This window comes from Peromyscus maniculatus, chromosome 18 (assembly GCF_049852395.1).
Source record: "Peromyscus maniculatus bairdii isolate BWxNUB_F1_BW_parent chromosome 18, HU_Pman_BW_mat_3.1, whole genome shotgun sequence".
Lineage (NCBI taxonomy): Eukaryota > Metazoa > Chordata > Mammalia > Rodentia > Cricetidae > Peromyscus > Peromyscus maniculatus.
The window spans coordinates 54,135,512-54,207,600 of NC_134869.1; the positions used below are offsets into that span (position 1 = coordinate 54,135,512).

A 72,089-nucleotide genomic window follows, 5' to 3' on the forward strand; every position below is an offset into this window, starting at 1 on the left:
GAACATAACTCTTACAAACCTAGATACTTTAATTCTGGAAAATCAATATGATGAGTTAGCAAAACAGTTGGAAAGGGAATTATTAACTGAAATTTATGTTTAAAAAAAACAGATTGAAAATTATTAATTTTGTGAATTTAAAGTAACTTTTCTGGGATGGTGGTATGACTTCCTGAAAAGTAAAGGTTTGAGGATAATGTAGAAGGTTAGCTGGCTGACAATGATCTTAAGAAAAATGTTATTTGAAATGTGTACCTATAGGCATAGTAGCAGTTTATTGTTGCAAAAACCTATTTCAGATGAATAACTCCATGATAGCTAACAAAGCAGTTAAGCTTGAAGAATGTATGTTAACTAAATAGATCTTCACTAATACAGTCTGTTGAGATCATGGTTGTTATTTCTCATGTGTTGGTTTCTGACTGGTACAAATTTGGATATATGTGTGTGTGTAATACATATAAATATAATAATATAAATATATATAAATATAAATATATACATATGAACATTTTACATTTTTTAAATTAAAAATATTTTACTAAACAAGAGTCACAGATTAAAAAAAAAACACATGTAAAAAATGTCCGGAAGCCAAATATATTCATTAAAAAGTTAATAAAATAAAATAGCTGTGAAAATACTGCTTATTATTCTTAACTTTAAAAAATTCTGATTAGGATACAGAATTGAATTTCAAGTCTCCAATAAAGTATGACCTACAACTAAAAACTTTTGATAAAAAGATTTAATTCTTAAAATGCCTTGGTTTCACTGGTAAAATGTATATCAACACACATGGATGTTTATATATATGCCATTCTGTACATTTTGAGAAAAAGCATACTTTTTAAACATAGGTCTGTTATGTACAATAGATAAGTAATTTCAGCAGATTGCTGTTATGTATTTGTGCATATATCATATGTATGTAAAATAAAAATAAAATAAATAGACTATGAACATGAGAGTGGGAAGAGAAATGGGAGGGTATGGATGGAACAAATGGAAAGGGTGAGTGTTATAATTCTATTTTAGTTAAAATGTATAAAACTAATAAATACATTGAGTTAACATTGTTCTTTTTTACATTAAAAAGTTTTTTGAAACTGTAATATAATCGCATCATTTCCCCTTGTTCTTTGCTCTCTTTATACCTTTCCAGACACCTCCCTTGATCTCTTTCAAAGCAATGGTCTCTAATTCTTTATATATGCATACATACACACACACACACACACACACACACACACACACACACACACACACACACACACATATATATATATATATATATATATATATATTTAAAGGCATAAATATAGCCTTCTCAGTTCATATGTATTTTTTTCTTTTTCTTTTTTTACAGGGTTGATCATTTGGAATTTGCTAACCAATTGGTGTGCTTTTCTTTGTGGAAGACTATTTCTCCAGATCTCAGCATTTCTCAGTTGCCTGTAGTTCTTTGTTTAGTGTTGAGGCATCTATAGGTGTTTTTCTCAGTCAGTTCATGTTTAGGCAGTCATGTTGGTCAGACTTCTAAACACCTGTCTTTATAACTACAGGTAAGTGTAGTCTCATCCTTTATTAAGGCAACTTATCTTTTCAACAAGCAGAGACCATCACTAAAACTACAGTGGATGAAAATCCAGAGTTGTGGAGCCCAGTCCCAGTGGTTACATCCACAGCAGAACTGCTGCACCTAATGCTCAGGGTTTGTTGCAGAAGAGACCCCTCTTGGAAGAACTAGAGGAATAGGGCGTTTGTTGTGAGATTGTGTATTCCAGAAATATGAGCTGCACCCATGGTGATCCAATGGCTGCCTAAGCATTGTTTGTATTTAGTAATCATTCAAAAATACTTTCCATTTAACTTAAAGAATATCTTACATCAAACAAAGAGAATTTAGATTTCAGAATACAAAATATATATTGCATTTCATTGCTGTTTCAAGGTAAAAAATACATTTAACATATTTCCTCTTAAAAATTTCAAAATCTACTTGTAAAATATAAATGCAACTTCAACTATAAAGAAAATAAATAATTATTTTTCATGGAAAGTTTTAGAACTTCTGAATCCTTTTGTCTATGCCCTGATCATCAGAAGTGATGGATTAAACCTGATATAATATTCTCTTGATCTCTCTAAGTAAAATACACTCTAAAAATTGTAAAAAGCAACTTAATATTATTTTACCTCGCTTGTAATTGGTCAAAAATAGGGAGTAATATAATAACTTTGCGCTATATACTGCATCAAATATAATTTATTTTTTAAAAATGTTAACTGGAATTTAAAACTGAATTTTGCTTGTTTATTTTTTGGTGGTGTTAAGGGATCAAACTCAGGCTTTCTGCATGCTGTGAAGGTATTCTAGTACTGAGTCATACTCCAAGTCGTAACCTGAATTCCAAAAGACTAGAGAGACATTAAAAATATACATAAAGCTTCTACATATCCAAGAGGATGAGTAGTTTAAAAGATCTCTATTGGAAAACATAAAAAAGATTAGCTATTCTATTTCAGCAAAGATTTTTCATTGAAAAAATAGCATGAAACGATGTAAGGTGAATAGAAGAACAAAAAGCAAAGTAGAAAAATGCTCTTCAAATGCTGCTAGTATTTTCTGAGTCTCCTTCCTTCACCTCCTTCATATAATGAAATGGAATAGTGCCGGTGGCTGTGTCAGTGTTGCAGCAGGTGGTAATTGAAGTTCCGGGGTCAGCCCCCCAGGAGGAAAATCCCTGACAGGTGAATCTCAGATAGGCAAGGCCCAGAGACCACAGACTCCAGTATGTCTTTTGCTTCTGCTGTGCCTTTACATGTTTGCTGCTGCCATCTTTCTCTGGTATCTGGCATGGTGTGAATGGGTGTGGGGCGATCCCACTGCCTGTAAAGTAGTGTGTTTATCACATGGATGCATCCTGTTCTACTGGGCATTTTTACCTGTGGATTGCTAGGAATTTTCCCTGTGGACTATTATGAAGTTGATTTCTTCTCAAGCTATACTGTCTAATTGATAATGATAATAATAATATTAGTTTAAACAGAGTTTTGATGATTGAAAATATATACAAGAAGATGCCACACAGCTAGGGCCTACTACGAGTTTCACCTAAGGAGCTACATAGATCATAGTTCAGGTTAATGATTAAGGAAAACAGTTGAGTCTCAGGAGCCAGGCTGGCTCAAATTCTTTTCATCTTGATGTTGAAAGATGCATTCACAGGTTTTAGTGTGCATCATAGCTGAAACAAAGCCTTAGAATAACTCATGTTAGATTAAGATATTTTGATAATAGCTTTCAGGTTAGGGATCAAAAAACAAAGCAGCCCAATTATTACTAGCTGACATACTTTCCTTGCGAAAATTGGTTGGTGATCAATGATGATGATTAATTCCTTATACCCATTTCTACCATCAATCTCCTGATTTAAAAAAAACACAACACTATTGATGAGTGGGTATGCAACCTAATGATTTAAAGTAGAGCTGACTATTTTCATATACAAAGTTTTGGATTTGTGATTCCTTGTAAAGGAATCTTACAAGATTATCTTTTAAGACATGTAATAAAGTGATTGGTCCTTTCTTTGTAACTGCAAAATTCAACCTGCCAATAAAAGAATATTTTGCTTGCTTATACTGTTAATCTATAACAAGTTGCTTGGTTATGAATGTATACAGGTTCTTGGGATGATTTGTTTTTCAGATGTAATACATAAAACATTAAGTATTTAATCATGTTAAGGGATATGGAAAACCTGTTGGTTTTTTTTACTTGTATTTGTTGTAATAATTTTCTTGAAAAATAGAATGTAACCACAATGTAATTTTTATTGTGCCTGGAAGATTTTGCTGGGGTATATAAGCTGTAAGTGAAAGAATAAAGATAGAATTAGAAAGAGTTAAAAGGAATACATCAAGAATGGGAGAATTAGGCTGAACGGCAGTGGCACACACCTTTAATCCCAGCATTCTGAAGGCAGAGTTAGGCAGATCTTTGTGAGTTCGAGGCCAGCCTGGTCTACAGAGTGAGATCCAGGACAGGCACCAAAATTACACAGAGAAACCCTGTCACGAACCCCTTCCCCCGAAAAAAAAAGAAAAGAAAAGAAAAAAAGAATGAGAGAATTAGAGGGAAAACATCAAGAGAGACACATTTCTGGATAGTGATAAGAAATGAGATTATAGAATCAGAATACAGAAGAATAAACAAGGAAGCCATCAAGAGAGTGTGTAAATGTCTTTCTCCCTTAACCCCCTCAGATAAGATAGAACAGTCATCTCTTTGAGAAAGATGCAATCCTGTGTATTGTATTAATGAATGCTTTTTTCACTTGCTGATTCCTCAAGGTGTAGATAAAGGGATTCAGAAGTGGAGCCACTGAGGTATTGAGCACGGAAATTCCCTTGGAAATAGATACTTTCTGCTTGACTGATGGTTTAACATACATGAAGATGCAGCTGCCATAAGACAGGGATATCACAATCATGTGAGAAGAGCATGTAGAGAAAGCCTTCTTCCTCTGGCTGGTTGAAGGGATTTTTAGAATCGTCAGGGCAATGTAGGTGTAGGATATTACCACCATTACCAATGTGAGCAAGAGTGTCACCAAGGCTGAGACAAACCCCATCCTCTCCAGGAGCTGTGTGTCTGTGCAGGAAAGCTGCAGGAGTGGAGTGGTGTCACAGTAGAAATGATCAACGATGTTGGAAGCACAGAAGTCAAGATTCAAGCCTAACAGGAGTGGTGGGAAAATGACAAAAAAGCCAGCAAGCCAACAACTGAGGACCAACTGCACACAGACTTTGTTGTTCATGATGGTCATGTAGTGCAGGGGCTTGCAGATGGCCACATATCTGTCATAGGACATGGCTGCCAGCAAGTAAAATTCTGATGCTCCAAGTAGGAAAGCAAAGAACACTTGAGTGACACAATTGTTGTAAGAAATGGTTTTGTCCCCAGTTGCCATAGTAACAAGCAATTTGGGGATGCATGTGGTAGTGTAGGAAATCTCTAAGAAGGAAAAGTTCCGAAGGAAAAAATACATGGGGGTCTTCAGGTGAGTATCCACCAAGGTGAGTGTGATGATGATCAGATTTCCAGTGATGCTGAGCAGATAGGTAAGAAGCAGGAAGATGAATAACACAACTTTCCACTGTGGGTCATCCGTCAGACCTGCTAGGATGAAAACTGTCACCCTTGTGTGGTTCCCCATTGTGATCCTCTGGCTGTTAGCTGGTCTAAGAGGATGAGAGAGATGGGTAGGTGAGGTTATCACTACATAACTATACTGGTGATATACTTATACTATACATATACTTATACTATACATATACTATATATATATGTATAAGTATATATGATATACTTATACTATACATATACTATACTGAAGTATCATTGTCATTGCAAAGGCCAGGTTTCAGACAGCAACACAGTGCTCATCCATGGTCTAAAGAGAGCTGTACCGGGAAAATAGTAGCTTATAGCTTCATGGTATCTGTACAAAAATTAAGTTACTTTTGATTTCACTCTAGAACAATCTATATGATGATGTCATCTATCTCTTTTAAGAATTATCAGGAAATTAAAAGACACTAGCATTTCTCATCTCCTTCTCTCTCCCTGACCCCAGTTTACCCAGGAGATCTTATCTATTTTCCCTTCCTAGCATTCCAAGTGTGTCCCTCTTAGGGTCCTCCTTGTTACCTAGCTCTTCTGGGGCTGTGGTTTGTAGCCTGGTTATCCTTTGATTTACATCTAATATCCACTCATGAGTGAGTATATACCATGTTTGTCTTTCTGGGTCTGGTGCATGAACTTGTATTTTGGTGCCCATTCCCTATGGTGGGGGATGCCTTGCTCAGCCTTGATGTAGGGAGGAGGGGCTTGGTCTTACCTCAACTTGATATGTCAGGTTTTGTTGACTCCCCATGGGAGGCCTTACCCTCTTGGAGGAGTGGATGAGGGGTGCTGTGGAGCCAGGTGGGGGGCAAGAGGATGGGAAGGAGGGGGAACTGCAGTTGGTATGCAAAATGAAAAGTTTTTTTCAATATCTTTTTTATTTAAGAATTTTTTTATTCATTTTACATACCAATCACACATCCCTCTCTCATCCCTCCTCCTGCTACTCCCCAAGCCTTATCCTCTCCCCTGACCCCTGGGAATCTAGTTGAAAAAATTTTTTCAATGAAAAGATGACACTAGAAGACAAAACAAGCTGTTTTGTTTCTTAAACATACAATGGTTAGGATGGCAAGTCATATTTCCAGTTCAGTTAAAGAAGTTTGATTTACTACAATATTAAATGTTTTCATAGAAATTCAGTGACATTAGTCACTTGACATTGCAGTGGTCTATATTGAAAAGGCATGGCCGGGCGGTGGTGGCGCACGCCTTTAATTCCAGCACTCGGGAGGCAGAGGCAGGCGGATCTCTGTGAGTTTGAGGCCAGCCTGGTCTCCAAAGCGAGTTCCAGGAAAGGCGCAAAGCTACACAGAGAAACCCTGTCTCGAAAAACCAAAAAAAAAAGAAAAGAAAAGAAAAGGCATGCAAGGGAGAAAGAGGTGAGAGGCAGGGAGGGGAAAGGAAGTGGGGGAAGAAAAGAAGAAGGACAGAGAAAACCATCCAGTATACCTTTCCAGTTTACTCAGCTCATCCAGCTGAACTGCCTGATTTCCAGATCACTACTTTCATGGCACTGATACAGTTTCAAAATTGAAAACAAATCGTTCAAGTAATGTTTATAGTTTCTTTGGAATTCAACAATTTGGAGTAATTTTCTTTACAGTTTCTATTGCTTTGATTTCTACTGTCACTCTATTAATTGCTGAATTTTTCTTCCCATATCACTTCATTAGGAACAGTTTGTTACTATCAGTGTGCATAGTAAACCACTGTGGTTTCTTATGATTCTAGTATCAAGAAGTTGCAGGCACACCAGACAGGGAGAAACATGTAAATACAGTTTTAGGTTGTATGAGGTGAGAGGACAAAAATCTGTGTGGAAATCTAAGATAAGATATTCAAAGATGGGAAATGAGCTTGAAGAGGAAAATTTTAAATGAATGTGTGTGTGTGTGTGTGTGTGTGTGTGTGTGTGCGTGTGTGTGTGTGTGTATGTGTGTGATGCAAATGTGATTTTTTTTAAATCTTTAAACTTCTCTTTATGTATGTCTAAAGCTTATATTTTCCTGGTTCATCTTATGAAGAGATGAATACATGACCTACAAAAGAGAAGGATTATTTGGTAAATTTAAAAAGCACTTAATATACAAAAATTATATATATGAATAATATAAATTTTAAAAGTATTATATTATCAAATAACATGACTCAAATTTTAGTTGACATGTTTTCCTTCATAATAATATTAAAATCTCTAGTTAACATTCAGTTAATGAAAAATTATGAAATTGGGGATATAGCTCAATATCAGAGTGCTTGATTAGTCTACATAAGACTTTGTTTGGGCTTTACAGGGAAATAGAATGTCAGGAGGAAAGGAGAGGAGAAGAAAGAGTGGGAATTATGAGGAAAGATATTAACAAGTGATGTAGATGCCTGTATATATTTAAATGGTGTTATTAATAAACAAAATTGCTTAGATTTACATAGCCAGTAAGTTGGACGTCTAGTATTAGAAGTAATAATATCTCTTGGGAAAACCTCTTATCTGGGATCTTCACACATAGATGCTTACATTTTCATCAAGGGCATGACATTCTACAATATTTTTTTTTGTTCAGGGTATTATGGTAATTATTTACAACCTCTAATGTATATATTAGTCCCAAAAGAGGTCACAGATAAAAAAACAAAAACAAAAACAGACATTCAAGTGCAAAGAATACTTGTTTCAGATAATATTAAGAAATGTTTATATGAAACATTTGGACTGTATGATAGGTCTTAGACTGAGAAACAAATGGAATAAAACATTTTGAGAATAGTGAGGAGAACCAAGGCAAAGTGCTGGTAAACCCATAATCTACTTAGAAGCCACGAGGTGCGCTCTGCTGTCAGAACTGTGCATACCATCCCAGTCGACAAACATAGCTGAAGAGACCATCATTTATTGGACGTTCCCTCACATTCAGAGAATAATGAAGGCATCTCTTACATGCTTTATACACAGATTACCTCAATGACAAAAATGTAGGAATTCATGTATATATATATCACAGAAATCACAGTGTTATTATTTAAGATCATTCATTTCTCCAACTTCAATCACACATACCAACAATTTCACAAAAGTACTCTAAAAAAAAGTAGAATTAACATTCAAGTTAAATCTAGGAATGAACTTACACTTAGTCATATGACCCATTCTAAGTATCAGATTAATTTAAAATGAAAAATGTTTTTAGTTGTAATTATCACTACAGTCAAAGGTCTTACCTTATTTTTTTCTATTAAAGTTTAAAGGTGATCAAAACATATCAATCATTCAATAGAAATTTTTTAAATGAATTAAATATACCTATCAGAAAATAGGTATATTTTCTGCAATATGCAATTTTGCAAATGTTTTTATGTTTATGAATCCCAAATAAGAGTGTAAAATGTCTAAAAAGTACAAGCATTTATTTGAAACACACTACACACACACACACACACACACACACACACACACACACACACACACACACAAACCGACACATACCATAAAAAGGTAGAGATACTAGCATAGATATACTTGGACCAGACTGCTCATACTAAACTGTTTGACCAAGTTGCTGATATTGATAGAGGCATTGCACTCCTTTCTGAATGTATTTGCCATTAAACTACAATATATGATATGTGTTACTCACCTATTAAGACAGTCATGTAGACAATTTTGTTAGCAATAGTTTTACAGGAAGATTTTAGTGTTTAAGTCCTCTTTTTAATGCAGTAATGTGATCCATACATTGAATAATTTTCTACTTATTGTCCACATTGCCATATAATATGAATCAACCTCAATCTTAGGGAGCTTTCATGTGCTTACTTCCTAAATCAACATTTAAAGAGACAAGGAAAATTCTCATGAGAATTTTGAGATTCATAACAACATTTCCCTAGGATTCGGCACTTTTCATGTTATCCGGGTGTTCTCCCCAGACAATCTATATTTTTAAAAACAGAGAATTCTCAACAGAGTAATCTCAGATGGCTGAGAAATGACTAAAGAAATGTTCAATATCCTTAGCCACAGGGAAATGCTAATCAAAAGTACTCTGAGATTCCATCTTACACTTGTCAGAGTGGCTAAGGTCAATAACACAAGTGTCAGCTCATGCTGGTGAGGATGTGCATTCCTCCATTGCTGGTTGGAGTGCAAACTTGTACAATCACTATGGAAATCAATATGATGGTTCCTCAGAAAACTAAACTGGGAATTCATCTACCTCAAGGACACTTGCTTGACTGTGTTCAGGGTGGTATTATTCATAGTAGCCAGAAACTGGAAATAACCTAGGTGTCCCTCAACTGAAAAATGGATAAAAAATGTGGTATAGTTACACAATTGATTATTACTCAGCTGTTAAAAAATGACATCATGAAATTTGCATGCAAATGGATGCAATTATAAAAATAAATCATCCTAAGTAATGTAACCCAGACCCAGAAAGACAAAGATAAATATGAATTCACTTATAAGTGGATATTAGCTATTAAGTAAGTGATAATCAAGCTACAATCCACAGACCTAGGGAGGTTAGATAAAGTGGAGGGTTATAGATGGGAAGGATGGATCTCCTTGGGAAGGAGAAACAGAATATATTCTGAGATGGAGCAGGAGGAATCAGATGGTAGGGAGGATGGAGGGAGAGAGTGTGGGGGAAACACTGGAATTGGAGGCATTGGGAGGGGCAGTGTGGAAACCTAGTGCAGTGGAAACTTCCTGGAATACATGAGGGTGACCCTAGTGGGAACTCCTAGTAATGGAAGATGTAGAATCTGAACTGGCCATCTTTTGTATTCAAGGAAGGCTTCCAGTGGTTGGACTGGATTACATTCAGTTGAGTTTTGGCCTTGGAGGTCCCATGGAGATGGGGGAACCCATAGGAAAAGGGAAAGGAAAGACTAGAAGTCAGAGGGATGATGGAGAATAAAATGAAAGTATGGCCCACTGAATCAATTAAGCAGGGCTCTCAGGGGCTCACAGAGACTGAAGCAGCAAACATAGGACCTGCATAGGTCTACACCAGGTCCTCTGCATATATGTTATGATTGTTAGCTTGGTGTTTTTATGGGATTCCTAACACTAGTAGTGGGTGTATTTCTGACTCTTTTGCCTGCTTTTGAGACTCTTTCCCTCCTATTGGGTTACCTTGTCCATACTCAACATATTAGCTGTTAAATAAATGATAAGCTTTCACCTAGTCTTATTGTATCTTGTTTTGTCCTGTTTGTCCTCTCTTGGAGGTCTGCTCTTTTCTGACATGGAAATGGAGGGGGAATGAGTCTGGGGGAGTAGGAGGTGTTGCATGGAGCTAGGAGGAGTGGAGGGAGGAAAACTGTGCTTGTGATGTATGAGAGAAAAATATATTTTCAATATAAAAGAAAAATGTTAATGTTGAAGTAGACACATGAATAGTTTTGCATTATAGATATGTGTATATACATAAACATAAGCATAACATATTTAGCTTATATATATATATCATTTTACATTATTTATTTATAATTACAATATTTCTCCCCTCCCTTTCCTCCCTCCATACCCCTGCCAATTCTATTTCAGATTGATGGCCTCTTTTCCACTAATAGTTATTATATACATATATGTATGTAAGTATATATGAGTAAACATATATTCCTAAATATAACCTATACTGTCAATGAATGTTACTTATAAAAACAAATAAAACAAAATGAAAAAATGTGCTTAAAAAAACAGTGGCTAGTGACTTGAGTATAAATTGCTTTGAGAAGTGTTTGCTATAATATTTAAGAAAACAGCTATTAGTTAGTTACCTAATTCTAATTGTTTATGTACCTATATTAGGCTTGAATTGTTTCCTAAGTCATTGTGTACCTCATTGGTATATCTTGGACTACCAATTCAGTTTATAGTTTTAAAGGATTGGCAATAAAATTAACATAATCAATTTACTCCGACCATGCTATATGACATAGGCTGTCTTGTTCTATGACTAAGAATAGCCTGGTGAGGATGTCTGGAGGTGTTTTGTTTGGAAATTGCATAGATGAAATTGGAACCAGAAAAAAGCTGTAGTGGTCCCTATTTTCCCCAATATCCCAACAAAAATCTTCTGGTGGAGGATTTCATACACATCAGTCAGTTGAAGTAAGTCTCCTGAAGCCATTTAGCTGTGCACAGGACATTTACTTCTAGAAAAAAGTCTCAAGAGAGTTCCGCAAGACAAAAATGTTAATACTTATTCCCATAGTTTTAAAGCAAAGATTTCCTCACCTATAGTTCTACCAATCCAGGGGGTCCATGAAACGACATCCTCATTCCTTTCCCCCACCACACAAGACTCTCACCTGGAATGCTCAGGTAAATGAGGGACAAGTTTATTTTTACAAAATTTAATTCAAGTTGGAATTCTATTTTTTTGTGTTGTTTTGTTTTTTGAGACAGGGTTTCTCTGTGTAGTTTTGGTGTCTGTCCTGGATCTCCCTCTGTAGTCCAGGCTGGCCTTGAACACACAGAGATCCTTCCTGCCTCTGCTTCCCAAGTGCTGGGATTAAAGGTGTGTGCCACCACCTTCCAGCTTCAAATTGGAATTCTTTAACTCCATTTCTTTGTCTGTTTATGTTTCTCTATCAGAATATTCAAGATTTTGTTAACTTAGTGAAGATGTTGATACAACAATATGATAAAAGATGTATGTGGCAAATATCAAAACCAGAGTGCATATAAAGAAAACAGTTTTATTTTGCTTCAAATTTCTGAAGGCTAGAAAGTCCAAGATTGGGTATAACCTTTAACTCCTGACAGAAAGCAGAGATAGGTATTGCTTCTCTTCTGGGGCTCTACCCTGTGATCCAAATACTTCTCTCTAGACCTCACCTTCCAGCAGTGTGCACTAAGGGATTGAGGGGGACAAAATCAAGCAGAAGACTTCTTATTTCCTGTCTGGAGACTATGCCAGCAGAATGCTATGGGTCTGCATTTAAGAGAAAGAAGACTGCATCTTTAACTATAAGGATCATGAATTTCAAAATACATTCTCATAGTCATGTATTACTGTATTCTTGACTGCTTTCCAGGACAATGAGTTGAGAAACATTTTCCTACAGACAATTGTTTCCATTAGCCAGAACCTGGGTACATGCACCAAGAAAAACTGAGTGAGATGGATGTTACTATTTCTTTGCTGAGCAGGTTGTGTATTAAAAGCTGTCAAACTGAAGATATTATAGAGAATGAATGCATAACTCAGTGTAATTTCAAGGTCCACAATTGTTAAAACCATCTACCAAAATCCTGAAAAACACTGATTTATAAGTTTCTTTTGTATAAGCTTATTTCTCCTAAAATTTTATTTAATTGGAACCAATTCCCTTAGTATACTTCTGTTTAATCCTTCCCTTTGTTGTTCAGTCACTATGTATTTAAAATTCATCTATGCTTTACAATCCTAACATTTATTTAATTGTTAACAACCCTAGCGTAGGATATATCACATATGTTTCACCCTTACCTCTTGAAGTTAATATGAATTGATTCTGTTCATTATGAATAAAGATTCTTATCATTATCATAAAGATGCTTTTAGGAACATGCATTCTCAAAATATTGATAACTAATGAATGTAGCTGAAGTTTTTCCTGTGTCCCACCCAGTTCACACCCACTCAGACCCAAGTAAACACACAGAGGCTTATATTAATTACAACTGCTTAGACATTAGCTCAGGCCTACCACTCCTACGCCCATTTCTGTTAATATATATGTTGACATGTTTTCCATGGCTTTACCTGTGTGCCATTACATGCTGCTCCCTGGATAACAGGCTGGCTTCTCTCTCTACCTTCTTCCTGTCTCTCTCTTTTGAATTTCCTGCCTGCCTCTAAGCTGCCTTGCCATAGGCCAAATAGCTTTATTTATCAACCAGTCAGAGCAACACATATTCACAGAGTACAGAAAGACATTCCCCCATCAAATGAAGATATGTTTTTTGTACAGAAAGACTCCAGTTACATCAATAAAAACTAATATTTTTTAATCAAGAGTGACTATATTATTTTGCATTAAAAATGTTATGGTTAGAAACGTTTTCCAAACACCCAAGTGTTCAAACCAGTGATTCTACTTTGGGGCAGTTCTGGAAACCTAAGGAAATAAGACACCCCTGATCATTGAGGATATCTATGCCTGGTATATCTTTTAAAATCTGTTTGAACATCAATTTCTGCTTTAATAAATTAGAAACTCTAGAAGTATAGAATATCTCCTCAAGGACTAACTTTTTATCTCCCATCTGGGAGCCTGCCTACTCTGAGTCTGGTTATAGATCTAGAGGTAACTACTGAAGGGCCCTGAGAGACATCAGTATTTTCTTGCCTAACGTCTTCTTTAGGGACATTTACTGTTGTTTGGTTGATGATGAAAGATTAATTCCCACAAGAGGTGGGGGTTGGAATACATCCTCTGCTAAGGATGGAGAGATTACTTCCTCAAGTGGCATAAACACTTCAAAATCAGAATGTACAAAGTCCACAGCTTTAGCAAGGTCTTCCCACACATCTCCACTCCAAGTTACAAGATCCCATCCTTACCAATCAGTGCCCTTACTTTAAGAACTGACACCCTCTGAGACTGGGACTTGACTTTTTATGGTAATTCAGCCAATCTTATTATGAGGGCATTAAATTGATATTCCACAACTTGAGTTCTATGGCTGCCAGAGAGAAGATTCCCTTCCAAAGCACACTTAGAAACCTTTAGATTGTTTATGCACATCTGTATCTGGGAAATTGTTTCATTGGGTTCACTCTTTTCCATTTGCCATGTATCCTGAGATAATAGAAATTGGTTAATTTTATCCCTAAAGCCATTCTTTTTTATTGTCAACTTATCCAGAAATGCTAGAAGGAAGCAGCTAGCATCATTATTTTTCTTATTTTTTTTGATAAATTATTAAAAGTTCTACATTCAGAGTCACCAAATTCCTTATCTGTGCAGCAAACATTTTGAAGATTTCTAACCATGGGCTTTCAGTGTTTTTCATACTATCAAGGGAGTCTCCAGTACCTGTAGGCATTAGCTAATTCCCAAACATACTTCACATACTTAAAAATTCATCCTTACAATTCTGTTTCACTAGAACCATTTCTGCGACCACAGTCTCTGTTAGTTTTTTTTTGTTTTTTTGGGTTTTTTTTGTTTTGTTTTTTTTTTTTTGAAGAACAGAACTGTGTGTGTGTGTGTGTGTGTGTGTGTGTGTGTGTGTGTGTGTGTGTGTGTGTGCCTTAGAGGCTTAGAGACAGTCCAAAATGGCCATCACCCAAAGTAAAGTCTAAGAATCTAGTACTTGTTTAGCCAACAAGTCTAGATGTCTCATCTGGTCTTCAGTCTACACTGGAATCACAAAGAAGTAGACTCTAATGAAGGAAAAAACTTGCCAGAAGAGTCAAGGAAGAGGGCAAAGAACAAAAGGTTGTTTCTTTTTGTCCTTTATATAGTCTGCCTTGAGAAGGTGTGAAATTAAAGGTAGGTCTTCCAACTTCAGGTGATCTGGATTTTAAACTGGGTCATTCCACCATAAATGATCCAATTAGCTAAAAAAAATCTCTCCCAGATGTGCCCAATGGCATGGGTTTTTCATTAATTCCAGATGTAGTCAAGTTGACAACCAAGAATAATCATTATACAGGCTAATTCTTTACATTTCTATGCATCCTTCATCTTCTTTAATATGGTAAATAAAAAAATATGGGTATACCAATTATGTCAGTTTAGCTAGTGTCCATTTTTCACTGACAATGTACCTTCTGTATCACTACAATTTAATTTACAGTTTTCAGAGTCCAAATCCAAATGCTTTACCCTTACAGGAATTCCTTACTGGATTTCTATAAATCTGCAGTAGCCCACAGTGAGCAAGTAATGGCATGAGATTTCTCAATCTTCTAGGACCAAGCTTTAAACAAAATTTCAGGGCATGAGGGATGCACTCAATACCTTACTAGATCTAAAGGAAAATACTTTTTTGATTGTGTTTTACAATATTTCTACTCCATGAATAATTATTTCTAACAGTTTTAAAATGATGATAGCCATGATATGTGGATAAAAAGCTGAAATTTTGAACAAACCACATTTAGTACTGTCTTGTAATCCCAGATTTTCAAGAGACTGAGGTAGGAAAACCATGGATTCAAGACTTAACTTGACTACTGAGTGAGTTTAAGGCTTGTCTGAAAGTTCAAAGTGAAAAAAAGAGTAGGTTGAGCTTGATATCAGTGCACTGTCTTAGACTGAGTTCATTTCTAAATACCATAAAAACTTGAATGAATGATTAATCAAATAAATAATCCTAGTATGTGTTACTCTTTAGTTGTTTACATTGAAAACTCTAAAGTAAACATATTTGTTAGGGTATCAGTGCTTCAATAACAACATGAAATGTTAGAGGAGTGATAGAGTTGAGTAAACTCTCTGTACAATGGTAAAAGTTTCAGCTGCTGGGGTGAAACTAGTCCATTTGTCTAAGGAGCTTTCTCTGTGTTACCTTTCGAAAGGCTTCTTTCACTTCCTTGTTCCTCAAAGTATAGATAACAGGATTCAGAGCAGGGGTGACCACAGTGTACATGAGAGCAGTAGCCTTGTCGGTGTCTGGGGTGTGTGAACTCTTGGGTTGGAGATAAGTGAACAAGGCAGTGCCATAGAAAAGAGAAACAACGAGAATGTGAGAGGAACAGGTAGAGAAAGCTTTGTGTCTGCCTGCTGCTGAAGGAATTCTCAAGATGGTCAGAAGGATGCGCACATAGGAGCACAGAATGAAGAGACAGGGACTCATAATGAAGATCAGGGAAACAATAAATAGCACAATTTCATTCTGGGAGGTATCCACACATGCCAGTTTCACCACAGGCATGATGTCACAAAAGAAATGCTGAATTTTTCCTGCTCCACAGAAAGGCAGAGTGAAGATCCATGTGGTCTGGACTGACTCTACCACTGTTCCAGTCATCCAAGATGCCCCAGCCAACTTCAAGCAGACCGAAGGGCCCATCCGCAGAGTGTAATGCAGTGGGTAACAAATAGCCACAAAGCGATCATAAGCCATAGCAGCCAGCAGGCAGCATTCTGTCAGTCCCAAGATGGTGAATACATACATCTGAGCTGCACAGGCTCCCACACTTATGGTCTTGGGATGCACCAGCAGGTGCACAAGCATCTGAGGCACCACACTGCTGATATAACACATCTCCAGAAAGGAGAGATTGATCAGGAAGAAGTACATGGGAGTGTGCAGGGAAGGGGTGGCCCAGATCACACAGATGATGATGAGATTTCCTCCCACAGTAAACAAATAGATAACCAAGAACACAAAGAAGAGGACAAGCTGCAGCTCTGCTAGAGAAGAAAAGGCCACCAAGGTGAATTCAGTGCAGAGGGGCAGGCTTCCATTCCTCATGAGCTCAGAGTCAGACATCCGTGAAGACAACAGAGCAGGCAAATAGTTCCAAGGGACACAGTCAGCAGTGACCGGTGTCAATCATGCTCTGTAATGAAATTTCCACTGTCAGTGTGCTAACAAAAGAACAGAGATATCTGAATGCCAGTGAGACAAACAACCCATATTCTGTTGTGGATCTTGTTCTGTTTTCACAAAAAAAATTGAATAAAAAGGCATCTAAGTAATGAATTCTAATTTTTACCTAGTAATTCACCCAAGCTCTTTTACAATTTACATTTGACAATGTTTCAATTATAAAACAAAATTAAATAAGGTCTAATTATCTGACCTCTACAATCATCTCAAGGCTCCACTTAAGTATCCAACAGAAAAAAAAATCTAATCCAGTCACTTATTTAGCATTTACCTACTTGACAATCTAATTCTGGCTTTAGTAGAATATGTTAATGATTAGACAAATAAGAAACACAGACATAGAAAAACATACAAGATCTTCTCAACATTAATAAACTTTTTCAGGATATTGAGGCTTGGAGGACTGCCTAGAAGGAAAAGCTTCTTCTTGCTGTTGGTATTGTGTTTTACAATGCCAAATGACAACATGAATTATAAGCATAAGCAGCACTTTTATTTTTATGAGAGACCATAGGGATTATATCCCTGTATTGTGTAATTATGTTACTCTCAGGAGAAATATATTCAACAACAACACAAAGCAATGTTTCTTGTGCAACTTGGCTTTTCATTTTTGGTATATTTTTAGAGATAATCTATTAATATCAAATATTTCATTGAAGACACAGTAAAGTAAAGTTTCTAATTGATACCCATGATTCACCTGAATCTCTAAGGACTGTGGTATAGCATCCTTTATGAAGCTCTATTACCCAGTTACCATTCAGATCTTTGTAATACTAGTGGGTGTAGTTTAGAACACAAACGAAGTTCAAACAACCCACAAAGACATTCCCAGCCCTTCACTATCAGTCTTTCATTTGGACTAGCATAAAAGGTGCGAATGACCAATAACTATTAAATTTCTCATTGAATTGGTTGAAATATCTTAATGAAACATTTTTCTCTTAAGAAATGAACAGTTTAGGAGAAACAGATGCTAGCAAATATTCAAATTGAGGACTGAAATCAATAAAACAGAAACAAAGAGTACAATACAAAGAATCAATGAAACAACGAGTTGGTTCTTTGAGAAAATCAACAAGATAGATAAGCCCTTAACCAAATTAACCAAAAAGCATAGAGAGAGCATCCAAATTAACAAAATCAGAAATGAAAAGGGAAACACCAACAGACAATGAGGAAATCCAGAGAATCATCAGGTCACACTTCAAAAACCTGTACTCCACAAAATTGGAAAATCTAAAAGAAATGTATGATTTTCTGGACAGGTACCACATACCAAAGTTAAATCAAGACCAGATAAACTATTTAAGTAGAACAATAACCCCTAAGGAAATAGGATCAGTCATTAAAAGTCTCCAAAAAAAAAAAAAAAAAGCCCAGGACCAAATGGTTTCAGCATAGAATTCTACCAGATTTTCAAAGAAGAGCTAATGCCAATACTATTCAAATTGTTCCACACAATAGAAACAGAAAGAACATTACCAAACTCTTTTTATGAAGCTGCAGTTACCCTGATACCCAATCCACACAAAGATGCAACTAAGAAAGAGAATTACAGACCAATCTCCCTCATGAACATTGATGCAAATATACTCAATAAAATACTGGCTAACCAAATCCAGGAACACATCAAAAAAATTATCCACCATGACCAGGTATGCTTCACCCCAGGGATGCAAGGATGGTTCAACATATGAAAATCTGTCAAAGTAATACACCATATAAACAAACTGAAAGAAAAAAAAAACACATGATCATCTCTCATTAGATGCTGAAAAAAACCTTCCACAAAATCCAACACCCCTTCATGATAAAGGTTCTAGAGAGATCAGGAATAAAAGAACACACCTAAACATAGTAAAGGCAATTTACAGCAAGCTGACAGCCAACATCAAATTAAATGGAGAGAAACTCAATGTGATTCCACTAAAATCAGGAACAAGACAAGGCTTTCTACTCTCCTCATACTTATTCAACATAGTACTTGAAGTTCTAGCTAGAGCAATAAGACAATAAAAGGAGATCAAGGAGATACAAATTGGAAAGGAAGAAGTCAAACTTTCACTATTTGCTGTATTGATATTGTGTTCCCCAAAATATTGTGCACCTAATAAACTTATCTTTGGTCAGAGAACAGAGCATCTACTAGATACAGAAGCCAGAAAATGGTGGCACACACCTTTGATACCAGCATTCTGAAGGCAGAGGTCCTTCCAGATCTCTGTGAGTCCAAAGCCACACTGGAAACAGCCAGGCATGGTGACTCATGCCTTTAATCCCAGGAAGTGATGGCAGAAAGCAGAAAGGTATATAAGGCATGAAAACCAGGAACTAGAGCTGGTTAAGCTTTTAGGCTTTGAGCAGCACAGTTCAGCTAAGATCTATTTGGATGAGGACTCAGAAGCTTCCAGTCTGAAAAAACAGGATCAGCTGAGGAATTGGCAAGGTGAGGTGGCTGTGGCTTGTTCTGCTTCTCTGATCTTCCAGCATTTACCCCAATACCTGGATTCAGGCTTGTCTTTATTAAGACCTTTTAAGCTGCCAGTCAGACATACATACAGTATGTAAGACATACATACAGAAAGAAAGAAAAGTAAAAACCCCGAGGCAAAAGGTAGATAAAGACAAACAAGTTAAGTTATAAGAGCTAGCAAGAAATTAGCCTAAGCTAGGCTGAGCATTTATAACTAAGAATAAGTTTCCATGTTGTGATTTGGGATCTTGTTGGTGGCACAAAAAAAAAAAAAGCCTGGTACACGGTTATCCAAGTCCCTTGGGCTCATCGAAGGGTATGGTACCTTTTAAGATTCGTGCTACATCTTGCAGACAATATGAGAGTATAGATAAGTAAACCCCAAAATTTTGCCAGGGAAATACTACAGCTGATAAACTCCTTCAGTAAGGTAGCAGGATACAAGATTAACTAAAAAAAAAAAAAAATCAGTAGCCCTCCTACATACAAATGATAAATAGACTGAGAAAGAAATCAGAGAAATATCATCTTTTACAGTAGCCAAAAATAATATAAAATACCTTGGGGGTAAATTTAAGTAAGCAAGTGAAAGATCTGTATGATAAGAACTTTAAGTCTCTGAGGAAAAAAATTGAAGAAGATATCAGAAAATGGAAAGATCTCCCATGCTCATGGTAGGTATAATTAACATAGTAAAAATGGCAATCTTACCAAAAGCAATCTAGAGATTCAATGCAATCCCTATCAAAATACCAAAACAATTCTTCACAGACTTGGAAAGAAAAATACTTAACATTATATGGGACTGGCCCCCAGGTCCCATCCAGCCCCTGACTTCCCTTCTGAACAAGAGCTCCCATCCTACCCTGTACTTCCCTTCTGGACAAGAGCTCCCATCCTGCTCTGGACTTCCCATTTGGACAAGAAAGCTCCGATCTGGACAAGAGAGAGAGAGAGACTTCCTGAATCTATCAGCTCTGTCTGAACCAAGTGCACTGATAAGACCAAGAACGTACCACAAGGAGATGGGCAGATATCAAGGCAGAAGTACATACAACAAAATGAAGAGCAATACAGCATCATCAGAACCTAGCCCTCCTCCAACATGTAGACCTGAACATCAAAAATTGGAAGAAGCAGAAGGAAACAGCCTTGTGAATAACATCATGAAGAAGGTAGAGGTTCATGTAGAGGAAAAGACAAAAAAAATGGGAAGAAAGCTATAAACAACTAGAGGAAAGGGCAAACAAATTAGAAGAAAACAATAAAGTCCTGGAAGAAAACAATAAAGTACTGAAAGAAAATCATGAAAAAGCAATGAAACAGATGAAGGAAACAGTTTAAGACCTGAAAAGGGAAATAGAAAAAATGAAGTAGATACAAACAAAGGAAATGCTGGAAATAGAAAATCTGAGTAAACGATCGGGAACTTCAGATGGAAGTATAACCAACAGAATGCAAGAGATGGAAGAGAGGATCTCTGATGTTGAAGATACAGTAGAAGAAATAGATTCATCAGTCAAAGAAAACATAAAGCAAAAAAAGTCATGAAACAAAATGTCCAAGAATTTTGGGACACCATGAAAAGACCAAACCTACGAATCATAGGGATAGAGGAAGGAGAATACCAACTCAAAGGCACAGAAAATATATTTAACAAGATCATAGAAGAAAACTTTCCCAACTTAAAGAAGGAAATGCCTATGAAGATACAAGAAGCCTATAGTACACCAAGCAGACTAGACCTCCCAAAAAAGTCCCCTTACCACATAATAATTAAACAACTAAATGTACAGAATAAAGAAAGAATATTAAGAGCAGCAAAGGAAAAAGGTCAAGTGACTTATGAAGGCAAACCCATCAGAATAACACCCAACTTTTCAATGGAGACTTTGAAAGCCAGAAGGACCTAGACAGATGTAATGCAGACACTAAGAGATCATGGATGCCAGCCTAGACAAATATACACAGCAAAACTTTAAATCATCATAGACGGAGTGAACAAGACATTCCAAGACAAAGCCAAATTTAAACAATACTTATCCACAAACCCAGCCCTACAGAAAGCACTACAAGGAAAATTCCAACCTAAGGAAGTCAGATACACCCTTGAAAACACAGGCAATAGATAAAGCCACAGCAGTAAACCCCAAAGAACAGAAGTACACAAACACTACCACCAAAAAATAACAGGGATGAACAATCACTGGTCATTAATATCCCTTAATATCAATGGACTTAATTCACCTATAAAAAGACACAGGCTTACAGAATGGATATGAAAGCAGGACCCATCTTTCTGCTGCATACAAGAAACATATCTCAAATTCAAAGATAGACACTACCTAAGAATAAAAGGCTGGGAAAAGACTTTCCAATCAAACAGTCTTAAGAAACAAGCAGGTGTAGCCATCCTGATATCCAGCAAAATAGACTTCAAACTAAAAGCAATCAAAAGAGATTAAGAAGGACATTACATACTCATCACAGGAAAGATCCACCAAGATGAAGTTTCAATTCTGAACATTTGTGCCCCAAACACAAGGGCACCCACATATGTAAAAGAAACATTACTAAAGCTTAAACCACATATAAAACCCCACACATTAATAGTGGGAGATCTCAAAATCCCACTTTCACCACTGGATAGATCTCCCAATTCAAAACTTAACAGAGAAATAAAGGACTTAACTGATGTCATGATTCAAATGGACCTAATAGATATCTACAGAACATTCCATCCTAACAAAAAAGAATATACCTTCTTCTCAGCACCCCATGGAACCTTCTCTAAAATCGACCACATACTTGGCCACAAAGCAAATCTCAACAGATACAAAACAATTGGAATAACCTCCTGTGTTCTATCAGACCACCATGGTTTAAAGTTAGATTTCAAGAACAACAAAAACTACAGAAAACCTACAATCTCATGGAAACTGAATAATGCTCAACTGAATCACCAACGGGTTAAGAAAGAAAGAGAGAAAGAAAGAGAGAAAGAAAGAAAGAAAGAAAGAAAGAAAGAAAGAAAGAAAGAAAGAAAGTAAGAAAGAAAGAAAGAAAGAAAGAAAGAAAGAAAGAAATTAAAGACTTCCTAGAGATCAACAAAAATGAAGACACCGCATACCCAAACTTATGGGACACTATGAAAGCAGTGCTCAGAGGGAAATTCATAGCACTAAATCCCAACATAAAGAAGTTGGAGAAATCTCACACTATTGACTTAACAGCACACCTGAAAGCTCTTAAACAAGAAGAAGCAAAGTCTCTCAGGAAGAATAGATGCCAGGAAATTATCAAATTGAGAGCTGAAATCAATAAAATGGAAACAAAGTGAACAATACAAAAAAATTAATGAAACAAAGAGTTGGTTCTTTGAGAAAATCAACAAGATAGACAAGCCCTTATCCAAACTAACCAAAAGACAGAGAGAGAGAATCCAAATCAACAAAATCAGAAATGAAAAAGGGGACATAACAACAGACATTGAGGAAATCCAGAGAATCATCAGGTCATATTTCAAAAACCTCTACTCCACAAAACTGGAAAACCTAAAAGAAATGGATAATTTTCTGGATAGGTACCACATATCTAAATTAAATAAAGACCAGATAAACTATTTTAATAATCCAATAACCCCTAAGGAAATAGAAACAGTCATTAAAATCTCCCAACCAAAAAAAAAAAAAAAAAAAAAAAAAAAAGCCCAGGACCAGATGGTTTCAGTGCAGAATTCTACCAGATCATCAAAGAAGAGTTAATACCAATACTCTCTAAATTGTTCCACACAATAGAAACAGAAGGAACATTACCAAACTTCTATGAGGCTACAATTACCCTGATTCCTAAGCCAAACAAGGATACAACAAAGAAAGAGAACTACAGGCCGATCTCCCTCATGAACATTGATGCAAAAATAGTCAATAAAATACTGGCAAACAGACTCCAAGAACACATCAAAACAATTATCCACCATGATCAAGTAGGCTTCATCCCAGGGATGCAAGGGTGGTCCAACATAAGAAAGTCCGTCAATGTACTACATCATATAAACAAACTCAAAGAAAAAAACCACATGATCATCTCACTAGATGCAGAAAAGGCATTTGACAAAATCCAACACCCCTTCATGATAAAGGTCTTGGAGCGATTAGGAATACAAGGAACATACCTCAACATAATAAAGGCAATTTACAGCAAGCCAACAGCCAACATCAAATTAAATGGAGAGAAATTCAAAGAGATTCTACTTAAATCAGGAATGAGGCAAGGCTGTCCACTCTCCCCATACTTATTCAATATAGTACTTGAAGTTCTAGCCAGAGCAATAAAACAACATAAGGAGATTAAGGGGATTCAAATCGGAAAGGAAGAAGTCAAGCCTTCCTTATTTGCAGAAGACATGATAGTATACTTGTGTGACCCCAAAGATTCAACCAAGGAGCTGATACAGCTTATAAACACCTTCAGCAACATGGCAGGATACAAGATCAACTCAAAAAAATCAGTAGCCTTCCTATATACAATTGACAAACAGGCTGAAAAGGAAATCAGAGATACATCACCCTTTACAATAGCCACATATGATATAAAATACCTCAGGGTAACACTAATCAAGCAAGTGAAGGACCTCTATGACAAGAACTTTAAGTCCCTGGAAAAGAAATTGAAGAAGATGTCAGAAAATGGAAAGATCTCCCAGGGTCATGGATAGGCAGGATTAACATAGTAAAAAAATGGCAATCTTACCAAAAGCAATCTACAGATTCAGTGCAATCCTCATCAAAATACCAACACAAATCCTCCACAGACCTGGAAAGAATAATACTCAACTTCATATGGAAAACCAAAAAACCCAGGATAGCCAAAAGAATCCTGTACAATACAACAACCTCTAGAGGCATTACAATCCCTGACTTCAAGCTCTACTATAGAGCTATAGTAATAAAAACAGCTTGGTACTGGCATAAAAACCGACACGTGGAGCAATGGAATTGAATTGAAGACCCTGACATTAATCTGCACACCTATGAACATATAATTTTTGACAAAGAAGCCAAAAATGTACAATGGAAAAAAGAAAGCATCTTCAACAAATGGTGCTGGCATACCTGGATATCAACGTGTAGAAGGCTGCAAATAGATCTATATCTGTCACCGTGCACAAAACTTAAGTCCAAGTGGATCAAAGACCTCAACATAAATCCAGCTACTCTGAACCTGCTAGAAGAGAAAGTAGGAAGTAGTCTTGAATGCATTGGCATAGGAGATCACTTCCTAAATATAACACCAGTAGCGCAGACACTGAGACAAACAATCAATCAATGGGACCTCTTGAAACTCAGAAGCTTTTGTAGAGCAAAGGATACGGTCAACAAGGCAAAGTGACAGCCTACAGAATGGGAAAAGGTCTTCACCAACCCCACATCTGACAGAGGACTGATATCCAGAATATATAAGGAACTCAAGAAATTAGACACCAAAATGTTCAACAGTCCAATTAAGAAATGGGCTATAGAACTAAAGAGAGAATTCTCAACAGAGGAAACTCAAATGGCTGAAAGACATTTAAGGAATTGCTCAACATCCCTAATTATCAGGGAAATGCAAATCAAAACAACTCTGAGATACCACCTTAGGCCTGTCAGAATGGCTAAGATCAAAAACACTGAAGACACTTTATGCTGGAGAGGATGTGGAACTAGGGGAAATCTCCTTCACTGCTGGTGGGAATGCAAGCTTGTCCAACCATTTTGGAAATCAATATGGTGCTTTCTTAGAAAATTGGCAATCAATCTCCCCCAAGATCCAGCTATACCACTCTTGGGCATAAGCCCAAGGAATGCTCAATCATACCACAAGAGCACTTCCTCAGCTATGTTCATATCAGCATTGTTGTAATAGCCAAAACCTGGAAACAACCTAGATGCCCTTCAACTGAAGAATGGATAAACAAAATGTGGTACATATACACAATGGAATACTACTCAGCAGAGAAAAATAAATGACATCATGAGTTTTGCAGACAAATGGATGGATCTAGAAAAAAATCATCCTGAGTAAGGTAACACAGACTCAGAAAGACAAACATGGTATGTACTCACTCATAGGAGGATACTAGATGTGGAACAAGGATGACTGGACAGCTACTCACAATACCAGGGAGGCTACCTGAAAAACAAGACCCCAGGAAAGACACGGGGAACACCCAATGATGGAGAAATGGCTGAGATTTACATGAACAGCCTGGACATGAGTGGGAGTAATGAAGGGCTAGGGTTGTGGGAGCAGGAGATCCCAGGTGGATCAAGAACAGAGAGGGAGAACAAGGAATAGGAGACCATGGTAAATGAAGACCACATGAGAAAAGGAAGAAACAGAATGCTAGAGAGGCCCACACAGAAATCCACAAAGATACCCCCACAATAGACTGCTGGCAATGGTCAAGAGACAGCCGGAATTCACCTACACTGGTTATGGGATGGCCAAACACCCTAATAGTTGTGCTAGAAACCTCATCCAATGACTGAGGGATCTGGATGCAGAGATCCATGGCTAGGCCCCGGGTGGAGCTCTGGGAGTCCAACTAGTGAGAAAGAGGAGGGTTTGTATGAGTGAGAATTGTTGAGACCAAGGTTGGATAAAGCACAAGGACAAATAGCCAAACAAATGGAAATACATGAACTATGAACCAGTGGCTGAGGGGCCCCCAACTGGATCAGGCCCTTTGAATATGTGAGACAGTTGATTGGCTTGATCTGTTTGGGAGGCATCCAGGCAGTGGTACCGGGTCCTGTGCTCATTGCATGAATTGGCTGTTTGAAACCTGGGGCTTATGCAGGGACGCTTGGCTCAGTCTGGGAGGAGGGGACTGGACCTTCCTGGACTGAGTCTACCAGGTTGATCTCAGTCCTCGGGGGAGTCTTTACCCTGGAAGAGGTGGGAATGGGGGGTAGAGTGGGGGAGAAAGAGAAGGGGGCAGGAGGGGGAAGAACAAGGCTATCTGTGGCTGATATGTAGAACTGAATGGTATTGTAAAATTAAATAAAAAGAAAAAAAATAAAAAAAATATTTTATGGAAAAAAAAACTAGGATAGCTAATAGAATCCTGTATAATAAAGCAACTTCTGGAAGCATCACGATCCCTGACCTCAAGCCATACTATAGAGCTATAGTAATAAAAACAGCTTGGTACTGGCCTAAAAACCAACATGTGGACCAATGGAATCGAATTGAAGACCCTGACATTTATCCACATACCTATGAACATATATGATTTTTGATAAAGATGCCAAAACAGTACCATGGAAAAAAGAAAGCATCTTCAACAAAGGGTGCTAACATAACTGGATGTCAACATGCCGAAGATTGCAAATAGACCCATATCTGTCACCATGGACAAAACTCAAGTCCAAGTGGATCAAAGACCTGAACATAACAGTTACCCTGAACTTGATAGAAAAGAAAGTAGGAAGTAGCCTCGAACTCATTGGCACAGGAGACCACTTCCTAAATATAACACCAGTAGCACAGACACTGAGAGCAACAATTAATAAATGGGACCTCCTGAAACTGAGAAGCTTTTGTAGAGCAAAGGACATGGTCAATAAGACCAAATGACAACCTACAGAATGGGAAAAGATCTTCACCAACCCCACATCTGACAAAGGGCTGATTTCCAAAATATATAAAGAACTGGAAAAGCTACACTTCAAAATACTGAACAATCCAATTAAAAAATGGGCTATAGAGCTTAACAGAGAATTCTCAACAGAAGAATCTCAAATGGCTAAAGACATTTAAGGAATTGCTCAACAGCCTTAGTCATGAGGGAAATGCAAATCAAAACAACTCTGAGATACCATCTTATGCCTGTCAGAATGTCTAGGATCAAAACCACTGAAGAGAGCTTATGTTGGAGAGGATGTGGAGCAAGGGGAACACTCCTCCACTGTTGGTGGGAATGCAAACTTGTACAGCCACTCTTAAAATCAGTGTGGTGGTTTCTCAGAAAGTTGAGAATGAGTCTTCCTCCAGATCCAGTTATACCACTCTTGGGCATATACCCAAGGAATGTTCAATCTTATCACAAGTACACATGCTCAACTATGTTCATATCAGCATTATTCGTAATAACAAGAACGTGGAAACAACCTAGATGCCCCTCAAATGAAGAATGGATAAAGAAAATGTAGTACATATACACAATGGTGTACTACTCAGCAGTAAAAAAAAAAAATGTTATCATGAAATTTGCAGGCAAATGGATGGAACTAGAAAATGTCATCCTGAGTGAGGTAACCCAGACTCAGAAGGACAAACATAGTATGTACTCACTCATAAGTGGATACTAGATTCGAGGGAAGGGATGACCAGACTGCAACCCACAGCTCCAGAGAGGCTAGCTAGCAGGGAAAGACTCTAGGAGGGACACCTGGATGGCCCAGGGAAAGAGAAGTGAATGAGATCTACATGAGTGGACTGGGTGTGTTGGGGAGTGGCAGAGGGTGAAGAGTGAGGGATAAGAACATAGGGAAATGGGAGAGTCACGTTTTCTGGATTTCTTAAAGGATATATTCACTTCTTCTTTAAAGACTATTATCGTATTCATAAAGTCTGTTTTATGATCTTTTTCTTGTCCTTCAGTTATGTTGGAATACTCAGGGATTGATGTGGTAGGATAGCTGGGCTCTAATGGAGACATATTGTCCTAGCTGTTGTTATTGTGTTTTTTCACTGACATCTTAGATTCTGGGTTTGGGATTATTATAGCACTAGTTGCTGATTTCTGGATTTGACTTTATTGGGTGGGTGTTTTGTTCCTTGTTTTCTGTTTCCTTTCTGGATTTTCAAAAAGCATAACTGCTGCATGTTGCCTCTCTTCTTGACCTGTTCAGCTGGTGTGTTCCAAGGATATGCCTGCTGGTTTGGAGTCTAGGATATTAGGATGAGTTGGGGAAGGAGATTTGGAGAAGATCTTTGTGATCTGTTCAGGATGGTGTTCAGAGAGAAAAAAGAGAACACTACAGGTTTCCTGCTATAGAGCTGGAATGAGACTAGGGTCATTGGCTCTCAGGGGTAGTAGGAGGGGTCTGTGTCCAATTAAGCTGTCTTGTTGACTTAGGATGAGTGACTCTGTTTAGCAGGGATACCAGCTGGAGTGGGGGGTCTGGGAAAAGCAATAGATGGGAGGAGGAAGGCTAGAAGTGGAAGATGTGTGACATCCACAGGGGACGGGACCAGGAAGACAGGGAAGGCTGCCTATGTTGTTCTGCTGAAGAGCTGGGGTTGATACTGGAGGATTGCATCTGGGAAAACAGAGAGAAAGGTCTGCAGGTGGCAACCTACCTGGTTGGAGGGCTTATATTGGAACTCATTGCAAAAAAAGTAAACAAACTGAGTCCTAATTTCCAGCTGAGGTGAGTCCTAAAAAGAGCAACAGAATATGAAATGTGCCCTATTGGAAATTTTCAATCTTATTCACCAGAGAAAATTTCATAAGCCCTGAGAATGGAACCCCTGAGATATAGTGGAGCTGTTTTTTATTATGAATTGTTTCTTAGCTGGCAGGTATACTTTTTATTTTCCTATAAAGGCATACTAGAAAGACAGAGTCTTTCAGAGCCTGAAGGTTCTTCATACTCTTTTTTTTTTTTTTTTTTTTTTCGAGACAGGGTTTCTCTGTGTAGCTTTGCACCTTTCCTGGAGCTCACTTGGTAGCCCAGGCTGGCCTCGAACTCACAAAGATCCGCCTGCCTCTGCCTCCCGAGTGCTGGGATTAAAGGCGTGCGCCACCACGCCCGGCTCTTCATACTCTTAATCCAATTGAAGTAAATGATTCATTCTTGTGAGTTGGTTGCTCAGAGAATGATATTGGCAAACTGTTGAGACAAAGGGAGCAAAGTTGTCTACCACAAGAGCACAGTGGCCACACTGCTACAGAAGATCAGAGCAGATTCATGGAGAAGCATGGGAAACTGAAGCATGTAAATTGGAGACAGCTAAGGGCAGACATACACTGCCAAGTGTGCTGTTCTTTCCTATGAGAGTCCAGAAAGGTGAGACTAATGAAGAATCACGAAAGACCCCAGATGAGATGGATAATGGCACAGCGTGACTAGAATAAGCAGAGGGAAAGAATGTATTGTGGTGTCCTCTAGGTGCTCATAGGTGCACACGAGTCCAGTGCACAGATTTGAAATTATTTCATATTACTGTAGTAAAATACATAATTAAATTTGTGAAAATTGACATAATCTGAATTGATAAAGACATTTTTATCTCCTGAATTTAGGTTAATAGATAGAAGTATCTTTAAACCAAGGTACTGATGAAGAAAAGAGAGAATGACTTTTTGGGTTACCATCACACTCAACATATACAGACCAAAAACCAATAAAATAATTTGTACAAAACTCAGAGTTTAATTATTTTAAGCAAAATATCATCAAATTAAGCTAACAATATAGCACAGTCTCAGCATACTTTTTCAGGGAAATTTTTGCAACATATTTCCAATTCTTTGACATATTTCATGCCATTCATTATAGGACTCTTTGTTTTCCTTATTCATTTTTCATGGTTTGCTGAAAGTGATGTTTCCTCCTTTAGTTTATCTTTCAAATTACTAAAGTTTCTATCTGCTGTGACAATCTCAATTATTTTACATTATAACCATCATTCTATCCGTGTCTCTTACAATATAATCCATGCAAAATAGCTTAACTTGTTAAATCTATCAAGTTTCAGTTAAATAAACACTCAGTACCTGAAAATTCATGAGAATTCTCCTATAAATATATAATTTAATTTTCTGATTTTGAGAATGCACCTTCATCCCTTTCAGTGTGCTAAAAGAAAAATGTAGACACACTCAGACAGACATTGAAAACAAGTGATTAAAACACTCAACAGTGAATTGGCTTAGATCACAGCTAATACATTTGAGAGTAGTTCATGTTTCAACAAGGTATTATTTATGTCTAAATCTTGTCTCATGGTTTTTAAAAGAACAAAATCTAAGAAAAACCTGTTTGAAAGCTTCTTTCACCTGCTGGTTCCTGAGGGTGTAAATGAAAGGGTTTAGCAAAGGGGCCACAGAAGTGTTGAGGACAGCTACACCTTTATTTAAAGTCACCCTTTCCTTGGCTGATGTTTTAACATACATGAAAATACAACTCCCATAAGTAATGGAGACAACAACCATGTGTGAGGAGCAGGTGGAAAAGGCCTTTCTCCGTTGTTGAGCTGAAGGGAACTTGAGGATGGTTTTGATGATGAGTGTGTAGGAGAGGATCACTAAGATCAAGGTGATGACCAGTGTCATCACGGCCAAGACAAACGCCATCCATTCTATTAAACGTGTGTCTGTGCAAGACAGCTGAAGGACAGAAGTGTCACAAAAGAAATGATCGACAGTTTTGGAGGCACAGAAATCCAGCTTGAGTCCCAAGAGCAAAGGGGGGAAGATGACTAAGAACCCTGTCACCCAGGAGCTGATGACCAGCAGGTGACACACTTTGCTGTTCATGATGATGGGGTAGTGCAGTGGTCTGCATATGGCAACGTAGCGATCATAGGACATAGCAGCCAGGAGGTAGAACTCTGTGGCCCCTAGCAGAAAAAAGAAGAATAATTGAGCTGCACAAGCATTGTACAAAATCGTTTTCTCTCCTGAGAGAATGCTTGTCAGGAACCTGGGGATGCAAACTGTGGTGAATGCAATTTCTAAGAAGGAGAAATTCCGGAGAAAGAAATACATTGGAGTCTTGAGGTGGGGATCCAGCAGGGTGAGAAGAATAATCATTAAGTTCCCCATCAGGCTCAAGATGTAATTGAAAAACAGAAACAGGAAAATCAGAATTTGTAGCTGAGGGTCACCTGTCAGTCCAAGCAAAATGAACACTATCTCCACAGATTGGTTCTTCATTTCTCTTGTTTCTTAGCAAATCTACAGAAAATACAAAACTATTAACAAACCCAGGAAAAATACTTTTTTCTTTTCATCCATCAAAAATTCTGTATACGTATGTTTAATAAATCCACAGATATTTTTCAGAAATCAATATTCTTTGAACATATCCTCTACCACATTCCCATGATTGTCAGAGTGCTGAGATTTTCATGAGAAGTTGTGTGCAGTGTATTTGCCCATTTATGGGTCATTTCTAATCCTTTTATGATACATTTGTATTCATCTGTGACTTTCCAGGATTTTCATTCTAAATCCATATTCAAAATTTAACTTTGTTAATATCTCACATTAATCGCCAACTCACTGTTAATTGATTTAATATTCTACAGAAATTATTTAATTTGCATTGGCCACAGTAACTACCATTTTAGAAATACATGTACTAAAATAGGAAATTTCTAAGAAGGCATTATTATAGAAGAGATACTTCATATATTAATGTAAAACAAGAACCTTCTATGCTAAGCGTGATGGTGATTAGGCTGAAGCAGTGTCTAGCACAAGTCTCAAGGCTGTGTCATCAGCTAAACCCACAATAAGCATTGTCTCTCCTGAATGGCTTCCCATTACAGTCTTCTGGCTTACATCAAGTCTGAATGGGAAAAAGAAGTCTATCTGAAAAATAAGAGTGATAATTAGTGTGTGTGTGAGAGTTAGAAAAGTGATGTTTCAGATAAGTATTGCAGCCATCTCTTGTCTTACAGTTGCATGTGTTTGGACAACACATGATTTATATCTTTGGATGGATATAACTTTATTTTAAGTATTTAAAAAAGATTTTCACCCCTTAAGAATAGTTATAGATTTTAATTTATTTGACTAATTCGAAAGTCCACAAAAATTGGACTTTTAAATATTATGAAATAGAGCCAAATCACTCAGTAGCAGTAATCTAAATTTGGCATTTAAAAGCACATATACAAAAGCACACCTAGATTAAGTCAATAATCAGAATGCTCAATATACTAGTTAATTTCTTTGTGTCTCATGGTTCTGAACCCAGGGTCTTGTACATTCTAAGCAATTATAAGCAATTATTGGACTACAGTGCCCTTGTCCCAACTCATAATTTCTTTTTTAGTTTATTATATAATATTTCAGATAGTTAATAGAAACACACAGAGAATGATTTTAAGATTGTATCCTAAAATAATTGGATCCTATAAATATTAAAAAATATTTCTAATCCTTTTCTTTGGTGGCATGTCCCTTAGGTGACACTTTCTTCACAGTACATTTCATTAATAATTATTTTAATGATGATTCAGGCAGTAGAGATAGTTTATCTCCTTATTAATAAAACTTAAAACATATATGATTTAACAAAGAGCCATAAATAAATAGAATGGAACCAGAGAAATATAAAACTGGCCTTGTGTTATGGTATTGGAAATGTAAAGAAAAAGAAAAATGCATGGAAGATGAGCAATAAATATATATGAAATGATAATAGGAAAAATTTAAAGATCAAAACTATATCTGTAAATGTATAGATAATAAAAAGGGAGAAACATTACATAATATATGTTAAATGTTTATATTTCTAATGCCTACCTCTTAGCTCATTTCTTAAATTTTAAGAACATGAATGTATTTTTAAGTCAGAAAAAGAGAATCTTGAGAAAAAGAAAAGATTATATAAGAAATTTATTTCATGCTCACAGTTGGTGGTGGGATGCCTCATGAGATGAATTTTTGGATATATGGATGTCCTTATCAAAATAACATTATTGAAATATCAAGTCAACTATCAATTAGTAAATAAAATTCTTGATTCCACTAATTATGTATGTAAAAGTCAGTAATTTGATTGTTCTATACATTGGACAAATGATTTTAAATATAAAAATATGTTCAAGTTTATGTTTATCCCAGAAGATCAAAGTAAGAGTGACTATTTTCAGAAGTCATAGCTTTAAAAATTCAGTTTCATAAAAGTTTTTGAATGAACTTTTAAATATTCTTATAAAAACCTAAGTTACAACAATTTCTTCTAATAAGATCTCCTTCAGGGCTGATCTTTGTTTTAGGAACTCTTTCCCATCCATCTTTATATAAAACATTACTGCAGCGTAGTTACTTTCAAGAATAGCTGTTAAATATTCATTTAATTTGTCCAAAAAAATCCTGTGATTTAGTAAAACCTTCAAGGAAAACTTCTTTCTTGGTTGCTTTTGCAATTACAATAAAATAGTCAAAACAATTTAAAATGGACACCATAAGACCATATCTTCTATTTTGAAGATATTAACACAAACATTTACAATTTTCAACCTTTAATGCATAAATTCATTTGTAAATGCTGAACACATAAAAATAAAGAACTAAGTCAAATTGAAAATGAAATACTTTCCCGTGGACAATGAATGGCAGGGGTCTTTAGACAATATTCTAGACAGATAGACCTGAGTAAATCAAAGAACAGTAATAGTTCAAAAATGTTTTCTTTGAAAATTATATATGGATTCCTCATCAAGTGTCACATCCTTTAAGTTATAAAACTGTTGGATGAAGAATAAAGCATTCCTGTTTGTGCAAGACATCTCAATGATAACACTGAATCAAATGCACAACCATGTAATGGAATTCCATCCCACCAAACTGTGAATTTGTCCTGTCTCAACAATCACATTACCATGTATTCTTATGGTGAAGAAATAACCTACAGAATAAAATAACACAAGCTAAGGAATGCAATTATGTTCATTAGATGAAATGTCACAGAATATTTAAAAAATCAAAGACTTTCAATTTAGATAATGATTGTATTGATTACTAATATTTCACCACTATCTACAAGTCAAATGTGAATGGTAAAAGCACTAACCCTTTGACTGTTCTGCAGCTTTGTCAGTAAGGTGCATGTGCAGATTTGAGCAAGCTTTCTGCACATAGCCTAATTCATCACCCTTGTGTGCTGAGAGCATTGATGATCCCTATCATCCCCTAGAACCTCATTCTACCTCAAAGTACATGACTGACTAGATGCTCTTTTATATTTACTATTTTTAATCAATTTATCTAATTTTGATATAGAAATAAACCACATCACCCTCTTGTTCTACAATTCAATGCAGTTCATCTGAGATGTTATAAATGTTACTTAATGTGACATACAGTACTTTATAAAAATTTAGTGTCTTAAGAGACCATGGTGGATTTATTTCCTAGTGTCCTACAGGAAAATCTCACAAGAATAAAGAGTCCTCAGGGTAACTGAGATCCAAGAGCATCATTTCCTAAGGGACTGCCGGTATGAAACAGAAGTGCTTTTTTTTAAAAAAAAAACAGACCTTTATATGTACACTCCTCACACTTTTTCCTACTCTTAATATTACATCCAGAGTATTGTTAATAGATCGTTAAATTGCTACAATACTTGAATGCTTATCATGAACCTATGTTTTGAAATCACTGTTACATAATTCTGAGTTTATATCAATATGATATGAAAGATGAAAATGTAAAATGGGAAAAGATAAGTCTGTTTTAGTCACATTGACCTTAAGAAAAATGTGTTGCCCTACAAACACATGGTGTCCTGTGGTTTATTTGCATAATTCTATATCCTATGAAACAAACCCCAACAGTTTAAGGAGGTATTTCAAACTTATTTACAGATGTACCATTCATTCCTTCTTTGTGGACATGTATTATAGTTCAATTAATCACTTCTATAAGACAGCTAATGGCTTTTCCAGAATTTAATATTATGGAAATGAGTAAAATTATGGGAAAGTGTTTTATTTATTTATTTATTTATTTATTTATTTATTTATTTATTTAAAATTCAACAGGTTGCTTTATTGTAAAATAGTAACTTTCATATATTGGAATACTAGCCAAATTTAATACTGATATAAATATTGTATTATTGAATGAGTAAGTTTCTTAGGTCAAAATATGTGGTCAGGTGAATTTTCTGAATCTCATGAAAGACAGTTATCAAACCATATAAAACATTTAGAAACAATATACATCAATAACATACCACATTTTAAACTAAATAAACTATGAAAATAGCTCAATCTTTAAGATTTAGAACACATATTTTCAATAACTTAAAATACCTATCTACACTTCCCATCTCTTAATTCTCCTGGGAAGAACAACTAGTCACTAGATTTAAATAATCCAAATATTTATTCAAAGTAAGAGATTCTGATATTAAAGATAGTTGAGCTTATTGGAAACACAAAAATCATGAAAACTTATTAAGTACTTTAAATTATAACAAGTCCTTTCAAGCCCTAGATAATAAAGGCAGTTTTCAACTTTCTAGTAACACCTAAGGTTTATCTGCATAATGCAATTCATCAGCTGACCAATGATAAACAGCTAAAAGGGAATCTATTCACCTATTCAGTAATGTTTCATTGTAAAGGATATGTTGGCCAGTATTTAAAATGTATAAATTTAGTTATGCTAACATTTCGTGTTGTTGTGCTGGCTAGTTTTGTGTGTGCTTGACAAGCTAGAGCCATCAGGAAGGGGGAAACCTCAATGAGAAAACGCCTCCGTAAGATCCAGTTGTAGGGCATTTTCTCAATTAGTGATTGATGGGGAGGGCCCAGCCTGGTGTAGGTGGGGTCACCCCTAGGCTGGTGCTCCTGGGTTCTATAAGAAAGTAGGCTGAGCAAGCCAGGGGAGCAAGCCAGTAAACAGCACCCATCCATGCCTCTGTATCAGCTCCTGCCTCCAGGTTCCTGTTCTGTTCAGTTCCTGCCCTCACCACTTTTGATGATGAACTGTTCTATGGAACTGTGAATGAAATAAACCCTTTCCTCTCCAAGTTACTTTTGGTTCATGGTGTTTCATCATGGCAATAGTAAACTTAACTAAGACAATTGTTAATTTAGCAATAAATCCTCTTCATGAGGCCACTCATTAAACTGAAAAGAAAGATGATACATTCTGGCTTTTTTTTTTTTCAAAACTGGCAGCAATTTTTTTTTTGCTAGAACCAAAGGGGGAAAACATTCCACTTTATTTTAAGCTGTGAGATTCCCTGCTTCATGCCGACAGGTGTGACAGCCCCATTTAGACATGAGAAACCAGAAATAGGACACAATCTACAATATAGCCAGAATGTATCATCTTTCTTTTTTTTCATTTTTATTTACAAAGTTATTTTAATTCAATAATTTGATTGTTACCACTTGAGAAGTACATTTGCTTCCTAGTATTGGGTAGAAATGAGGTTTACGCAGCCTTCCTGGCCCTCACTTCACTCTAACAGAAAACAATATGGAAACTCAGCAGTAAACATTTGCTACTGCTTATATAAACTCAGCTCCAAGAGGAAAAAAATGTGAGAACATTTCTAAGTTCTGTTCGGGGCATTCCCACCTCCAGTACTCTACTCTAATAACAGGGTACACCAGCTGTTTTGTCATGGACCAATCAACTCGAAGATGAAGATAACAGTGTTCTCACTGATGCCATTCATAACAAGTTTTTACATAAGTTTTATATCCAAATGTGTGCATATAAAACATTTGCACAGATATTAGTGTTAAGAATTGAGAATGCACAGCAACATCCACAAATGGCCTGTTTGTATCCTGAAGCCCTACAAATGCTTTTGAGGCTGGAAGATAAAGCCTGGCTACCTATTTAAAAACATGTCATAATCGTTGTGTTAAGGAGAGCTCTAGAACTGACCATCTCATGAGAGTCAACCCAACTCCTGTGGCTTCACTACTTCTTAATCCTAATTAGGCTAAGGAGACCAATGAATACTACAGCCAGGAATTTACTAAATACTGGTGATTTCTACTAGTCAAACTCAGCTCTGCAAGCCAACAGGTGAAACAGGAGTCTTTCTGAACTCATTGTCCATTAGGAGTCAATTAAAGCCTTCATTTTCCCTGTAGACTTCAATATATGTGGGCCAAACAGGGCTGGCTCTGAGGTGGCCTCTGACTCTGGCTTTGGAATTTCTCTTTCAACTTCACCTTGACTACTGTGTTGATAGCGATAAGCAAACTTCTTTTTCAGAGCCTCTGCTATGAGGGCAGCAGGGTCAGTAGTATCTACTGGCCTAGGCTTGACATCTTTCTCTGACCTCTTGACTGACCTTAGCTTCACACTGTTCATATCTTTAAGGGTCTCAAACATATTTGGCATGTCAGGTGGCTTTAGGTGGCTCTTCACCAAAGTCTTTCCAGCATTGAGTCTTTGCTCTCTTTGCTCTTTAATCAGATCAACAGCAGACATACTTTGGTGGAGCGGTGGGGATGGGGTGGGGGAGAGGGAGGGGAGAGGAGGAGGAGAGGGTAGTGGTGCTACCGTGGAGGAATCTGAGTGACCTGCACTGAGACTCTGTTGCTCCTGTAGGGTCACAATCTTGGCAATCTGAGCTCGAAGGGCAGCAAGTTCATTCTCAAGTGCGGAGATCTTCTGCAAGGCCTCTTCCCTGGCCAGTGTTGTCTTTGGAGGATGCTCATCCTGAGACAAGTTTGGTAAGGAAACGTGCCTGCTTGGGGGCTTCTCAAAGCAAGGAAGGTCATCCTCGGGGGGAGACTTGGACCTGACCCCTGCCCTGAGTCTTGTTGAGCACTCTCCTTCTTCTGTGGTTACCCATCCAACATCAGCAAAAGATGCCACCACATCCTCTCCTGGGTGGGCAGGACTCCCTTCTGTGGTATGGCTGGTAAGCTGAAATTGAACTCTTGGACACTGAATCAGAGATAAGTTGGTACCAATTTTTCTTACGATACTTCGAGATGAACCATATGGTTTTCAAGACCAAAGTACCGACTGCATGCTGACCCCAACTTGCTGAATCACCATCCTCATCAGGCACTTAATCCAGCCCAGCATTTAAGTGTCCATGTCTTCCCAATCTGCAGTTCAAGTGCTTCAGGCATCCAGAACAGCACATGATCCATAGAGCAAGCTCCGTGGCGCCGCAGCCAGCACCTTCCCGGACGACTCCTTACTTATTTATTTTGAGACAGGGTTTCTCTGTGTAGTTTTAGTACCTGTCCTGGATCTCACTTTGTAGACTACACTGGCCTCGAACTCACAGAGAGCCACCTGGCTCTGCCTCCCGATTGCTGGGATTCTGGCACTGCCTGGCGGGAAATTGTTTTTATAAACATACATTTCATAGTGTTGAATGTTATAACTTTAGACCTTAGGAATAAGTTCCTTAAGCTGGCATTGCTCATTCAAAATAAACACTACATTTATTTGTTCACTATCTTAAACTTGTTTTCTACATGGATTTGTTCAGTTACCAAGAACAATGCATTATTTGCTTTTCTCAACATCACCATAAACAGAGTGGGCTTGTGTCATTTTAAAAAATGTATCTATTACAGTGACAACTGAGAATTCATGTTTAAAAGTTTCTTTAATGTTTGAGATTATAATATAGTTATATAATTGCCTCTTCCCTTCCCTCTGTATAATCCCTCCCATATATCTATTCTTGATCCTTTCGAATTCATGGCCTCTCTTTTCATTAATTGTTGTTACATACATATTATTATAGGCATATACATACATGTTTCTAAGTACAACCTCCTCGGTCTGTTTAATGTTACCTATATGTATGTTTTCAAGGCTGACCATTTGGTAGTGTATAAATAGTTGTTGTGTTCTTCCCTGGGGAAGATTTTTCCTCCTGCTTCCAGCATTCTTTGGTTGCCCATAGTCCTTTATCTGGGGTTGAGGCCTCTCGGGCATTCCCCAGTCCACAATAGCATATCTATTATTGTTGTCCTTGCTCAGCTCATATTTAAGCAGTCATGTTGGTGAGACATGGGTGTAGCTTTTGACATAACTAGGAGACAGTCTTATAGGATCATCTGGTTCTTAAAATCTTTCTGCCTATCTCTCCAACTATGTCCCCTAAGCCCTAGGTGAGGGAGTAGTTCTTTAGATGGATCCATTGAGACTGGACTCTATGACTCTGACCTTTGATTGGTTGTGGTTTTCTGTACAGTTCTAAATTTGTTGAAAATAGAAATTTCTTTAATGAACTGTGAGTACTATACTTAGTTTAAACCAGCTATGATGCCTATGAACTAGAGCAATATACAACACCACAAACGACCCTAAGAATGCAATAGAGGAATATATAACTTGAAAGTAATCAAAAACACTCAAATTGAACTTCAGACATGCTCAACAGGAAAGAAACCATGTCTGATACTGGGAAACTGGTCAACTCCTCATGGTTAGTGAAGTCATAGATCCTGGAGGAGAACCTGTAACCACCACTGCATTCTAAATATTTGTTATTTTACATTTCATTTCCCCAATTATGTGTGGCTTGTACACATTTAATAGAAAAAGCCTATTTTGTGTCTACATGTTTATAATTACTTCTTGTCTGTATTTCTTATCAGTCTTTCACTCACATAATTTTACACTTCCATATATGCCAGCAATGTTAACTTTCCATCTATAATTTATTGTTTTGAAAGTGACTCAGGATGCTGATCATAATGTTAATGCATGTGTGATATTTAAAAAAACATTTCCTTTTATGTGGTCAAAACTGTCTTTTGTTTTGTCTTCCCACTTGAATGTGAGTAGTTAGAAGTATTTTCCTTATCTTTAACCTTTTTTTTTTCTTTTTCTTTTTTTTTTTTTTTTTGGTTTTTCGAGACAGGGTTTCTCTGTGTAGCTTGCGCCTTTCCTGGAACTCATTCTCTAGCCCAGGCTGTCCTTGAACTCACAGAGATCTGGCTCTGCCTCTCGAGTGCTGGGATTAAAGACATGCACCAGAGGACGCTACAAGTGGGGAAGCATGTCCAGTTTCTCTAGGGCGCCCCAGCAATGGGCCACTTTTGCTCGAATGTAGTATCTCTTAGATGGCAAAATGCAGCCCCCCTGGCAAACTTGCAGCTATATATCCTCAAAAACCCTTCAAGGATTACATAAACCAGTGTACCATCAGCTGAGTGAATGTGGAGATCATGTTGTCATAAAAAACACAAGATGTACTGCCTTTTCTGGAAACAAATGGAAGCAAAAAGTGTACTCTTCACATGCCGGATACCCAGGTGGGTTTAGACAGGTAACAGCTGCAGAACTTCACCTGAAGGACCCAGTGGTGATTGTGAAATTAGCTACTTATGACATGCTGCCCCAAAACCTGAACAGAAGAACCATGATGCAAAGATTGCATCTTTTTCCAGGATATTCCAGAAGATATTCTCAAGAACTTAGTGGAAGAGCTTGCTCAGCCACGGAAAGTGCCTAAACGGCTGGATGAGTACACCCAAGAAGAAGTAGAGGCTTCCCTGAGAGTGTGGGTTCCACCTGAAGATTATCAGCTATGGGAAAGTGGAAGTGATCAAAAACAACAGCAAGAGACTGGATGCTCCCTGAGGAATCCCCATGATCCAGAACAGAGAGAAAACAGCACTTGAGCTCACCGTGGGAACACTCGAGGCAGGCCTCAGCAAGACATTGCAGTAGAACACACTACTTTACAGAATTATCTGTGGAGCCTGGTTTAAATACTGTAATGTTAATAAACCACTTACTTAGTTATCAAAAAAAAAAAAAAAAAAAAAAAGCCAGGCGGTGGCGCACGCCTTTAATCCTAGCACTCGGGAGGCAGAGCCAGGCGGATCTCTGTGAGTTCGAGGCCAGCCTGGACTACCAAGTGAGTCCCAGGAAAGGCGCAAAGCTACACAGAGAAACCCTGTCTCGAAAAAAAAAAAAGAAGAAGAAGACATGCACCAACACCCGTCCGTCATATTTAGCTATTAAAAATTTTCACTTGTGTTTTCTTTTTAAAAAAAGATATAGTTTTTTTTTTTTTGCAAGTATGTCTACACACAAGAGAAGAGGGCATCAGATCCCACGGGACTGTAGTTATAGATGCTTGTGAGCCACCATGAGGGTACTGGGAATTGAACTCAAGACCTCTGGAAGAGTTGCTAGTGCTCATAATTACTGAGCCATCATCCCTCCACCCCCATTTCCTTTTAATACTGTTAAGCTCCCACACACACTTTAGTTTCTCAACCTACAGTCAATTATAAAACAAGTAAAATAAGTACAATTTATCTCTTTCTAAAATTGCTTACTGTTTCTCTTAATAGTTTTAGTTTAAAATCCATTTTTAGTCCTACAATTTTCTAAAGTGTCATTATGTAGAATTCCATTTGTCCTAGACCCCATTTATAGAATTTTAGTTTTGTTTCCATTGGTTTGGCTATTCATGCTCCTTTAGCTTGCTGTGTTCACTATGGACATGATACCATCCCTGACAATTATAGGTCTTCTTTTCAGCCTTTCCTTAAATATCTTTCCAAATGTGGTAAGATCTCAAAAAGGTCAATTACAGGAAAGAAGCATGCTTGAAACCAAACTTGTACAAAAGAAAATTGCCTTTGTGCTGCAAACAATGGTTATTTGTCCCTTTATCATATAGAATATATGAAATATTTATTCAAACATTTACAAAATCATATGTAATTTATCTCAAAGAAGAGATAGTTCAGAAAAAAAATCAGAAGTCAAAGATCTAATTTCAGAGTCCATATTACCATAGTTCATAAGACTATACTAGGAAATTATATTTTATAACATTTAACATTTGGAGTGAAAAAACTATTTACATATATATATATATATATATATATATATATATATATATGCCACCAAGAAGGAATAAGTACTCTAATTTTAATTTTAATTCACTTCATAAATTTCATATATGTATACAATGTATCTTGATCATAGCCATCCCTCATTCCTCCACAACTTCCCAAATCCTCTTTCACATTTTCTAACCAACTTCATGTTCTTCTTTTTCAAACATTTATTCATTTTTTTGTGTATGTTTCATTTTTTTCACTTTGAAAATAGTTTTTTTTCTGACCTAATATATTCTGAATATGGTTCCTCTCCTTTTATTCCTCCCAGTTCATCCCAAACTTCCCTTCCATCCATAGCAACCCTCTCTCCATTCTGTCTCTCATTAAAAAACAAACAGGCTTCCGAAGGATAGTAATAAAATAAAATTATAAAAAAGAAAAAAATTAACACATATGAAGAAGATAATTCTAACAGAAGGAAAATGCCCTGAGAAGAACCAAAAGAAACAGATATAATAGAGAGACCCACTAGTTACCACTTCAGGAACCTCACTTAAACACTAATTCAGAAGGCAAAATATATACACAAAGGACCTGTCTGATAAAAGGAGAAAAGAAAAACAAATAAAAATAAATAAATTTAAATTAAAAAATAAAGAAAGAACATGCCCTGACAGGCCGTTGTGAGACAAGGAAACTTCTAAGATGCCCTTCAGTTCTTTCTCTGTTGGCCATGTACTACTGGGCATGCAACCTACTATTTATGAATAGATTGTTTCCCCATTGAGACTCTCTTAGAGAAAATTAAGTAGTCATTTCCAAGTGATTACCAACTGGAGATTGCTTCTGGGTTCACCTCTTTTTTTTTTTTTCAGCTCTAGGATGCCAACTGGTAGAGAACCCTGTAGGTCCTGTACATGCTGCCCCAGTCTCTGTGAGTTCATATGTGCATCAGTCATGTTGACTGAGAGGTCATTCTTTTCATGGTATCCCTTACACTCTTTCTACATCTTCTTTGTCAAGTTTCCCTAGCCCATGATATATTTCTCATATATATATTTCTCAGCCCATGAGATTTGATGGAGACATCCTGTTTTGATTTGAGTATTCCAAGATCTCTCTCACACTTATTGCATAATGCCTGGCTGTGGGTCTCTATTTGTTACCATCTGCTGCAAGAGGAAGCTTCTCTGATGATAGCTGAATAAGGCATTCATCGACGAGTATAGCAGAATATCATCAGGATTCATTTTATTGCTATGTGCTTTTTGCCTCTTTTTGAAGAACAGTAGTGTTTTGTTTCTCCTAAGACTCTGGGATGCCTAATCTTAAGTTGTTGGTTACACAAGTAGTATCAGGTATGGGTTCCATTTTATGTGCCACCATTCCTCTAGCATATCCTGCAGGCAGGACACCATTGTAAATAAAACGGTTTGTGACTGGGTGGTACTTCTTTGGCACCCTGCAGAGTACCTTCCTATACCAAAGACTCAAGCACATAGTGGTGAAGCTTTCATGCAGGCATGGGTTGATTTCTCCATGTTCAGTGAGTTGTGTAGGTGTTGTCTTCAGCAATAGGGCCTGGCAGTCAGTTTGTGGAGAGCAAGCTATAGTCTTGTCAACAGTCTGGGATTCTTTCTTTCTTCCTTTCTTTCTTTTTCCTGTTTGAATTCCTATGGACCCATTTGGCCTACATTCCAGATAGATGTAATCCAATTCCAGTACTGAAAGCTTCATTTGGATGCAAGTTATGGCCAATTGGGGTTCTCTGTCTTCCCCATTTTTGGATGATTTTGTTTAGATCACCTTCCCATAGGTATATATTTTAAGAGGCTTCTGCTATATTAGGTGTACATAAGTCTCTCCAAATGAGACTTCATTTAAGCTGTTTTCCAATATTGCCAACATTATCCCCTTCTTCCTCCCTTCTCCCCCTCCTCAGTTAACCCTTCCATTCTAGTGCTTCCTAACCCAGACTTAAATATCTATTCTATTTTTCCTTCCTAGGTAATCTTTCTGTCCCTCCTAATTTTTTACTCTATGTCTACCCTCTGTGGTTCTATGAATTATAGCTTGGCAACATACAGCCACCATAATTTACCAAGAACTAGAAAATGCAACAGAAACCAAGGAAGTAAAACCTATCCAACAAAGACAATACCAGATATAAGCACCTAGAATTACAATCATCCCAAACCCAGATGCATAGACATCATAGTAAAAACAATCAATAATGGCAGGACAATAGGTCTTCACAAGAGCACATCAACCCTCCCATTGTAGGCCCTGAGATATGAAAAAAAGTTGAAGCACAAGAAAATAATTAAAAAATAGATATCAGGAATATGTTCAAGGTCCTTAAAAATAATTTAAATAATCCCTCAATGAAGACTGTGAAAACAAAAACAAACAGTGGAATGGAATTATGAAAACAGCTCAGACATAAAAGTGAAAATAGAATCAATAGAGAAGACACAAACTTAGCAAATTCTAGAAATGAAAAATTTAGAAAATCCAACAGGAGTTTCAAAGACAAGTCTACCAACAAGGTAGAAGAGATAGAAGACAGAATCTCAGCCATTGAAGACAAACTAGAATAAGTGGATAATTTGGTGAAAGAAAATGTTAAATCTAAAAAAAAATATTCAGGCACAAATTATCCAGAAAATCTGGGACACCTTAAAAGGTCTAAATCTATGAATAATAAGAATAGAGGAAAGAGAAAAAACTCAGGTTAAAAGCATAGAAAATATTTTCAACAAAATCATAGAAGAAAACTTTCCCAACCTAAAGGAGTTGCCCATCAAGATATAAGAAACATATATACAAGAAATAGACTGTACCAGAAAAGGAATTCTCCATGACACATAATCAAAACACTAAATGCACAGAACAAAGAAAGAACATTTAAGAGTTCCCAGGGAAAATGACCGATAACATATAAGCAGACCTAATAGAGTAACACCTGACCTCTCAATGGAGACTGTAAAAGCAAGAAGAGCCTGGAGAGATGCTCTGTAAACTCTAAGAGACCACAGATTCAAGCCCAGACTACTATACCCAGTAAAACATTCAGTCACAATAGATGGAGAAAGACACCTCACAATAAAGCCAAATTTAAGCAATATTTATCTACAAATCCAGCAATACAGACAGTACTGGAAGGAAACAATCTTTTTTTTTCATTTCTTATTTATTTATTTTTATTTTACAATACTATTCAGTTCTACATAATAGCCACAGATTCCCTTGTTCTCTCCCTTCCTACCCCCCTCCCCTTCCCCCAGCACACCCCCCATTCCCACCTCCTCCAGATCAAGGTCTCCCCCAAGGACTGGGATTGACCTGGTAGACTCAGTCCAGGAAGGTCCAGTCCCCTCCTCCCAGATTGAGCCAAGCGTCCCTGCATAAGTCCCAGGTTTCAAACAGCTAACTCATGCAATGAGCCCAGGACCTGGTACCACTGCCTAGATGCCTCCCAAACAGATCAAGCCAATCAACTATCTCACCTATTCAGAGGGCCTGATCCAGTTGAGGGCCCCTCAGCCTTTGGTTCATAGTTCATGTGTTTCCATTCATTTTGTTATTTGTCCCTGTGCTTTATCCAACCTTGGTTTCAACAATTCTCGCTCATATAAACCCTCCTCTTTCTCACTAATTAGACTCCCAGCACTCCACCAGGGGCCTAGCCGTGGATGTCTGCATCCAGATTCCTCAGTACTTAGATGGGGTTTCTGGCACAACTATTAGGGTGTTTGGCCATCCCATCACCAGAGTAGGTCGGTCCCGGCTGTCTCTCAACCATTGCCAGCAGTCTTTTGTGGGGGTATCTTTGTGGATTTCTGTGGGCCTCTTTAGCTCTTTGTTTCTTCCTTTTCTCATGTGGTCTTCATTTACCATGGTCTCCTATTCCTTGTTCTCCCTCTCTTTTCTTGGTCCAGGTAGGATCTCCCGCTCTCTTTCCCTCGACCCTCGCCCTTCATTGCTCCCACTCATGTCCAGGCTGTTCATGTAGATCTCATCCATTTCTCCGTGTCTTTCTTGGGGTCCCGTTTTCTAGGTAGCCTCACTGGTGATGTAAGTAGCAGTCCAGTCATCCTTGTTCCACATCTAGCATGGAAACAATCAATCTTAAGAGGCATAAGTGAGACAGTTGTGTAGCTTGATCTGCTTAAGGGCCCCCCCTGGCAGTAAGATCAGGATCCAACCCTAATGTATGAGAAGGCTTTTTTTTTTTTTATTCAACTACCTATGATGGGATACCTTGTACAGCCTTGAGGAAGGAGTAGGGGCTTGGACTTGCCTCTACAGAATGTACATTGTTCTGCTAACTCCCCATGGGATGCCTTACCTTCTTATAGGGGAGAATGGGGGGTGGTTGGAGGGGGGGGAGCCTGGAGAGGGGGAAGGAGGGAAGAGGGGAATCTGTGATGGGTATGTAAAATGAATGAAAAATTTCTTAATGAGAAAAAAGCGGTTAACCAAACCAAATAAAACACAAGGAAAAATAATCTCAGGTAAGTAAATCAAAAGTGAGGGAAATAAAAGACACATACCTCAAAAAATAACAGGAACCAACAAATACTCCTCATTGATATTTCTAAACACCAATGGTCTTAGTTTCCTACTAAAAAGAAACAGATTTGAGATTGGATTTGAAAACAGGATCTACCTTGCTGTATCTAAGAAAGACATCTAAACCTCAAGAATAGACATCAGTTCAGGGGGAAAGGATTGAAAGAGATATCCCAAGTAAACAGACCCAAGAAGCAAGTTGGCATCGCCATTTCAATATCTGACAAAAGAGACTTCTAACCAAAACTAATCCGAAGAGATAGGGAAGGATAGTACCGACAGATCCTGAACCAGCCATTTTCTGTAACCAGGAAAGACTTTCAGTGGAAGGATTAAAACCCCCAACCCAGTCACATAATCTCTGACCTACAATTTGCCATGCCTGCAAATATGTGGGGGCGAAGGTGGCACAGAAATTATGGGTGTGGCCAATCAATCCCTGGTCTGGTTTGAGAACCAAACTATGAGAGGGCCAGGAAACTGCCTAGAAGGCCAGGACCCAGAGACTGGACATCCCAGACACCTAGCATAGAACCAAACATGACTGACAAAAAGAAAAAATGTTGACGCTTTCTTCGGCGGTGTGTAGAGGGAGCTTTCCCTAGGATGGGTATGGTGGTGATCATTGAAGAACAACTTCGTTGCCACAGAAAGGCTGAGAGGCTATCATGACAGATTCTGAATGACAACTTTCAACTTACAGCTTTCAAGAAGTCCAGAATATTTCAAAGGAATCTGTGTATTGGAATGAACAATAGCAAGATCCATGTCTGGTGGGCAGAAATACCAGAAGGAAATTAAGGGATATAACATGCAGAGCTGCTGCAATAGGATTCACAAGAATAAATGCCTCTGGACTTCCCTTCTGGACAAAAGGTGAGTGCCTGGGCTCAGCCTAGATCCCATCCCTGGGCAACAGCCACTCCGGGAAGACCTGCCCAACTTGGCCCCAGGTTCTGGCCATCGAGCAGGATCCCTTCTACCTCTACCAGGAAGGCTCCCCTTCTCCAAGACACCCAGCAGACCCTACAATCTCCATGCCCTGCCCCCACGCCCATCTGCTCGAGACCGTGGCCACTTCCTGAGACTTAGAGACTGGTCCCCAGCTCCCATTCTGCCCTGGACTTCCCTTCTGGACAAGAGCTCCAATTCCTGCCCCAGACTTCCCATCTGGAAAAGAGAGCTCCCATCTGGACAAGAGAGAGAGAGTTCCTGAATCTGTCAGCTCTGTCTGGACCAAGTGCACTGATAAGACCAAGAACGAACCAAAGGAGATGGGCAGACGTCAAGGCAGAAGTACATACAACAAAATGAAGAGCAAAACAGCATCACCAGAACCTAGCCCTCCTCCAACATCTAGACTTGAACATCAAAAATTGGAAGAAGTAGAAGAAAACAGCCTTATGAATAACATCATGAAGAAGGTAGAGGCTTATACAGAGGAAAAGACAAACAAAAAATGGGAAGAATGCTATAAAAAACAAGAGGAAAGGACAAATAAAACAGAAGAAAAAAATAAAGCCCTGGAAGAAAACAATAAAGCCCTGACAGAAAATCATGAAAAAGCAATGAAACAGATGAGGGAAATAGTCCAAGATCTGAAAAGGGAAATAGAAAAAATGAAGAAGACACAAACAGAGGGAATGCTGGAAATAGAAAATGTGAGTAAATGAACAGGAACTTCAGATGCAAGTATAACCAAAAGAATGCAAGAGATGGAAGAAGGGTTCTCTGGCGTTGAAGATACGGTAGAAGAAATAGATTCATCAGTCAAATAAAACACTAAAGCCAACAAAGTCATAAAACAAAATGTCCAAGAAATTTGGGACACCATGAAAAGACCAAACCTACGAAAAATAGAGAGAGAGGAAGGAGAAGAATACCAACTCAAAGGCACAGAAAATATATTCAATAAGATCAGAAGAAAACTTTCCCAATTTAAATAAGGAAATGCCTATCAAGATACAAGAAGCCTATAGAACACCAAACAAACTAGACCCCCCAAAAAGTCCCCTTGCCACATAATAATTAAACAACTAAATGTACAGAATAAAGAAAGAATATTAAGAGCAGCAAAAGAAAAAGACCAAGTGACTTATAAAGGCAAACCCATCAGAATAACACCCGATTTCTCAATGGAGACTTCGAAAGCCAGAAGGACCTAGACAGATGTAATACAGACACTAAGAGTGTCATCATGGATGCCAGCCTAGACAAATATACACAGCAAAATATTCAATCATCATAGACGGAGTGAACAAGACATTCCAAGACAAAGCCAAATTTAAACAATACTTATGCACAAACCCAGCCCTAAAGAAAGCACTAGAAGGAAAATTCCAACCGAAGGAAGTCAGATACACCCTTGAAAACACAGGCAATAGATAAAGCCACAGCAGTAAACCCCAAAGAAGAGAAGTACACACACGCTACTACCAAAATAACAGGAATGAATAATCACTGGTCATTAATATCCCTTAATATCAATAGACCTAATTCACCTATAAAAAACACAGGCTTAATTCACCTATAAAAAGACACAGGCTTACAGAATGGATACAAAAGCAGGACCCATCTTTCTGCTGCATACAAGAAACACACCTCAAATTCAAAGATAGACACTACCTAAGAATAAAAGGCTGGGAAAAGACTTTCCAATCAAACAGTCTTAAGAAACAAGCAGGTGTAGCCATCCTGATATCTAGCAAAATAGACTTTAAACTAAAATCAATCAAAAGAGATCAAGAAGGGCATTATATACTCATCACAGGAAAGATCCACCAAGATGAAGTTTCAATTCTGAATATTGATGCCCCAAACACAAGGGCACCCACATATGTAAAAGAAACATTACTAAAGCTTAAACCACATATAAAACCCCACACATTAATAGTGGGAGACTTCAACAGCCCACTTTCACCACTGGACAGATCTCCCAAATCGAAACTTAACAGACAAATAAAGGACTTAACTGATGTTATGACTCAAATGGACCTAATAGATATCTACAGAACATTCCACCCCAACAAAAAAGAATATACCTTCTTCTCAGCACCCCATGGAACCTTCTCTAAAATCAACCACATACTTGGCCACAAAGCAAATCTCAACAGATACAAAACAATTGGAATAACCTCCTGTGTTCTATCAGACCACCATGGTTTAAAGTTAGATTTCAAGAACAACAAAAACTACAGAAAACCTACAATCTCATGGAAACTGAATAATGCTTAACTGAATCACCAATGGGTTAACAAAGAAATAAAGAGAGAAATTAAAGACTTCCTAGAGATCAACAAAAATGAAGACACCACAGACCCAAACTTATGGGACACTATGAAAGCAGTGCTCAGAGGGAAATTCATAGCACTAAATCCCAACATAAAGAAGTTGGAGAAATCTCACACTATTGACTTAACAGCACACCTGAAAGCTCTAGAACAAGAAGAAGCAAAGTCTCTCAGGAAGAATAGATGCCAGGAAATTATCAAATTGAGAGCTGAAATCAATAAAATGGAAACAAAGTGAACAATACAAAAAAATTAATGAAACAAAGAGTTGGTTCTTTGAGAAAATCAACAAGATAGACAAGCCCTTATCCAAACTAACCAAAAGACACAGAGAGAGAATCCAAATCAACAAAATCAGAAATGAAAAAGGGGACATAACAACAGATATTGAGGAAATCCAGAGAATCATCAGGTCATATTTCAAAAACCTCTACTCCACAAAACTGGAAAACCTAAAAGAAATGGATAATTTTCTGGATAGGTACCACATACCTAAATTAAATGAAGACCAGATAAACTATTTTAATAATCCAATAACCCCTAAGGAAATAGAAACAGTCATTAAAATCTCCCAACCAAAAAAAAAAAAAAAAAAAAAAGCCCAGGACCAGATGGTTTCAGTGCAGAATTCTACCAGATCATCAAAGAAGAGTTAATACCAATACTCTCTAAATTGTTCCACACAATAGAAACAGAAGGAACATTATCAAACTTCTTCTATGAGGCTACAATTACCCTGATTCCTAAGCCAAACAAGGATACAACAAAGAAAGAGAACTACAGGCCGATCTCCCTCATGAACATTGATGCAAAAATAGTCAATAAAATATTGGCAAACAGACTCCAAGAACTCATCAATACAATTATCCACCATGATCAAGTAGGCTTCATCCCAGGATTGCAAGGGTGGTTCAACATACAAAAGTCCATCAATGTACTACACCATATAAACAAACTCAAAGAAAAAAACCACATGATCATCTCACTAGATGCAGAAAAGGCATTTGACAAAATCCAACACCCCTTCATGATAAAGGTCTTGGAGCGATCAGGAATACAGGGAACATATCTAAACATAATAAAGTCAATTTACAGCAAGCCAACAGCCAACATCAAATTAAATGGAGAGAAACTCAAAGAGATTCTACTAAAATCAGGAACGATACAAGGCTGTCCGCTCTCCCCATACTTATTCAATATAGTACTTGAAGTTCTAGCCAGAGCAATAAGACAACATAAGGAGATTAAGGGGATAGAAATTGGAAAGGAAGAAGTCAAGCTTTCCCTATTTGCAGATGACATGATAGTATACTTGAATGACGTCAAAGATTCCACCAAGGAACTGATACAGCTTATAAACACCTTCAGCAACATAGCAGGATCCAATATCAACTCGAAAAGAAAATCAGTAGCCCTCCTATATACAATTGACAAACAGGCTGAAAAGGGAATCAGAGATACATCACCCTTTACAACAGCCACAAATGATATAAAATACCTCGGGGCAACACTAACCAAGCAAGTGAAGGACCTCTATGACAAGAACTTTAAGTCCCTGAAAAAAGAAATTGAAGAAGATGTCAGAAAATTGAAAGATCTCCCATGCTCATGGATAGGCAGGATTAACATAGTAAAAATGGCAATCTTACCAAAAGCAATCTACAGATTCAGTGCAATCCTCATCAAAATACCAACACAATTCTCCACAGACCTGGAAAGAATAATACTCAACTTCATATGGAAAACCAAAAAACCCAGGATAGCCAAAAGAATCCTGCACAATAAAACAACCTCTGGAGGCATCATGATCCCTGACTTCAAGCTCTACTATAGAGCTACAGTAATAAAATCAGCTTGATATTGGCATAAAAACTGACATGTGGACCAATGGAATGGAATTGAAGACCCTGACATTAATCTGCACACCTATGAACATATAATTTTTGACAAAGAAGCCCAAAGTGTACAATGGAAAAAAGAAAGCATCTTCAACAAATGGTGCTGGCATACCTGGATATCAATGTGTAGAAGGCTGCAAAGAGATCCATATCTGTCACCGTGCACAAAACTTAAGTCCACTCAGAACCTGCTAGAAGAGAAAGTAGGAAGTAGTCTTGAACACATTGGCATAGGGCATAGGAGATAACTTCCTAAATATAACACCAGTAGCACAGACACTGAGAGAAACAATCAATCAATGGGACCTCTTGAAACTGAGAAGCTTTTGTAGAGCAAAGGATATGGAAAACAAGGCAAAGCAACAGCCTACAGAATGGGAAAAGGTCTTCACCAACCCCACATCTGACAGAGGGCTGATATCCAGAATATATAAGAAACTTATATGTAAGAAATTAGACACCAAATTGCCCAACAGTCCAATTAAGAAATGCGCTATAGAACTAAACAGAGAATTCTCAACAGAGGAAAGTCAAATGGCTGAAAGACACTTAAGGAATTGCTCAACATCCCTAATTATCAGGAAAATGCAAATCAAAACAACTCTGAGATACCAACTTATGCCTGTCAGAATGGCTAAGATCAAAAACACTGAAGACACCTTATGCTGGAGAGGATGTGGAACTAGGGGAACTCTCCTCCACTGCTGGTGGGAATGCAAGCTTGCACAATGACTTTGGAAATCAATATGGTGCTTTCTTAGAAAACTGGGAATCAATCTCCCCCAAGATCCAGCTATACCACTCTTGGGCATATGCCCAAGGGATGCTCAATCATACCACAAGAGCACTTGCTCAGCTGTGTTCATTTCAGCATTGTTTGTAATAACCAGAACCTGGAAACAACCTAGATGCCCTTCAACTGAAGAATGGATAAATAAAATGTGGTACATATACACAATGGAATACTACTCAGCAGAGAAAAATAAGTACATCATGAGGTTTGCAGGCAAATGGATGGATCTAGAAAAAATCATCCTGAGTGAGGTAACCTAGACCCAGAAAGACAAACATGGTATTTACTCACTCATAGGAGGATACTAGATGTGGAACAAGGATGACTGGACTGCTACTCACAACACCAGGGAGGCTACCTGGAAAACAAGACCCCAAGAAAGACACAGGGATCACCCAATGATGGAGAAATGGATGAGATCTACATGAACAGCATGGATGTGAGTAGGGGTAATGAAGGGTGAGGGTCGAGGGAAAGAGAGCTAGGGAGAGAAGGAGATCCTAGGTGGATCAAGAATAGAGAGGGAGAACAAGGAATAGGAGACCATGGTAAATGGAGACCACATGAGAACAGGAAGAAGCAAAGTGCTAGAGAGGCCCACAGAAATCCACAAAGATAACCCCACAATAGACTGCTGGCAGTGGTCGAGAGACAGCCCGAACCGACCTACTCTGGTTATGGAATGGCCCAATACCCTAATTGTCGTGCTAGAAACCCTATCCAATGACTGAGGGAACTGAATGCAGAGATCCACGGCCAGGCCCCAGGTGGAACTCCAGGAATCCAATTGGCAAGAAAGAGGAGGGTTTATATGAGAATTGTTGAGACCAAGGTTGAATAAAGCACAGGGACAAATAACCAAACGAATGGAAACACATGAACTATGAACCAATGGCTGAGGGGCCCCCAACTGGATCAGGCCCTCTGAATAGGTGAGATAGTTGATTGGCTTGATCTGTTTGGGAGGCATCCAGGCAGTGGGACCAGGGCCTGTGCTCAGTGCATGAGCTGCCTGTTTGAAACCTGGGGCTTATGCAGGGACGCTTGGCTCAATCTGGGAGGAGGGGACTGGACCTTCCTGGACTGAGTCTACCAGGTCGATCTCAATCCTCGGGGAGTCTTTGCCCTGGAGGAGATGGGAATTGGGGGTAGGCTGGGGGGAAGTGGAGTGTAGCGGGAGGGGGGAGAACAAGGGAATCTGTGGTTGATATGTAGAATTAAATTATATTGTAAAATAAAATAAAAAAGAATAAAAAGAAAATAAAAACTATGAATAATAATGTTTAGAAAAAGTAAAAGAAAAGAAAAAATGTCAATAAAATGATTCCTCATTATATTCTGCTATACTCATAGAACATTGCCTAGCCCAGTTGTCATCAGAGAGGCTTCATCCAGCAATTGATGGAAACAGATGCAGAGACCCACAGGCAAACATTAGGCAGACCTCAGGGAATCTTGCGGAAGAGGGGGAGGAAGGATTATGGGAGCCAGAGAGTGCAAGGACACCACAAGAAACTCCGCAGAATCAACTAACCTAGGCTCATAGGGGCTGAGACTGAACCATCAACCAGAGAACATGCATGGGACTGACCTAGGCCCTCTTCATACATGTTACAGTTGTGTAGCTTATTCTTCTTGTGGGATTCCTAACATAAGAAACAGGGGCTGTCTCTGATTCTGTGACCTGCTTTTGGAACCCTTTCCTCCTACTGGGTTGCCTCATCCAGCCTTTGTAGGAGAGAAGGTGTCTAGTCTTACTGCAACTTGATATGTCATAACACAGGAGTCCTGCACTTTTCTGAAGAATACATTGAAGGGCTGGAGGTCGGGGGAAGTAGAGGTTGTGGGGAAGGATTAGAAGGAGAGAGGGAAAGGAGGGGAAACAGTGATCGGGCTGGGAAAAAATAATTAATTGATTAATAAAAAATCATCAAAGGAAAAATTCACCAAGAGGATATTCTAATTATAAACATTTATGTATCAAGCAAGAGGGCATCCAAGTTTGTAAAAAACATACTACATCTTAAATCACATATTGTCCTTCATACACCAAAAGTAAGAGACTTTAATTCCCCATTCTGGCCAATAGGCAGGTTATCCTAACAAAATCTAACAGAGAAATACTACATCTAAATGATGTCATAAACAAAATGGACCTAACAGATATTTTACTCAGACACAAAAGAATATACCTTTTTCTCAGTAACTCATGAAACTGCTCAAAATTAATGTCTTGGACACAAAGCAAGCATCAAGACACAAGAAAATAAAATTTAAAAAAACACCCTGCATCCTATTGGCCAACAATGAATTAAAACAGCCTATCATTAACAACAGGAAGTGTAAAAACTCATGGAGACTAAACAACAAATTACCGACTGAAAATGAGATTAGAAAGAAATTAATAAATAAATTTAAAACTTTTAATAACTGAGGGAAAATGAAAAAGCACAACATCCAAACTTTGGGATACAATGAAGGTGGATACAGCACTAGGTGCCTACATAAAAATTTGGAGAGATCTCATATTAGTAATTTAATGACATACATGAAAGTTCTGGAACAAAAGGAAGAAATAATGCCAAAAAGGAGTGGTATCAAGAAATAATCAAACTCAGGCCTGAAATCAATAAAACACAAACAAAAAAATGAACAAATAAACACCAAAGAATCAATTAACTAAAGAATTGGTTCTCAGAAAAAAAATCATTAAGAATTACAAACCCTGTGCCAAAATACCTAAAAAGTACAGAGAGATGATCCAAATTAACAAAATTAAAGACAAAAAGGAGGACATAACAAAAGACAAGGAGGAAGTCTAGAGGATCATAAAAGCATACTCTAAAACTGACTCCATCAAAATGGATAATCTAAAATAAATGATAATTTTTATATGTATCACCTACCAAATTTAAATCAAGATAAGATGAGCAATTTAAGTAAGCCTATAACCCCTAGAGAAATAGAAATAGTTATCAAAAGTCTATTAACCAAAAAGGCCCAGGACCAGAAGATTTTAGTGCAAAATTTTACCAAACATTAATGATGAATGAATGACAATACTCCATAAATCATTCCACAAAATAGTAGAAGACAGATTGCCTAATTCATTTTATGAGGTCACAGTCATCCTGGTGCCAAATAAAGACTCAACAAAGAAGAGAATTACAGACCAATTTCCCTTATGAACATAGAAAATTCTCAATAAAATACTTGCAAAACTAATCGAAGAACATATCAAAAAGAGGCTTCACCCCAGAGATGCAGGAATATTTCAACATAAGCAAATTTATTAACATACTCCACCAAATAAACAAACTGAAAAACAAATAAGACATTATCACTTCATTAGAAGCAGAAAAGGTCTTTGACAAAATACAACAGACTAGGGATACAAAGGACATAACTCAATATAAAAAAGGCAGTTTACAACAATCCCATAGCCAATATCAACTTAAATGGAGAGAAACTCAAAGCATTATTAACAAAATTAGGAACAATAATAGGTTGTCTATCTTTCCATTCCTATTCACTATAGTACTTCAAGTCTCAGCTAGATCAATAAGACAAGTGAAGAGGATCAAAGGGACAATACAGACGCTAAGAACAAAATATTAATAGACGGGACTGCATGAAACTGAGAAGCTTCTGCATGGCAAAGGATGCCATCATTTGGATGAAACAGGGGGCTACAGAATCGCATGACTGATAGCTAATATCTAAAATGAATAAGAACTAAAAAAGTGGAAATCAAGAAAACAAACACTCTAATTAAAAATGGGGTACAAATCAAAACAGATCTTAAAAGAGAAACTCACATGACTGAGAAGCACCTAGAGAATTCTTCAACATCCTTAGTCATCAGGGAACTGCAAATCTAAACTACTTTGATATTTCATCTTAGACCAGTCAAAACCGCTAAGTTCAATGAAGCAAATAATAGTTCATGCTGGTGAGGATGTTAAAAGGGGGAACTCTCATCCATTGATAGTGGGAGTGCAAACTTGTACAACCACTATGGAAAATCATCATGGCATTTCCTAAGGAAGCTGGGAAAGGATCCACCTTAAGATTTAGCTATACTACTTTTGGGCACAAAACCAAAGGAAGCTTCATCCTACTATAGAGACACCCACTTAGCTATGTTCGTTGTCACTCAATTTATTTTTGCCAGAAATTGAAAACAGCCCATATATCTTCAATGGATGAACAGATAAAGAAATGTGATACTTTTTATACAATGGCGTATTAATTACCCATTAAAATTGAAATCATGAAATTTGCAGGTAAATTGATGGAGTTAGAAAAACAAATTATCCTGAGTGTGGTAACTCACACACAGAAAGCCAAATATGGCATGTATTCACTTATATGTGGATGTTAGCTGTTAAGTCTTCAATAATCAAGCCACAATCTGTGTAAACTCCATGGTTAGGTATAGTGTGAGGGACTAAGAGGAAGGGATGGCTCTCCCTAGGAAGGAGAAGTATAATAGATTGCTATGGATGAAACTGGGGGGCGTGGAACAGGAGAATCAAATAGTGAGAGGAGGGAAGAGGGGACTGAACGAGGAAATGAGGGGAAGGATAGCTAATACTAAGGACCATTTGAGGGGTTGCATGGAAACCCCATACTGGAGAAGCTTCCTAAAATCGAGGATGGCAGCATAAAATAAATCATCAAATAATGGGGACAACGGAGTCTAACCAGTACATCTTTGGTCACCAAATGAAGCTTTCAATCCTGGGAATGGATTACATTTAATTGAGTTGTTGACCAAAGGGACCCAGTGGGAACCCCTGAAAAAACCCATGCCCTTGCAAGGGTGTCTTAGTTAGGATTTCTCTTGTTGCAACCAAACACCATGACCAAAGAGGAAGTTGGGGAGGAAAGGGTATATTAGGCTTACACTTCAGCATTGCTGTTCATTACTGTAGGAAGTCAGGACAGGAACTCAAAACAGGGCAGGATCCTGAAGTACGAGCTGATGCAGAGGCCATGGAGGGGAGCTGCTTAATGGCTTGCTTACCCTGGCTTGCTGAGCCCTCCATTTTATAGAACCCAGGACCAGCAGCCCAGGGACAGCACCACACACCATGGGATGTCTCCCCTCATTGATCACTACCTGAGAAAATGCCTTACAGCTGAATCTCAAGGAGGCATTTCCTCAGCTGAGGCTCCTTCCTCTGATGACTCTAGCTTGTGTCAAGATGACAGACAAAACCACCCAGTGCAAATGCTACTGATTGTTCTCCACAACTGATGGTAAGGCCCTATTGCTGAAGAAAACGTTGACACAAATCACTGAACCTGGAGTGGAGCTGGTGCCTAGTAGAGTCTACCCCTACTGATTAGTGTTTGTAGTACTGGAAGGTATTTTGCATTAAACCAAAGGAGACTCTCTGTTTTCTCCTATTGTCCAATTTGTTTGTTTGTTGTTGCTTCATTTTATTATTATTTTTATATGCCCATTTGTTTTCTCAAGAGAAACAGAAAGCAGGTGGCTTCAGATGAGAGGTGAGGGGGTAGGATCTGAGAGCAGTAGGAGGAGGAAAAACTATAATCAAGTGTATTGCATGGAAAAAATCCATTTTCTATGAAAGAAAATAGAGACAAAACCAAAAATAAGCAAACACTGAAATGTGAAAAGAACAACATTGAAATATTAACATAGATTTACAAAATGAATAAGGTACATAGATGAAAAAGTTTTAGAGGCTATTATCCTTACTTTTTGAAATTCGGATAGCAAAACAAAGATTAACTTTGGGGTCCCCAGTGGGCTTTGATCCAAAACTAAAAATTCCCTTTAAGAGAAAGATTTGATTATTAAACTATTTTTGTTTCATTATTAAAGGCGCGTGCGCACGCGCACACACACACACACACACACACACACACACACACCCCTTTTTGCTCACCTATTTATGTTCATCCCCCACTTATGTCTGAAACAAACAGGTAAACAGGTTTGAATATAATAAATACATAGATAAAACTTTTATTTAGTAATCATTCACAAATTATCTTTGATCAGCTCAAACAACAAAAAGCTAATCCTAAATTATTTCATTAGCTCAAATACTACAAGCTAACCAAAGATTTTAAAGCATCAATTACCTATTGTGTTACTAATTTTCAAAATTAACTGTAGTGACATTGTCAAAGTAATGAAATATGGTGATCAATGCCTTGGGGGACTGTGAGAAAGGCTTGGGAGATCAGGGGAAGACAGAGGGTCTTTTACTTCAGGTGGATTTTGTTCTCTGGATTATTCTTGGATGTGACTTCATGCCTTCTGTGACAAACATTTAATTCAATTTATAGGATGTGTTTATTCTTGTTGGATGTCAGATCATAGCTATAGAATGCAATCTGGTCAGTGTACAGTTACTATGGCCTTCTGCTTTGCTTTCATGTTTTCCCAGATACATGTTTCAATTGCTTTGTCCTGAGAATATTCTGGTAAATGGTTACTCTCTTAATATTAATAAGTGCGTAGTGGTGTTTATTTACATGTTTTTCTGATCATTTTTTGTTCACTGCCTCTCCACCCCCCCAAAACCCCCTGCTGCCCTCAGATCCCCAGATTGGACTGTGGTACATTTTCTTAACTAGTTAGTGATGTGGACAGTGCTACCTCAAGGCAAGTGGTCTTGGAGTGTATCTGAAAGATGACTGCACGGGCTATAGATTGCAAGCCAGTAAGCAACATTTCTCCATTGCCTCTGCTTTAATTCCTACCTCCAGGTTCCTGCCTTGAGTTCCTGCCCTGACTTCCCTCACTGATGGAGTATGACTGAGAGTTCTAAGCTGACAAACCCCCTTCCTCTGCACGTTGCTTTTGATCATGGAGTTTTATCACAGCAATGAGAACATTAATTAAGACAACTCCCCACCTGTATTTTTCTTCACCATTACCCAGGTAGAAGAGTTGAGGAATAACTTTATGTAGACAATAGCATTCATTGGCTGCTCATATCTGTATGCATGCATCAGGAACATAGAGGTGGAGGTTATTTGCCTTTTTCTGAACAGCCTGTATAATTAACATTGTCAAGCTTCAGATGTTTGGAGAAGTGAAATTCTAGTAATAGAATTGTCTAAGATTTTCCAATAAAATGTAGGCGACTACAGTCCTGTTAATTTTCTCTGTATTAATTTGCTTTTTCCAAAATTTTATGTAAATGGAACCATATAATATATAGCCTATAGTCTTTTAACCATCCTTTCTTTTAGTTAGCAATAGTGTTTAAATTCGTCTGAAGAGTTCTGTTTTTCATAGCTTATTTATTTAATTGCTTATGGTCTCTCCATATGGACATACCACATGCTTCACTTTTTTATTTATTCATTCATTTGCAGTCACAGAACTTTATCTTAAATCATCCATAAATACTCAAAGATTAACAAACATTTGTTAATGTTTAAAGATAAAACAAACAACCAAAAAAGAAAAAGAAAAACGCTAGTAGGAACAGCTACAGTGGTGCATATCCTGTTCATTACAATGGCAGTAGATACGTTCTCCCGATTATAAACAGTGGACAGCTGCTGTGGGATGTTCTGTATGTTAAATGTGTTGCTCTGATTGGTTGATAAATAAAACACTGATTGGTCAGTAGCAGGCAGGAAGTATAGGCAGGATAAGCAGAAAAGGAGAATTCTGGAAAAGAAAAACAGAACTGAGGAGGAGATGCCAGCCTGCCATCCAGGGAGCACCATGTAATGACACACAGGTAAAGCCACCAAACACGTGGCAACATATAGATTAACAGAACTGGGCTGAGTTTAAATGTAAGAGCTAGTCAGTGGTAGGCCTGAGCTAATGGCCAAGCAGTTTTAATTAATATAAGCCTCTGTATATGTACTTGGATCTGAGCGGCTGCTGATCAGGTGGTACACAGGAGAAAACTTCAGCTACAGATGGCACTGAACTAAGGAAAGTTAAAGGGTCTTGCTGTTTTTGTGCTAGTTGGTTGGTTTCCCAAACTAGTGTTCCTCACTGGTCTCAAAAAGCATTAAATAAAAAGGTGAACTGATTATTGAAACAGCTTTTGTCAGTGGTGACCCATTAATGACTTCCTTCATGTTGAACAATTTCATCTCCACTTGTTACTCTTCTGTCTCTGAAATTCATAAAACAACCTTAATCATATCCCTCTGGTTACTAGTTTGGGGACTTAGTTCAAACAGTAGCAGCAGAAAGGAACTCTTAGGCTTATGACACAAACAGTTCAACATCCTAAAATTGTATCTGAGTCATGAAAAATAACCTAGTTTTATGTATATACAAACTCTGCCAAGCCTTGGGGGGAAATGTGGAGACTCAGAAAAAAGGGAGACATCCACACTGACTGATGCACTGCATACCACTCCTCTTGTATTGAGCCCTGGCCAGCACCAGGGAAGAACAGTGTCTTGGGCTTGTTTCACCCTTCCATAAATTCTCACTTTCTTAATAGTGCCTGGATGGCATCCTTGTTACCCAGGAGCTAGTGAGGCTCAACAGTATACAAGTTTTTACCCAACTCTTGCAGAATTGTTACTCCAGTAGGAAGAGCGGTGTTGATGTCTTCATCTGAGATACCTTTCACATGTTTCAGGAGGATCCCCTGCTATGTTCCCTTGGGGAGATAAAAATATTTTTGCCTTTTAACATATCAGGAACAATTCTTTCCTTCCAGTAAGGAAGGTGTCTCTCCAGAATATCTTCTGGAGCATGGAGGTAATCTGAGGACACATCACATGCTTTAATCAGCAGGCCACTGTAAAAATCATGGTAGTGTGGATAAGACTCCTTGTGGTGGTTTTAAATAGGAATAGCCCCCATAAACTCATAGATTAAATGCTTGGTCACCAGGGAGTGGCACTATTAGGAGGTGTGGCCTTGTGGCTATGGGGGCCATTCTTATTCCAACCACCACACTCTCCCTATATACTTTGCCTCATCCCCTCTCTATCCTCCCCCACCCACTTGATGCTTCTATTCCTGCCACACCATCCATGCATAATAACTATTCTATATTCCTTCCCTAATGAGATCTGTCCCTCATAAACCTTTATTCTTTACCTAAAGTCTGCAGTTCTATGGGTTGTAGCTTGGTTAACATTGACTTAATGACCAACATCCACAGCATTCACAAAAAAATACATACCATATTTTTCTTTCTGGATCTAGGATATCTCACTCAGGGTGATTATTTCTAGTTCTAGTCATTCAACTGTGAATTTCATGATGTCACTTTTTTAATGGCTAAGTAATACCCTATTAGGTAATGTACCACATTTTCTTTATCTGTTCTTCTGTGGTGGGACATCTAGTTTGGGTCCCATTTCTGGCTATTCTGAAAAGAGGATCAATGAAGTTTTTGAGCAAGTGTCCTTGTGGTAGGGTAAAGCATATTTTGGGTATATGCCAAAGACTGGAATAGTTGGATCTTGTGGGAGATTTCCATCATTCTGAGGAAATACCACACTGATTTCCATAGTAACAGTACAAGTATGCACTCCCACAGTATTGGAGGAGTGTTCCCCTTATTCCATATCCTTGCCAGCATTAGGTACTTTATTGATCTTAGCCATTCTGAATGGGTTTAAGATGAAATCTGATCTCGAAAAAACAAAAAAAAGAGATGAAAATAGGTTTGATTTGCATTTTCTAGATGTTAAGGATGTTGATCATTTATTTAAATGTTTCTCAACCATTTAGTGTCCCCTTTTGAAAATTCTGTTTAGATCTGTACCCCATGATTAATTGTTTTTTTTCTTGATATCTAGTTTTTTTAAAGTCCTTTATATATGTTGGATATTAGCCCTTTGTAGATATCTAGTTGGCAAACATGTGTTTCATCTCTGTACAGTTCACTTTGTCCAAAGGACAGTGTCTTATGCATGACAGAAGCTTTTAATATCCATGTGGTCTATTTACTAATTGTTTATCTTTGTGCCTCTGCTAATGGTGTTCTGTTCAGAATACCTCTTTCTGTGCCAATAAGTTCAAGGTTATTTTCCACTTTTACTTTTATCAGATTTAGTGTATCTGGTTTAAAGTTGAGGGTTTTGATCCATTTGAAATAGAGTTTGGGAGGCCTTACCTTCTTGTAGGAGGGAATGAGGGGTGGGTGGGTGGGGGAGGGGTGAAGGGGTGGGAGAAGAGAAGAGGGGGATCTGTGACTGGTATGTAAAATGAAAGAAAAAATTTCTTAATAAATAGAAAATAGAGTTTTGTGAAGGGTGATATTGGGAGGAGTTGGGGAAGGAAGTTGGAGGAGAAGGATCTTTGTGATCTGTTCGGGATGGGGGTCAGAGAGGAAAGGGAGAGCACTACAGGTTTCCTGCTACAGAACAGGGATGAGAGGAGAGTGATTAGATCTCAGGAGTAGTAGGAGGGGTCTGGGTCCACCTTTAGCTGAATTGTTGCCTTGGGATGGGTGACTCTGGTTAGCAGGGATACCAGCTGGAGTTGGGGGTCTGGGAAAAGCAACAAGTGGGAGGAAGAAGGCTAGAAGTGGAAGATGTGTGAGATCTACAGGGGATGGGAACAGGAAGACAGGGAAGGCTGCCTATGGTGTTCTGCTGAAGAGCTGGGGCTGATACTGGAGGACTGCATCTGGGAAAACAGAGAGAAAGGTCTGCAAGTGGCAACCTACCTGGTTGGAGGGCTTATACTGGAACTCATTGCAAAAAATGTAAACAAACTGAGTCCTAATTTCCAGCTGAGTTGGGTCCAAAAAGGAGCAACAAAATGTGGAATGTGCTGTATTCAAAATTTTCAATCTTACTCACTACAGAAAATTTCATAAGCTTCTCTGCCCTGATAATGGAACTCCTAAGATATAATGGAACTGGTTTTTTTTATTATGAATTGTTTCTTAGCTGGCAGGTATACTTTTTATTTTTCTATAAAGGCATACTGGAAAGGGTCTTTTAGAACCTGAAGGTTGTTCATACTCTTACTCCAGTTGAAGTAAATGATTCATTCTTGTGAGTTGGTTGCTCAGGGAATGATATTGGCAAACTGTTGAGACAAAGGAAGGAAAGTTGTCTACCACAAGAGCACAGTGGCCACACTGCTACAGAAGATCAGAGCAGATTCATGGAGAGGCATGGGAAACTGAAGCATGTAAATTGGAGACAGCTAAGGGCAGACATACACTGCCAAGTGTGCTGTTCTTTTCCTATGAGAGTCCAGAAAGGTGAGACTAATGAGGAATCACCAAAGACCCCAGATGGAGATGGGTAGTGGCACAGAATGACTAGAATAAGCAGAGGGAGAGATTTATTGTAGTGTCCTCTAGGTGCTCATGGGTGCGCACTAGTCCAGTACTAGTGTTTAAAATTATTTTATATTACTGTATTAAAATACATAATTAAATTTGTGAAAATTGACACAATCTGAATTGATAAAGACATTTTATTTCCTGATTTTAGTTTAATAGACAGAAATAGTCTCAAACCAAGGTACGGAAGAAGAACACAGAATGGCTTTTTTGGGTTACCATCACCCTCAATATCTACAAATCATGAGCCAGAAAAATAAATAGTACAACACTCAGAATTTAATTATTTAAAGCAAAATATCATCAAATCAAGCTAACAAAATAACACACTCTCAACGTACTTTTTCAGGGAAATTTTTACAACAGATTTCCAATTCTTTGACGTATTTAATTCATGATAGGAAACTATATTTTCCTTACTTATTTACCAGGGGTTGCTGGAAGTGATGTTTCTTCCTTTAGTTTATTTTTCAAATTACTAACTGTTTTTCTTTCTTTTTTTCATTTTTTTTTTGGTTTTTGTACACAGGGATTCTGTGTGTAGCTTTGTGCCTTTCCTGGAACAAACTCTATAGCCAAGGCTAGCCTCAAACTCACAGAGATCCACTGGGATCTGCCTCTGGAGTTCTGGGATTAAAGGCATTCGCCATCACCACATGGATCAAATTACTAAATTTCCTATCTGCTGTGACAATCCCAAATATGATATGTTGTAACCATCATTTTATCTGTGTATCTTAAAATATAATCCATGTACAAAAGCTTAACTTGTAAAATCTAGCAAGTTTCAGTTGAATCAACTTTAGTACATGTACATGAAAGTTCACGAGAATTCCTCTATAAACATATAATTTAATATTCTGATTTTGAGAAAGCATTTTCATCCCTCTCAGTTAGGAAGATGTGCTAAAAGAAAAACACAGAAGCACTCATACAGGATTAGCAAACAAGTGACTAAAACACTCAATAATTGAATTGGCTTAGATCACAACTAATGCATTTGAGAGTAGTTCATGTTTCAACAAGGTGTTATTTATGTCTAAATCTTGTCTCATGGTTTTTAAAAGAACAAAATCTAAGAAAAACCTGTTTGAAAGCTTCCTTCACCTGCTGGTTCCTGAGGGTGTAAATGAAAGGGTTTAGCAAAGGGGCCACAGAAGTGTTGAGGACAGCTACACCTTTATTTAGAGTCACCCTTTCTTTGGCTGATGTTTTCATGTACATGAAGATACAACTCCCATAAGTAATGGAGACAACAACCATGTGTGAGGAGCAGGTGGAAAAGGCCTTTCTCCGTTGTTGAGCTGAAGGGAACTTGAGGATGGTTTTGATGATGAGTGTGTAGGAGAGGATCACTAAGATCAAGGTGATAACCAGTGTCATCACAGCCAAGACAAAAGCCATCAACTCTATTAAACGTGTGTCTGTGCAAGACAGCTGAAGGACAGAAGTGTCACATACAAAGTGATCGACAGTTTTGGAAGCACAGAAATCCAGCTTGAGTCCCAAGAGCAAAGGGGGGAAGATGACTAAGAACCCTGTCACCCAGGAGCTGATGACCAGCAGGTGACACACTTTGCTGTTCATGATGATGGGGTAGTGCAGTGGTCTGCAGATGGCAACATAGCGATCATAGGACATGGCAGCCAGGAGGTAGAACTCTGTGGTCCCTAGCAGAAAAAAGAAGAATAATTGAGCTGCACAAGCATTGTACAAAATTGTTTTCTCTCCTGAGAGAATGCTCGTCAGGAACCTGGGGATGCAAACTGTGGTGAATGCAATTTCTAAGAAGGAGAAATTCCGGAGGAAGAAATACATTGGAGTCTTGAGGTGGGGATCCAGCAGGGTGAGAAGGATGATCACTAAGTTCCCCATCAGGCTCAAGATGTAATTGAAAAACAGAAACAGGAAAATCAGAATTTGTAGCTGAGGGTCACCTGTCAGTCCAAGCAAAATGAACACTATCTCCACAGATTGGTTCTTCATTTCTCTTGTTTCTTAGCAAATCTACAGAAAATAAAAAACTAATATCACATCCAGGAAAAATACTTCTTCCTTTTCATCCATTAAAAATTATGTATCAAAATAGTTAATAAATGCACAGATATTTTCAGAAATCAACATTCAAGTTACTCTTTGAAATGTCCTCTATCACATTTCCATGATTGTCAGAGCTCTAAGATTTTTGTGAGGAGTCATGTATAGCCTACTTGCCCATTTATGAGTCATTTCAAATGCTTGTATGCTTCAATTGTATTCACCTGTTGCTCTCAGTTCAAATTTTCATTCTAAATCCATATTCAAAATTTAACTTTGTTAATATCTCACATTAATCAACAACTCACTATTAATTGATTTAATATTCTACAGAATTTATTTAATTTGCATTGGCCACAGTAACTACCATTTTAGAAATACATGTACTAGAATAGGAAATTTCTAAGAAGGCATTATTATAGAAGAGATACTTCATATATTAATGTAAAACAAGCACCTTCTATGCTATGTGTGATGGTGATTAGGCTGAAGCAGTGTCTAGCACAAGTCTCAAGGCTGTGTCATCAGCTAAACCCACAATAAGCATTGTCTCTCCTGAATGGCTTCCCATTACAGTCTTCTGGCTTACATCAAGTATGAATGGGAAAAAGAAGTCTATCTGAAAAATAAGAGTGATAATTAGCGTGTGTGAGAGTTAGAAAAGTGATGTTTCAGATAAGTATTGCAGCCATCTCCTGTCTTACAGTTGCATGTGTTTGGACACACATGACTCACATCTTTGGATGGATAAAGCGTTTTTAAAAGCATTTTTAAAAGATTTTTATCCCACACGCATAGTTCTAGTTCTTTAATTTATTTGACTAAGTAGAAAACCCATTTGAACTTTTAAATATTATGAAATAGAGCCAAATCACTCAGTAGCAGCAATCTAAATTTGGCAAGTAAAAGACATATAAAAACAAAAAAAAAACTAGCCTAAGTCAATAATCAGAATGCTCAATATACTTGTTAATTGCTTTTTGTCTTGAGGTTCTGAATGCAAGGCCTTGCACATGCTGAGCAATTCTAAGCACTTATTGGGCTACGGTGCTCTTGTCCCAACTCATAATTTCTTTTGTGGGTTTTGATATAGTGTTTCAGATAGTTAATAGAAACACACAGAGAATGATTTTAATATTGTATCCTAAAAAATATTGCATCCTTATGAATATTTCTAACGCTTTTCTTTGACGGCATGTCCCTGAGGTGCCACTTACTTCACAGTACATTTTATTAGTAATTATTTTAATAATGATTCAGGCAATAGAGATAGTTGATCTGCTTATTAATAAAACTTAAAAAATATAGGATTTAACAAAGAGCCAAAATAAATATAGTGGAAGCAGAAATATAAAACTACCTTTGTGTTATGGTTAAGGAAATGTAAAGAAAAAGAAAAATTCATGGAAACCAAGCAATAAATGATATATGAAATGGTAATAGGAAAAATTAAAAGATCAAAACTATATCTGTAATTGTGGAAATAATAATAAAATTGGCAACAATACATAATATATGCTAAATGTTTCTATTACTAATGCCTACCTTTTTGCTCATTTCTTAAATTATAAGAACGTGAATATATTTTTAAGTTAGAAAATGAGAATCTCAATAAAATAAGAGATTACATCAGAAATTTCATGTTCACAGTTGGCGATGGGACCGCTAATGAGATGAATTTTGCATATATGGATGTCCTTATCAAAATAGTAATATTGAAATAACAGGTCAACTATCAATTATTAACAACTAATTATTAAGTATGTAAAAATCAGTATTTTAATTATTCTATAGATGGAACAAAGGATTTTAAATATAAAAATATGCTCAAGTTTGTGTTTATACAAAAAGATCAAAGTAAGAGTGACTATTTTCAGAAGTCATAGCTTTGAAAATTTAGCTACATAAAAGTTTTTGAATGAACTTTTAAATTTCTTATTAAAACCTAAGTTACAATTGTTTCTTCTAGTAAGATCTGGTTTTAGGGCTAATCCTTGTTTTAGGAACTCTTTCCCATCTGTCTTTATATAAAATGTTTCTGCAGAATAGTTACTTTCAAGCATAGTTGTTAAATGTTTAATAAATTTGTGCAAAAAAAAAACAGAATTGGTAAAACATTCAAGGAAAACCTCTTTCTTGCTTGCTTTTGCTATTACAATCAAGAAGTCAAATCAATTTAAAATGAACAACCTAAGATCATATCTTCTTTCTTGAAGATATTAACAAAACTAATTCCAATCTTTCAACTTTTAATGCATAAAATAATTTTTAAAACCTGAACCCATAAAATTACAAAGAACTAAATCAAATTGGAAAATGAGATACTTTCCCATTGATAGTAGACAAATAGACCTGAGTAAATCAAAGAACAGTAATAGTTCTAACATGTTCTCTTTAGAAATAATACATTGATTCCCCCTCACGTGTCATATCTTTTAAGTCATAACACTGTTGGATGAAGAAAAAAATGTTCCTGTTTACACAGGTCATATCAATGACAACACTGAATCAAATGCACAACATGTAATGAATTCCTCCCCACCAAGCTATGGATCTGTCCTACCTCAACAATCACATTACCATGTATTCTCATGGTGAAAAAAATAATGTACAAAATAAAATAACACAAGCTAAGGAATGCAATTATTTTCATTAGATGAAATGTCACAGAATATTTAAAAATCAAAGACTTTCATTTTAGATAATAATTGTATTGATTATTAATATTTCACCCCTATTTACAAGTCAAATGTGAATGGTAAAAGCACTAACCCTTTGACTGTTCTGCAGCTTTGTCAGTAAGGTGCATGTGCAGATTTGAACAAGCTTTTTGCACATAACCTAATCCATCACCCTTGTGTGCAGAGAGCATTGATGATCCCTATCCTCCCCTGGCACCTCATTTTACCTCAAAATACATGATTGAGCAAATGCTTTTTTATGTTTACTATTCTTAATCAGTTTATCCAATTTTGATATAAAATACACCACATCACCCTCTGTTCTACAGTTCAATGCAGTTCACCTGTGAGATGTTATAAGCCTTACTTAATGTGACATACAGTACTATATAAAAATTTACTGTCTAATGAGACAATGGTGGATTTACTTCCTAGTGTCCTACAGGAAAATCTCACAAGAATGAAGAGTCCTCAGAGTAACTTAGATCCAAGAGCATGATTTCCTGAGGGATTTCAAATTATATGATACAGAAGTACTTTTTATAAAAACAGACCTATGTATGTGTATGCATGTGTATACACTCCCCACACTTCTTTTACTACACTTAATATTGCTTCCAGAGTATTGTTAATAGATTGCAACAATATCTGAATCTTTATCATGAACCCATGTTTTGAAATCATTGTTACATAATTCTGAGTTAGTTTAATATGATATGAAAGATGAAAATATAAAATGGAAAAGATAAGTCTGTTTTAGTCATATTGACCTTAAGAGAAACATATGGTATCCTCTTGGTTTATTTGCATAACACTGTATCCTGTCAAACACACAACAGTTTAAGGAGTCATTTTAAATTTAGTTACAGCTGTACCATTTAGTCCTTCTTTGTGAACATATATTATAGTTCATTTAATCACTTCTATAAAATAACTACAATAGCTTTTCCGTAATTTAACATTACAGCAATGAATAACATTATTGGAACTTGTTTTTATAAATGTAATTTTTATAATGTTGAATGTTCCTTAAGCTGGGATTGCTCATTCAAAATAAACACTACATTTATTTATTCACTACCTCAAATTTGTTTTCTACATGGATTTGTTCAGTTCCCAAGAACAATGCATTATTCATATTTCTCAGCATCACAATAAGCAGAATGGAGCTTTTATTATTTAAAACTATATGTATTGCAATGATAATTGAGAATCATTTTATCTTTTAAAGTTTCTCTAATTTTTGAGAATATAATATAATTACATAATTGCCCCTTTCTTTCTCTCTGTAAATCCTTTCATAAACCTGTTCTTGATCTTTTAAAATTCATGGCCTCTTTTTTCATTGATTGTTGTTACATGCATATTATTATGGGCATATACAATATGTTTGTAAGTACAACCTGCTCAGTCTGTATAATGTTACTTATATGCATGTTTTCAAGGCTGACCATTTGGTAGTATATAAATAGTTGTGTGTACTTCCCTGGGGAAGTCTATTCCTCCTGTTTTTAGAATTCTTTAGTTGCCCGAAGTTCTTTTTCTAGGGTTGAGGCTTCTTAGGCATTCCCTATTCCACAATAGCATATCTATTATTGTTGTCCTTGCTCAGCTCATGTTTAGTCAGTCATGTTGGTGAGACATGGGTGTAGCATTTGACACAACTAAGAGACAGTCTTACAGGAAACTCCCTAATCCTCTGCCTCTCAAAATCATGTTACCCCTATCTCCAACAATATTCCCTAAGCCTTAGGTGAGGGAGTAGTTCTGTAAATGTTTCCATTGGATTTTTCCCCAGTTATGTGTGGGTTGAACATATTTAAACTGAAAAAGGCTTATATTGAGTCTACATGTTTATAATTATTTCTTTTCTGTTTCTTATCAGTCTTTCACTCACTTATTTTTACACTTTCATATATGCCAACAGTATTAATTTTCCATCTGTAATTTATATATCTTTTCCATTTTTGACAGTGAATTATGATGTTGATCATAATGATACTGCATGTGTGATATAAAAAACTATTCATTTTTATGTAATCAGAACTGTCTTTGTCTTCCTGCTTGAATGAATAGTTAGAAGTATTTTCCTTATATTTAATTGTTGATGAAATTTACTTGTTTTTTCTTATTTTAAAAAGATGTAGTGTTATGTCTACACACAAGAATAGGGCATCAGATATTACAGGACTATAGTTATAGATGCTTGTGAGCCACCATAATGGTGCAGGGAATTGAACTCAAGACCTCTGGAAGAGTAGCCAGCACTCTTAATTACTGAGCCATCAGTTCTCCATCCCCACATTTTCTATTAATCCTGTTTAGTTCCTCCACACACTTGAGTTTCTCAACCTACAGTCAATTATAAAACAAGTAAAATAAGTACAATTTATCTCTTTCTAAAATTGTTTACTGTTTCTCTTAATAGTTTTAGTTTAAAACCCATTTTTAGTCCTACAATTTTCAAACGTGTCATTATGTAGAATTCCATTTGTCCTAGACCCCACTTATAGCATTTTAGTTTTGTTTGCGTTGGTTTGGCTATTCATGCTCCGTTAGCTTGCTGTGTTCACTGTGGATATGATACCATCCCTGACAATTTCAGGTCTTCTTTTCAGTTTTTCCTTTCAGTACTTATAAAATATCTTTCCAAAGGTGGTGAGATCTCAAAAAGTTCAATTACAGGAAAGAAGTATGCTTGGAACCAAGCTTGTAAAAAAGAAAATTGCGCCAGGCGGTAGTGGCACACGCCTTTAATCCCAGCACTCAGGAGGCAGAGCCAGGCAGATCTGAGTTTGAGGCCAGCCTGGTCTCCAAAGCAAGTTCCAGGAAAGGCACAAAGCTACACAGATAAACCCTGTCACAAAAAAAAAAAGAAAGAAAAAAAGAAAATTGGTTTTGTATTGCAAACAATGGTTATTTGTCCCTATATCATTTAGAGTACATGAAATATTTATTCAAATATTTAAAGTTGCTTGCTTGACAAGAAATTATAATGAGCAAAATCATATGTAATTTATCTCAAAGAGGAGAAAGTTCAGATAAAAATTCAGAAGTCAAAGATAAAAACTAATTTCAGAGTCCATATAACTAAAGGTTTATAAGACTATACTAGGAAATTATATTTCATAATGTCTAAACTTTTGGAGTGAAAAAAATTATTTACACACACATAAGTGACCAGGAGGGAATAAGTACTCTATTTTTCATTTTCATTTTAATTCATTCTTTATAAATTTCATATATGTATACAATGTATCTTGATCATATCCATCCCTCATTCCTCCACAACTTCTCAAATCCTCCATTATATCCTCAAACCAGCTTCATGTCCTTCTTTTTCAAGTATTTATTTATTCATTTCATGAGTGTGTTTCCTTTTTCTTTTATTGAAAATAGATTTTTTTCTGACCTACTATAGTCTGATTATGGTTTCCCTGCCTTTATTCCTCCAAGTTCTTCCCAAACTCCCCTTCCATCCATAGTGACCCTTCCTCTATTACGTTTCTCATTAGAAAACAAACAGCATTACAGTAGATAATAAAATGAAATTATAAATAAGATAAAATTTAGCACATAAGAAGAAGATAAATCCAATAGAAGGAAAAGACTCCAAGAAAAACAAAACACAAGAAACATGATGCAGACCCACTAACCACCACACTCAGGAACCTTATTTAAACACTAATTCAGAAGCCAAAATATATACACAAAGAAGATATCAGATAAAAAGAGAAAAGAAAAACAAACAA

General features: G+C 37.2%; 4 protein-coding genes and 2 pseudogenes across 4 annotated transcripts; 1 reads left to right on the forward strand and 5 right to left on the reverse strand.

Annotated features, from left to right (window-relative positions):
- Window positions 1-4,286: 4,286 nt before the first annotated feature.
- Window positions 4,287-5,225, reverse strand: LOC102921519 (olfactory receptor 6C74-like). The gene has a single exon (XM_006996607.3). The coding sequence runs from the start codon at window positions 5,223-5,225 to the stop codon at window positions 4,287-4,289; it is 939 nt and encodes a 312-aa protein (XP_006996669.3).
- A 10,449-nt stretch (window positions 5,226-15,674) lies between these two features.
- Window positions 15,675-16,637, reverse strand: LOC102921224 (olfactory receptor 10A4-like). Its single transcript, XM_006996606.1, has one exon. The coding sequence runs from the start codon at window positions 16,635-16,637 to the stop codon at window positions 15,675-15,677; it is 963 nt and encodes a 320-aa protein (XP_006996668.1).
- A 13,530-nt stretch (window positions 16,638-30,167) lies between these two features.
- LOC102920916 (olfactory receptor 6C6-like) lies at window positions 30,168-31,168 on the reverse strand. The gene has a single exon (XM_006996605.2). It carries the CDS (start codon window positions 31,166-31,168, stop codon window positions 30,212-30,214), a length of 957 nt encoding a protein of 318 aa, XP_006996667.2. The 3' UTR covers window positions 30,168-30,211.
- Window positions 31,169-36,952: 5,784 nt separating this feature from the next.
- Window positions 36,953-38,077, reverse strand: LOC102920611 (mitochondrial fission regulator 1 pseudogene; annotated as a pseudogene).
- Window positions 38,078-39,967: 1,890 nt separating this feature from the next.
- On the forward strand, window positions 39,968-40,602 carry LOC102920300 (large ribosomal subunit protein uL13m pseudogene; annotated as a pseudogene).
- A 24,046-nt stretch (window positions 40,603-64,648) lies between these two features.
- Window positions 64,649-65,605, reverse strand: LOC143269343 (olfactory receptor 6C6-like). Its single transcript, XM_076554414.1, has one exon. The coding sequence runs from the start codon at window positions 65,603-65,605 to the stop codon at window positions 64,649-64,651; it is 957 nt and encodes a 318-aa protein (XP_076410529.1).
- Window positions 65,606-72,089: the final 6,484 nt, after the last annotated feature.

Coding starts and splice junctions, on each gene's coding strand:
- LOC143269343 (XM_076554414.1), bottom strand. CDS start 65,605: ATGAAGAACCAATCTGTGGAGATAGTGTTCATTTTGCTTGGACTGACA.
- LOC102921519 (XM_006996607.3), bottom strand. CDS start 5,225: ATGGGGAACCACACAAGGGTGACAGTTTTCATCCTAGCAGGTCTGACG.
- LOC102921224 (XM_006996606.1), bottom strand. CDS start 16,637: ATGTCTGACTCTGAGCTCATGAGGAATGGAAGCCTGCCCCTCTGCACT.
- LOC102920916 (XM_006996605.2), bottom strand. CDS start 31,168: ATGAAGAACCAATCTGTGGAGATAGTGTTCATTTTGCTTGGACTGACA.